We start from the raw sequence: 60601 nt of genomic DNA, 5'->3' as shown, positions 1-60601 counted from the left end.
GGTAAATGCATTTATATCCGCTCTACTACAAAACATTTGGTATTTCCTGAATTCTAGACTGAGTTATTAAAACATGTGTACAGTTACTGTAAGATATAACTATAATAAGATGACAATGATGATCTAATAAAGGCTCACTCCAGTCTAAAATTTGCACATTCATTTCAACAAATACAGGTTTGTTTGCTTTTGAGAAATTGTGAATAATAGGCTTACACTATAAAACAATATACTTGTGTAACCACAAAACATCCAAATTTGATCCTGAATCTTTCTATGTAAACAAATGTAGTGCAGATGGATTTATTTATAATTGTCAGGTTCAATATATGCCTTTGAAAGTTTTCCTAAATACATTTTTAAATTCAAATTCTAGAAGGGGCTCGATGAACAATACATCCATCAAATCATTACATTTACATAAAGATATTCTATAACATTTTCCTTTTCCATATGAAGAATAAAACTAGGGCTGCAGCTAACTGTTAGTTTAGTAATCGAGTATTCTATCGATCATTCTCACAAATAATTTTTTTCTTAAAAACAATCTACATTGTATTGCTTAAAATGCATTAACCTAGAATGTATTTAGTGTACACGTGAACAATTGTAGCAAAGGATGCATCTGAAGCTAAAAAAGTCGTGACATCAACATGTCAAAACCTCAGCCCTACCGGTTGACTTAACATCAATATAGTGCAAGCTGCCTCTGTAGTGAAAATGGTCAACAAAATAGGGCATAAAGTGTCAGTTGCATATTGAATTTCTCTGCAGTGGATGTTTCCTGGTGAGGTGTTGCAGCATTGAGGATGGGCTATTATGGAATTATAATTCAGTTTTGCTGCATATGCACTGTGCTGCACTTTTTTTTCTGTTAACTTTAAATTGATCTCACACCTTTGACTTTTTCTGTCCTTTTCGCTGCGCTTCTTTTTGCCCCTAAACGTCTCCCTCCATAGGTGATAACAGCACTTGGTTTTCACATATCAGCGTACGCCATCATTAGTGAAAGTGAGAGCTTTTTGCAACACAAATACTCAACATTCAGGAACACAGTGTGCAAAACACAATTTAACGAAGCTTCAAGGCAGATCATTTGCCTCAAGGAATTTTAGCAATGGAGGTATTCGAAATCTTCAATAATTCGTTTCACTCCCTAATTAAACAATATTTAATCTATAAATCCTCTGTGATGGATAGGTGACTAAAGGGAGGACCAAACATGTTGATTAGAGACCAGAGGTATAGACTTGAGTCACATGACTTGGATTTGAGTCAGACTCAAATCATTACTTTTATTGACTTGTGATGGACTTGTTACTTGAGTTGAAAATAATTTAAATCTTTCACCAAACACAAAATCTGTGTGTCTGTAATCCTTTTCTTGAATAAACGTTAACCATTTTAATTTTAAATCAGTTAACTACCCAGAATACCCTGATCTAACACAACACACAATCAAGCTGCACAAGATAAACTTTAAGATGTACAGTGACTCAGTTACTGTGTGCATGGCCTGGTCTAGGCTTTGAGCCTAAACTGAAACACACTCAGAGCTGTGATGCATTATGGCAGAGCCCTAACGAGAACTTATAAAAGCAACTTAAATCAGATCAGAAAATTACTATTATACCACAGTATAGAGAATGTGAGCTGATTTTATGTGTATATGATCTCATATTACTTATGTCTAAATAAAGGTTTATGTTGTTTATATTAAGCAGGTATGAAAAAAGACAACAACATACAAATAACCTATGTTTATAAAAATCACTTTTGCAGATTTTTGTTTTATTTTGTTTTTTTAGATGTGCACAAATCTAATGACACTAATGATTCCCAAACTGTGATACAAGTACCACTGGTGGTCCTTTGGCTACTATGAGTGGTACTCAGAGAAGAAATTTGTAATATTTTTTTTACAAAGTAACAAATACATACAACGGAACTATAATGTAGTGCCTCTTAACGCAAACAGTTGAAAAGATGATTTTTTTTTAAAAGCACAGTAATCTTTGCTTCATCAGAAATGTCAGAGAAAAATGTCAGCACTTTTTGTACAAACTGAACGAATTATGGTGAAAAAGGAACAAGTCCTGGTGGCTCTCACTCACATCTAAAGAAGAATTTTAATCTGGGAACGGCATCTAATAAAATTTAAAGGTCTTCTAATTCAAAGCTTGAACAAAGTGTGATTTGCTAAATGATCTACTCAGTGACAAGCTAACAATAATGAATTCCCCACAGTTTGCACTTTCACACACTGTAGCAGCATGTCAACAAAATGAGTTTCTTGAAAAGTACATATAAACCTTTTTATTAATGTGTCTATTATTTACTTACTTCTTTGAATTCCAACTTCAAGTTGAAACCTGGAAATTTCAACTTCTGAGTAAAAGTGGAACATTTAATTATTTGCATGATTGAACCAATCACGCAGTGCCATTGAAAAAAATGTTTTGTTTTTGATAACGGTACTTTGTTGTTTTTATGACATAAGACATATAACGTTTAAATTCTTTTGTAAAACTATATTGTCAGTATGGTGGTACATGAAAAACTTACTTACTGAGGTGGAATTCTTTAGTTTGAAAGCCGCTGATCTAGAATAATTATCAAAAAGCAAAACAAACAATAAAAAAAACAAGAAATAGGACTCCTCGCTTGCTGTCTGGATTTAAAACCTGGTGATTCCAAATAACCAAAGTAATTACTTTTCTTGACTTAAAAACAACCAATGCAAATGTGATGCTGCCAATCAATGTCACTTCTTACTCATGTGGTGCTTTTGCAGGTCTGTGAGCAGCAGGAAGTCAGAGACTGCCACAGTCATTACTTCCATCATGATTAATTAGTATTGCGAAGGGATCCGTAGGCAGGAGGGGCAGGTCCAAGGGAACATGAGGTCCAGAATGGTCAGCTTAGGAAACAAAAACTCACAGTAAAAGTTTTAGAACTTCTTTCAAACTTCTAAGTACAAAGGTATCATAGAACTGTCAACTAGAAGAACAAAAAATCTTGTTCCCAATAACAGACTTCTTAATGGTTCTTTTTTCTTATCTTTTTTTACAATGCTAAAATGACAATTACTAATAGGACAAGAAAATGTAAGGGTGTTTTACCTCGGGTTGAGGTTTCAATTCAGCCTGTTCTTACGCACCCTTTATCCGTGCAATTATAGATATTTACCACTAGATGGCAGCATTTGAATGTGTCAAAAACGTAATTGTAAAGGTTTTACATTTTGTGTTTCAAAGTAAAATTTCAAGTAGGTCTCCCTCTAGCTGTCAGACATCACACCGGAGGCTGAAGTTCTCCAATTCACACTTAAGTATTTCAACAGTCAAAAAATCATATTAACCAGTTATTAGATAGTAGACGGTTCAGCAATAAAAACGGGTCTACTTTTGTCAACATTACATCAGATACTGGGTCTAAGCAGTTTATATATATATATATATATATATATATATAGCACAGTATATGCTGTATATATATAACACAGGTTTAACACAGGTTATATATACCGGTGTTCTGACACATAGAAATATAATAATAATAAAGTGTAAAGATACTTTTTAGGTGAATATGGTGTGCCCTTCTTTAATTTTAAAAGTATAATTCATTTATTTGTCCCAAGGGGTGGAGTTTAAAAAGCTTACTTTAGAAAGGCATGACCAGGAAGACTTTAAACATACTTTTTTCTTTAGCAAGAGAGTTCATAATTTGAATTTCTGCTTAAAGCTTTCTGTACAGTCTTTACAATCTTCCTGTCTGCATTACTTTTCTTTAGATACTTTCCCACAATTCAAAAAACATTAATATTTTGTCATTTCTCCCTTTTGGAAACATTTTTGTAACATTAATTGCTCTTAAACAGTGCACACATTCCACAGTATCTTTTAAATATTAAATAATGAGGTTTAAAAGCTACTGCCAACGTTAGGTTATATCTCTGCATTTTGAGTGAATGCTTCTTAGCGGGATTGCAAACTCTAATTGCATGTGAAGGCCAAGAGCCTGTTGTCTTTCTACCACTGACACTGATTAGGATTTTCTAATACTCTGCCTGTGGGGATTTAAGTCAATCCAATTACCTTTGGCTACCATGATTTGCTGGATGTAAACCCAAGGGCCCTTTCAGTTTGTGTCCAGCAAAAAAGATTTGGATTTGTAGATAATAAATGCCACAAAGGCTGATTGTTTGGGCAAAACCTTGGTAATGGTAATTCTTTGCCACAAAAAAAAAAAAAAAAAAAAACATCAAACCTTCTATAGCTAAATTAAAAAAAATCTTTATTTGTGTGGTTTTATGATTGCATTATTATATTAGAGGTCTATAGTAAACTGAAGTAAAACAATGGCTCTCATGGCTGTGGGAAGTTGTATTAGTTTTCCAGGGTCTGTGTCATGAGTACCCTGTTTTCCCCATAAGGGAAGAAGGAAAGTCAGGAAAAAACTCTGACTTCTTTTCAAGGTAAATACAAAGCAAATATCTCTAATCTAAAGCTAATAAGCTTTAGAATCTTATTCACAGCCACAAAGATGAGTGATTCAAATATATTTGTCTTGAGCAGATATTACCCAGATGTGAAGTTGTATTAGCTGTGCTGACTTTACTTCCAAAGTTAGAGCTAGAAACAAGATTAAACCCAACCATGCTCTAGTTGCAAGTCATAAAAATCAGCAGGATTTACTGGTTATTATATTCAGTGACCAGAGTGATAGCTGTTCACAATCCAAGGTAATAGCACCTGAATATTATGGATTCAAAAATTAAGGCAACATATTCCCAAATATATGTTGTACATTTGTATTATGTGTAGTAAAGATTCAGTGACACAAAAAATAGTAGAGCTGCATAGAAACAGTTAAATACTGCAGCCATCACTATTAATAAACAACACAGCAGTCAATTTGGACTTTAAGGTTGGGACTGATGAGAAATCCTGGATTGGGGGGACTGCCAATTTGTTTGTACATGGACATTTTTGGTTACAATATGCAGTGAAAATAGATGAAAATGTTGTTTCTCTTACTTTCATTTTTGTGACATAAACACAGCAAACAGGAAAAAAACTACTGCTGTTTTGTAGCACTGTTTTAATATTTATTGACAGCATGTTGGTGCTATGAAATATATGGTAAGGTGTTACCTAAAACACCTGTTCAGAAAATAATATTTTTGGCAATTCTTTTAACATCCATCATGCTTAGCTTGAAAATTAGTCTCTAAAATGAATGCTCTCTAGCCTTCATTTGCCCAACTCATACAGAGCACAATTATAGTTTATATTCATTCTCTGTCAATATAAAGCATAACAATAGATATTTCAGTTCAAACCTGAATTTTACATGTAGACAGTCCTGGTAAATCACTGCAAAAGTGAATGCAAGTTCATTTAGGTTGATGAAAATGAGGGTGTTTGTTATCTGAATTTCAGATAGACTGCAAACTGGCCTTATTGCATTAGCAGTGACATTTTCTCTAAAAGGCAAAGTCAGACACTCTGTCACTCTGATAATGAAAGCATGCAAACAGTACTGTTAAGAAAGCATTCTAGCTGTTCTATGTATCAGTCTCTTGTTTGCCCTTTGCAATATTTTCTCTCAGCCTGTGTTAAAAGATTGTATTGTGCTGCAACAGGGAAGCAATCATGTGAAGTTAGTTTCCTTTGATTAGTTACTTCAGGGTATGTTTTGCTATGAACAGGCCAGACTGTAATTAATTGAATTTCAGATGGCTGAATTTCATTTTGGTGAAATCCTTTTAGGGTCCATAATTTGAGTGCCTTTTCACTCGAATGCTTTAGCAGCTGCTTTTTAAGAGCCACAATTTAAAAAAAAACTTTAGTTTTTGAGTTAAAGGAAATAAGTGTCCATATGTTCAATATTTTGGGTGTGGTGTATTATAAATTAATAAATAAACTGGATGTATTTTAGATGGGGTAGGAGAACAAGCCCCAGTTTTCAGGCTTCTCTACCACTAAGACACAGCGGCCCATTGAGAAAGCTGCAGAAAGGAGCCATACCAGTTTACAACACCAAGACCAATATGACTGAGAGTGACTATTTCGGTATACCAGACCTGGCAGAGTCTGACGAGTAAATTTGGCTTCAGACCAAGAAACACATTAACCTGAGTCAACAAACTGTAAGATTTAAAACTTGGTGGCATCACAAACCTGCTCAAGCCAAGCACTGCATCTGTAGTGAACAAATGTTTCCTTGTCAATACTCTTCTTCTATGCTATCTTTTTTTCAAAAAGCACTCATGTGAGTGGGAGGCATATTCGTTAACAGGCTGACCCAAATCATTGCAACTTTCACAGCAGGCTTGGAGAGGTGGATTGAGAGGGACAAACGAGTCTTTAAGAAGAAATGTTGTTCTAAGTACAGAAGTAGCTTTTCTGTATTGCTTATTATCTCTTGAACTGAATGAACTGTTTAAGGCACATGATACTTTAAAATTAATCATTCACAGTTTGTTGTAATAAAGTAGTACTTTGTTACAAAGGTTTGTGAAGTAAATAATTCAAAAGATTTTATTTTTGTGTATTAGCTTTTTAGAGACAGTTTACAATACTAAATATTATACTCATTTATCATGAATGTGTAGTTTTTTGCAGTAATAGTTCCAGTCAGTTCACTGTTCATACTGATACCATATATATTTATTTCTCCTTGTCATAAAAATTGATTTTCTACTTCCACAGCTAAAGACCTTTTAGAGTTATACTTTGTTACATAGACCTGGTAAGACTTTGGTGGTAAATACATACTAACAAAATTAGTAAATATATGTGAATTAAACATAATACAGGTATATAATAAATGTGACGCTCAAAACAAATATTTTGCTAGCTTGCAGTTTCTCTATTAACTTTAGAGAGCTTTCTAGAAATCAAACCATTTGTTTGTTTTCTTACTTAAATTTTATGTATTTCACTCCATCTTCAAATGGCTACTACCCATGTAGCCCTTTGCTATGGTTGGTATTATTTGCCAACACTAAGGGTTCAGAGTTTGGTCAAACATCAGGCCATCAGGAAATAACACCAACTGAGGCCATTAGTGTTGATGAGAAACCTTACATTTTTTTATTTAACCTTTATATCTTTTAAGGTATTTGAGCCACTCCTTTTTAATGATTTGCTGCAGTTTCTTGATGGAGGTTCAACCTTTGACACAGCAAACTTCCACAAATCCAAATTATTATTCTTGGATTTCTGACACAGGGCCACCTTACTATATTGCTCTGATCTTAGAGGGCAACTTCTATTTTCTTTGCCTTATTTAATGATGCAGCAAGAGACTGTGGAGACAGTTGTTGGTGGTATTTGCACACAAACTGGCACCCAGTAAGCTGCATGTGTTGTCATATAAGTGGTAGTGGCAGTGGAGGGTGATCTGTGGACTGTCTACTTACCTATCACCCAAATTAAATAAATCAAAATTCAATGCAGCACAAGAAATATCGTAAAGCAAGCAACACATGGAATGACTTATCTTAATCAGTTATTTATTTTATTATTTTGCAGTTATATTATGGTAAATTTCATGTTTGTACTACACATAATCCATCCATCCATCCATCCATCCATCCATCCATTCATCCATTCATCCATTCATCCATTCATCCATTCATCCCCACTTCTTCATGCAGGGTCAGGAGTGCTGGCTCTTATCTCCAGTGGTCATTAGGCAAGAAGGAGGGCACACTCTTAGCAGGTTGCAAGTCCATTATGCCTACAGACTGGATGCAACTCGATTTTTATTTGTAAAAAATACATAAATAAATAAAACTTACCAATTATGAACTACTTTCTATTTGTGCTGGGCCTGTCTTATAAAACTCCAATAAATTACATTGAAGTTTAAAGTTGTAATTTAAGGAAAGATGAAAAAAAGGACAAAAAAGGACTATGAGCACTTTTGCAAAGTGATGTATGTTTTAATGGCAAATCCAAACTCATGATGATGGTGATGAATATCCTTTAGGAAGCTAACTTGAAACCCAAGCACATACTATACAACATATTCCTCAGTTTTGTTATCTGCTATTGTTTGCATGTATGTGTAAAAGTGTAGTCTGCATTTTATTAATGTGTTGTCAGGATACAAGTCTGAAAGTAGGAGATAAATGTTTCTGTTTTATGCAAACAAAAAGTAAGTTACCTTCTTGTAAGTCTGCGATCCTTTGTCATTAAACAACTGCTTGAAGTTTTTGGTTTATCCATCCATCCATCCATGCCTCTAAAGGGAGGCTCCCAAAGGGTATCCAATCTGATGTCCAAACCACCTCAGATGACTTCTTTTGATGTGGAGGAGCAGTGGCTCTACTTTGAGCTCCCCTTTGGATGTTAGAATTCCTCACCCTATCTCTAGGGCTGAGTCCAGCTACCCTTGGAAGGAAGCTAATTTTGGTTGATTGTATCCGGGATCTTGTTATTTCGGTTATGTTGCGTGAAAAAGTCATCTACCTATAATATTTTGACATTCTGAAACTGCAAACCAAAGAGAGTGGAGGAGTGGTTGAGTGTCCCAGATTGAATTTCGTCATTACTCCATGATTTATTTAATAATATTTTCTGTGTGGTGATATAGTTGAAGTAAGTGAACATTGAAAAAGATCTTAGCACTGTTCCCTTACAGGTAAAAGGTTACTGCTTTAACTCTCAGCGGGGGCCTTTCTCCGAGAAGTTTCCAGTTGATGGTCTCCATGTGCATTTGTGGGTTTTTCTTGGATACTCGTTACCTTTCAAAGTCCAAAAACTATTCAGGTTTGGTTAAGAGGGAACTTCAAATTCCACTAAAGTGTGAGTGCATGTGTGCAAAATTATTTGTTGTGTTTGATTGTGTTAGAATGCGATAGGATGGTGGTTTACAGCAAACCCTAACAACCCCCACACTCAAGTTAGGTAAATTTACCAACTGATCATCAACATTAAAGGATACAAAAATAACCAGTATATTGGAAAAAGAAGTGGTCAAAGAATGGATATGTATAATGAAAAAAATATACAAGAATTTGTCCTAAAAAGCTCTAGGGTTAAGTTTAATTCATAATTAAATCTTTAATTATAGAGAATGTTTCAGACAGCCAAGTGTAATAGAATGTGCTTAGCAGATAGTAAAACAGACATTAAAACATTAAAAACACACATTTACACTAGAAATGATCAAAGAACAAACAAATAAATGAGAGTACATTGAAAAAGAAATAAATTTTCAAACAATGTGGAACTAAGGAAAAATGTTACATTTCACCAAAAAGATGTTAAAGTTCTTGCAAAAATATTAACTAAAATAAAAATAAAATACAACAAATAAATAACATACTGGCTTAAATGATCAACTAAAATGAATAGATATTACATATTCACTTCAACAAAAAGCCAAAAAGAATAGCTATAACTTTAGTTTGCCTTTAAAAACATTCAAAGTCTTAACTGTCTGATTAGAAATTTGCGTTAACGAGCAGCTGGACAGGTGTACCTAATAAAGTGGCTGGTGAGTGTATAATCACAGTCTATTTGGTCAGAAAGTAAGGTGCAATTACATAATTACATCAATTCAGGAATTGATGAATTAATTTCCAATTGACTTACTAACATTTTCATACCTCTGTTTCAATCAGATTACAAGCTGTAAGATATAAAAACAACACATTGTATTCCTGTGTCATCCAACGGCTGAATTAATAACAATGAGACACAGAGTTTTAAAATGGAAAGAATAAGTAAATGCATTAACAACCTGGTCATTTAAAAACCCAAAGGATTGGTGTTGCTATTGTTGCTGTTACTGTCATTAACTGTGCCAGAGAACACAACTACAAACAGGAGGAAGGCAAGATCATGACAAATTGAGCTTTAATAAAAAAAAAGAAAAACGCTTACATCACACAATCTAAAAACTGAACTGGTGGATGTCACCAGACTGGGGACATGACCTGCATAAATGGAGCTGCCTAAACTGAGAGGGATAGATGTTGGGGGCAGATTAACTGGTGGCAACTGTGGGAAAAACAAACAAAAAAAACTGTGATATAGAAACAACTGAGGGAGACAGGCTATGAAGAAATTAGGAAATCCACCCAAAGGTAAAGACAGGAAAATGAGAAACCATACTTAAACAAAGCCCAAAAGAATCTATTAAATGCAACTCTAAACAAAGACTTTAAACCTAACACAGTGGAAAGGCTGGGATAACAACGTCAGAACCCTAAAGTCAAACTATTTCTGGAAACAAATTATTTCTAGAAAGTACTGTAATATTAACACTAGAGCATGGTTTACAAAAGTCAGTTCCACAACTGGCATAATAGCTCAATAATGACTTACAGCGGACATGATCAAAAAAACAATACAGAGTACCTATGCAGTGTCCTTTATCTTAAGAATCATCTTGCCAAATGTGCTTATCTACCAAACAAGGTATCTTTTTGTCCCTCTGTGTGCCACTCAGTCCCTCAAAAACATCCATGGATAAAATCTTCAAGGCCAGATGCCCTGACTGAGACTATAAATCTCTCCGATAAGAAAACAGCTCAGATAACATAGCACCCTGTCTCCTCTCACACACATAAATGCACATTAGGTCTCTTATCTCAGAGATACAGTCTCAAACCAGAATATGCTACACTGATTTGGTATCGACAGCGTATTTAATCACTTTTGCAAAGGAGAATGTCAAATCTAATCAATCCTAATATTTAAAAAGAATTTAATCTAAACCAGTAAATGCCTTTTCTGTCCACTGGAACAATTATTATTCAAGTGGTTAACAGCTTCAAATGTAGGTAGATTTTATTAGGCTGAACACAGAATGTTTTGGAAGGTATTGGTGTTGTTGCATGACAAATTACTTATAACAATCATATATTTTACTCAGGAGGACAAATACATGCAGATGTGCACCCAAACATTTCAGCCACAAATCATCTTCTGCAGATAGGCTTGATAACATCTGGACTACACTCCTTTGACAGATTTCAGATTAAGAGCCAGCTCAAACAGGATTTCAAATGAGAGTAAAAGGCATGTAGACTGAGGAAGGAGTAAAAAAAAAAAAAAACAGGGGAAATAAGGGTGTGGAAGAGAGAAAGTGAACTGCGAGAAAATCATGGCCCAGATATCCGGAGAGGTAGAGACATTAACCCAGGGTTAGGAGAAAACAAACAAACATTCTGTTCTGTCTCATGCCAGGACATTAATGTTTGTCCTGTCCTGCTCTGTTTTGTATCTGTAGGCACCCATTGCACACCATCTAACTTTTGAGCATGTCATAGATTTCTAGGAGCCAAGAAAATGTTTATAAGCAATCTATAATGTTTAACAGAAATTTAAGCCAATTTCAGATATTGTCCTCTTTTATTCTTTCATATATTTGCTAATTTTTTTATTTTTAGCCTCGCTAGGGAGTCTGCAACAAAAGATGTTAGTATTTTTTATAACTCAGCGAAGACTGCCTCTGTATACAGTCTACAAATTAAATACATACAGTTCTGGTCAGTTTCATGCATTCAGCCTGTTCATCAATATTCAGTATTCAATTTGGAACTTTTAATTTGGAATCTGCAGTAACATGGGATTTACCATCTCTATAACATTTTTACCTTATGGTTTTTGTTTTCTTTTAACAATCAATAATAGTCAGTCAGTTACTTTCTACTGCTTATTCCAGAGTGGGTCACGGGGAAGCTGGTGCCTTTCTCCAGCAGTCTATGGACAGGTTGCCAGTCCATCACATGGCAACACACATACAACCATGCACACACACATTCATACACCTAAGGGCAATTTAGAGAGACCAATTAACCTAACATGCATGTCTTTGGACTGTGGGAGGAAGCCGGAGGACCCGGTGAGAACCCACGCATGCACCGGGAGAACATGCAAACTCCATGCAGAAAGACCCCCGGCCGGGAATTGAATCTAGGACCTTCTTGCTGCAAGGCAACAGTGCTACCAACTGCGCCACCGTACAGCCCACTATAATAATAGTTAACAGTAATAAATACAATTTATCAATTACTCTATGGTATATGTTTGCTCTAATTTGAGGGTCACTGCTATGGTTTGTCAACATGAGTAATGAAGAGAAGACTCCACTGAGAAACTGCTGCAAATTACAAAAATGAAGTTTAAAATACCATAACCCTGTCGGCGCAGTTGGTAGCACTGTTGCCATGCAGCAAGAGGGTCCTGGGTTCGATTCCCGGCTGGGGGTCTTTCTGCATGGAGTTTGCATGTTCTTCCTGTGCATGCTTGGGTTCTCACCAGGTACTCCAGCTTCCTCCTACAGTCCAAAGACATGCCTGTTAGGTTTAATTGGTCTCTCTAAATTGCCTTTAGGTGTATGAATGAGTGTGTGCATGGTTGTTTGTGTGTTGATTGGCGACCTGTCCAGGATGTACCCCGCCACTAGAGATAGTGACTCATCTTAAGATGGAAATGCCTGTCTTGTATACAGAACAGTCCTGTTTTCTCACCACAGCATACACACATGCAATTTCATTTTTAAATGCCATTGCCAACACATAATTTACCTACACAAATAAAGATAATTTACATATTTGGTGGTCTTCCAGTGACCAGACTGAGTGCTTGAGATGAAGAACAGTATCCCTAAAGCATGATGCTGGATGGTATTTTCAGGGTGATGAGCAGTATTAGTTTTTTGTCACATATAGCCTTTTGCATGTAGACCAAAATGTTGAGTTTTGGTCTCATCTGACCAAAGCACCTCATTGCACACGTTTGCAGTATGTGCTACACGGCTTCTGGCAAACCTTTAATGAGACTTTTTATGGTTTTTAGAGGCCTCTTTTCTATAAAGGCAAGGTATGCGGAGTACACAATAAATGGTTTTCCTGTCAGTAGATCATTCTACCTGAGCTGCAGCTCTCTGAAACTCCTCCAGATGTACCGTGACACTTTTGAATGTTTCTTTGATTAATGTTGTATTTGCTCAGTCTGTCAGTTTAAGTGGACAGCTGCGTTTTGGCAGGTTTGATTTCTGTCATACTCTTTTATTTTTTTGCATGTGAGATGTTCAAAGCTTGGGTTACTGTTATCTAACCTATCACTGCTTAAACCTATATCAAAACTTAATTCCTGACCTGTCCGGTGTTTTTCTTGGTCATGCACCAATACTGTCTAACAGTATCATAAGACCTTCATAGAACTATGTACAAACATATTAAACAATTGTAACGAAAGTCTGTATGTTTGTCGGAGGCCGTCGGAGGTTTATGCCCTTAGAGGTGGTCAACTGAAGTTGATGCTCCTCCATCTAAATTTCCAGGACAATTTTAGTAGAGACTTTGTATCTTTAAAGGTGAAAATGGGTTGATGTACATTTGCATATTTCACTCAATGCATTGGTATGTATAGCAATAAACAGCTGCATCTTGAATATCATCTTCAATTATTTCTTTTTTTATACTGTAACCAAATTCAACCACAAACTTCAATGTATTTTACTGGAATTCTACAGGATTGACCAATACTATGTAGGGCATAATTGTGGAAGGAAGTTAATACAAGGTTTCCATTTTTTTAGTTACAAACCTTTTTTTAGTTAAAAACCTAAAAATGTGAGGTGCCTTTGATTCCCCCCCAATTCAATACTTTGTAGAATCACCTTTTGCTGCAATTAGAGCTGCAAGTTTTTTTCATAGGTATGTCTCTATCATCTTTACACAGCTAAATAATAGTTTATGGCCTTTATACTTTATGAAATAGCTCAAACCTACAGTGGGGATAGCGCATTCAGAATGGTCTGGGTTGTTAGTTTTCATACATACGTGATATTTTGCATGTAGATAAAAAAAACGTTTCCCTATTTTTTTATTTTTGGCCCTGAATTGCCAACTTGTTGTGTTCGTCCTTACCTTATTGCTGATATGTGTGTGTAGGTATATCTGGATTCTCTTTTGGAATACCTACCACAGCATTGTTTTACATTTTCTAACACATTTGAAACTAATAAAGTTCTATACTTTCCTTCACTTTTCTGCCACACTAAATGCAAGCTAGTGTTTAGTTTTTGTCCTTTACAATGTAACAAAAGGATATGTCAGTTATAGACACTGTAGGCACATTTACATTAATAAGTGAGTTTTTTAGACACAGCTCTTTAAGGAAAATAGTCAGACTAGTCTGCAACATTGTTAAAGAGCTTGCAATACCTAGACCCCAGTAGATTTGGACTGTGTGTCAGAACTGCCTTAACAATTACAAACTTGACATTTTAAAAAGCTATGTTTACTCCTTTTTTAATAGTTTTATAAATCCAGAATAGAATAGGAATTGACCGATGGAAAAAAAAAAAGAATTCTTAATCGAAAATAAATAGCACTGTAACACTGGTACTTCAGGTTCAACTATTTAGATTTTAAGTACAGTACAGACCAAAGGTTTGGACACACCTTCTCATTCAAAGAGTTGTCTTTATTTTCATGACTATGAATATTGTAGCTTCACACTGAAGGCATCAAAACTATGAATTAACACATGTGGAATTATATACTGAACAAAAAAGTGTGAAACAACTGAAAATATGTCTTATATTCTAGGTTCTTCAAAGTAGCCACCTTTTGCTTTGATTACTGCTCCGCACACTCTTGGCATTCTGTTGATGAGCTTCAAGAGGTAGTCACCTGAAATGGTTTTCACTCCACAGGTGTGCCCTGCCAGGTTTAATAAGTGGGATTTCAAGACTTATAAATGGGGTTGGGACCATCAGTTGGGTTGTGCAGGAGGTGAATACAGTGCACAGCTGATAGTCCTACTTAATAGACTGTTAGAATTTGTATTATGGCAAGAAAAAAGCAGCTAAGTAAAGAAAAATGAGTGGCCATCATTACTTTAAGAAATGAAGGTCAGTCAAATTGGGAAAACTTTGAAAGTGTCCCCAAGTGCAGTCACAAAAACCATCAAGCGCTACAAAGAAACTGGCTCACATGAGGACAGCCCCAGGAAAGGAAGACCAAGAGTCACCTCTGCTGCGGACGATAAGTTCATCTGAGTCACCAGCCTCAGAAATCTGCGGGTTAACAGCAGCTCAGATTAGAGAACAGGTCAATGCCACACAGAGTTCTAGCAGCAGACACAACTAGAACAACTGTTAAGAGGAGACTGTGTGAATCAGGCCTTCATGGTAAAATAGCTGCTAGGAAACCACTGCAGAGGACAGGCAACACGCAGAAGAGACTTGTTTGGGCTAAAGAACACAAGGAATGGACATTAGACCAGTGGAAATCTGTGCTTTGGTCTGATGAGTCCAAGTTTGAGATCTTTAGTTCCAACCACCGTGTCTTTGTGTGGCGCAGAAGAGGTGAACGGATGGACTCTACATGCCTGGTTCCCACCAGGAAGAATGGAGGAGGAGGTGTGATGGTGTGGGGGTGTTTTGCTGGTGACACTGTTGGGGATTTATTCAAAATTGAAGGCATACTGAACCAGCATGGCTACCACAGCATCTTGAAGCGGCATGCTATTCCATTCGGTTTGCGTTTAGTCGGACCATCATTTATTTTTCAACAGGACAATGACCCCAAACACACCTCTAGGCTGTGTAAGGGCTATTTGACCAAGAAGGAGAGTGCTGCACCAGATGACCTGGCCTCCACAGTCACCGGACCTGAACCCAATCGAGATGGTTTGGGGTGAGCTGGACCGCAGAGTGAAGGCAAAAGGGCCAACAAGTGATAAGCATTGCTGGGAACTCCTTCAAGACTGTTGGAAAACCATTTCAGGTGACTACCTCTTGAAGCTCATCAACAGAATGCCAAGAGTGTGCGGAGCAGTAATCAAAGCAAAAGGTGGCTACTTTGAAGAACCTAGAATATAAGATATATTTTCAGTTGTTTCACACTTTTTTGTTCAGTATATAATTCCACATGTGTTAATTCATAGTTTTGATACCTTCAGTGTGAAGCTACAATATTCCTAGTCATGAAAATAAAGAAAACTCTTTGAATGAGAAGGTGTGTCCAAACTTTTGGTCTGTACTGTATATGCTGAAATATAACAATTTTACAACATTCACAAAACATTCTCCAAGGAAGGTAGATTTTATTTTTTTTCTTTAAAATATTTGAATTGAGGCATTGGAGAAAAATCATAGAAGATGTAATGTTTTAGTTGATTTAGATAAGGCCAAAAAACATCAACTGAAACAGATAAGAGTTAAGAGTTGAGGGGATTATGTATTTCTTGTCATGTTTATAAATGCAGTAACACACATCCACAAAACACTCAGTAATACACTTCCCCTGTCCAATATGATGTTGAATACAAAAAAGTTCACATAAATGCATAGTTGTCCACATGCTGCTTTTGTGGCACTGTTTTTCATGCCCTTGCTATTTTATTCCCCAGTCCTTAAACTTTCATTTGTTTTAGATTTTAGATTTGTTTTTAGAACTGTTTTGTGTGAAGCTGAGGACATACCCACTCCAAAACTATCTGAAGAGCTCAAAGATAAAATTATTTTGTGTCATAAAAGGCGTACATTTGCAGTAGATCAATCATAATCATAACTGACTTACTCACTACTTTCCAATAGAAACAAAACCTCCTTTGTTCACAGCTACACATAAATATATTCCCATTAGATTCCTCCAAGAAAAAGGGCCTAATTCTCTCCAATCCACAACTCTGCACAGATCTTCTAGAGTAGGGCAAAAGCATGTTATAATCTTTTTTTTTTGTCATTATTTATGCATCAGTCAAACTATAAGATGCAGTTTTTACAGCTTGGAACATCTAACTGTCAAAATGGAGGTCACTCAATCTGCCCGTCTTTTTGGCAATTACTGCTGGTGTCTTCAATAACCTTATTTGACAAACTCAAATAACCTTATTTGACAATTTCAAATGCATTTTTTGGTTTTTAACAAAACCTGCATCCACTTAACCTAATTTCCTCAGCAGCATCTGTTATTTTTTTCTTTAATTACCTTAAATGCCATACCGTGAGTGTCACGGCTAGTGTAAATGTTGTCTAATTTCTGTAGTTTCTGTGCTTTTTAGCTTGATGATGTGCTGATGTGATGGTCTGCTTCCTAAATAGGAAGCTCAGAAGTGCATCTTTTTACTGACTTAAAAGTAAAAACTGTTTTATTCGGAAAAATGTTTTGCAATCAAAACATACCGTAGCTGCTTTAGTACCATGCTTGAGTAAGATTTAAATTAAATGTTTTTTGATGTGTAATTTTTGTCTCACAGCATGCATATCACATCAACTCATGTACTCAAAAGTTTCTTTTTTCATGTAATGTACCTTAAATTACAGTAAGTCACGGATGCAAAGCTGGAGTTCTGAGAACCTATGAACATTTCTTGGAATCTGAGTTTGGTATTTATTAGATTCATGTCAGATTTGGCTTGGAATACAGGAAACACGCAGTACCTCTTCATGGAAAACTTTGTGACCATGAACACAGAGAATGTACTTAAACCACAGACATGGAAGAAGGGGGTTTTATAATCTTTAGCATTATCTCCTTTTTATCTCCTCCTTTTTGTAAAGACTATTTGGACTTTGTCCAGCATCTTAATGGTATTCACAGTAGTAGGGGTGGCCCTATAATCAACAGGAAATATATTATCTGAGTGTGCCCATGGGAGGAGTTTCCTGCCTCTAAGGAATCCTAGAAATCATGTAATGCCACAGCTGCTCTGTTTTATTTATAATATATTATTGTAGCATAATGTAGCTACTCAGTCACAGCTGGTAATATTTTTTTTGGTTTTCATAAAAGGAAATACCTAATGGAGCCTCAAATGCATCTATATTTGCAGACGTGCCAAAGTCACTGCAGGACACAGTGTGGTGTATTATTAATCATTCTGATATACAAAAGCTATATTTTACATAACATAGCCATGATAACCATGAATAACTTACTTTCTGAAAACTTACTCTAATGCTATTCTTCAGTGAATGCTTTTTACAAATGGCTTTCTGATAATTATGTTTAATACCTGCTTAAAGGTTGTTCTTTTCAAAAAGTACTTTTAATCTCACAAATAAGGTTAATTGGAACACATATTCTGATTTATTGAATATGAACTCTTCTCTCACCCAACCCACATTCCCCTCGGTGGGTTGTGTGGCTGTTCATCTCAAGGTCAGGTCCTCTATTAAAGGTCTGGGAGATTAAGGGTTCTTCGTAATATCTTTGCTGTTCTTTGGACTGTGCTCTTCTGGACCAAGATTTCTCCAGGTATCTGTTGGAAGGTGCTCTGAGTGCTCCAGTGATCATGGTCCCTACTGTTGCCTTCATCTCCCAGGGTCTCTCTAGCTCTTTCCTGAGCCTTTTCTATTTCACCACTGTCTTGTGTCCCTTTTTCCTAATGTTTCTATTGTTTGGGACTGCCACATCAATTACAACGGCTGTCCTCTGCTGCTTTTCAGTGATTACAATGTGATTACAATCAATTTTGTTGGTTTGTATGTGAAAGTCCTAGAGGATCTTAGCTGACTTACTTTCCACCACCTACAGTTTGTATTTTGCACAGAATATACTACTGGCTATTTGTTTCTGGTGTTCTATGTATTGATTTTCCGACAGTATCTTACACCCTGCTGTGAGATATTGGATTATTTCTGGGACCTCTTTCCACAGCACACTGGGACTTTTCCTGGTGTGGTAGATCTCGATTGATCTAGTGCTCAAGGCCTGCTGCTGTGTTGGTTTCTCTGCTGTACTTCAGACCTGTTCTCTCTAGCTATTAGTAGGATTCAGTCCTATCAGCTACAACAACTATCTGTCAGTGATGCAGCCCATTGAGGGTTTTTTCCACCCATGATGGTTCCTCTAGCTCCTTCACTTCCAGGTTCCATAGTCTAAGAAATTCACTGAGTGCTTCATCCCTTGGGATCATCTTCCTGACATGTTCTTGGAGCTTGGTTGTTTTATCTTGGATAGTGCTGAAGGTCAATAGTCCTATGCCTCCTTCAGTGCACCTAGTCCACCTACTGGATTTGGGGTGGAATCAACCATACATGATGAGTAGCTTTTTTAACATCTGCGGTCTGAATGTCCTCCTTTGGCCAACATTTTATCCCAACAGTGTATCTGATTACTGGCAAGGCAAGGCTGTTGATTGCCTGGACCTTGTTGTCGCTATTGAGCTGACTTCTCATAACCTGCCTTATTCGTTGCACATATTTGGCTGTTGCTTGTGGATTCTCCGCCATTTGCCTGAGGTATTCCACGGTACTTATAACTCTCCTTAACATAGTCTTCCTTTTATGAGTGCAATTCCCTCTCGACTTCATAAGGACAATTCTACTGTTAAGAATGAATGAAACATTCAGGATGATGCTGGATATTTTTCGCCTTGGGTTACAACCTTTACCTAAACCTTATCAAGGACGTATTTCCACACAAAAGCTAAAGAAAATCATTTAAGATCAATAACCCCATCAAAACACTTCAGAATAAGGGACATGGAATTATAATTGTAATCACAGCAACATTCAATATCATTCCAAGCAGGCATTATGTTATTCATAATCATTCAATGACAACTTATTTATTTAAAATGTGAGTAAATTAATATTTATAATCAGAGCTAACCTATAATCATATGAATTGATTTAACTGTTTAGATCTCAATTAGAAAGGACAAAGATAAACACATAATCTTCTCTGTTGGTATTACAGAGACTAACTCTTGCTGTTCTGTATGATGTGATTTCTATCAACTGAATGTCTCCACTGTGTCCCTTACTGTAACAAAATATCATCTACAAAATGGCATTGGAAATGTCAGTCTGGTGTCCTGAGGAGATAACGAAAAGGTAAAAATGTCACATATTGTGCATCACATTATGCTACAACCCATTTAGACCATTTGGCCCATCTCGATGGAAGATTTTCCAGAGAAGTAAAGCTGAATGCTGCCATGAGTCCTGTGTAGTGTCTGATGTATTCTAAAACCATTCATGTGTTGGATTGCCTCTTGTCCAAGGGACTCAGTTTTGCACAAATAAAACTGCCATGGATAAGAAATGTATATAAACATCCCATCAGAGTAATTTGCCCAATGATACAGGAGAAATTTACAAATGAGCAGCACATAAATAGAGAAATAAAAACATTGCAATTGTGGGCTGATAAAGGGCAAATTACAGAAGTCCTGAAAAAGAAGGGTCAGTCAGTCAGTCAGTCATTTTCTACCACTTATTCCATAGTGGGTCGCGGGGGAGCTGGTGCCTATCTCCAGCAGTCTATGGGCGAGAGGCGGGGTACACCCTGGACAGGTCGCCAGTCCATCGCAGGGCAACACACAAACAACCATGCACACACTCATTCATACACCTAAGGGCAATTTAGAGTTACCAATTAACCTAACAGGCATGTCTTTGGACTGTGGGAGGAAGCCAGAGTACCTGGTGAGAACCCACGCATGCACAGGGAGAACATGCAAACTCCATGCAGAAAGACCCCTGGCTGGGAATCAAACCCAGGACCTTCTTGCTGCAAGGCAACAGTGCTACCAACTGCGCCACCGTGCAGCCGGAAAAAGAAGGGTCAACACTGGAAATGTTGATGCTAAAATAGAATTGACGCTTTTTTTCCAATAAATAAAAAAAAAAAAGGGAAATTTGTGAAATGCTTTAGAACGAACACAGATATAGGGTAGAAATACACACAAAAAAACGAACTATGTCAAAGCAGCAACTTTGTGAAAATGAACATTTCCTGAAGTTTCAAAAGCTTTGGCCACAACTAATCGGACTGAAGTTATGTTTCCAGTCATACTGACAACTCTAATCACTTTCCACTAGAGCCACATTCACCGAATCGTGCACACATTCGTGCACCAATACACAGATCAGTAGGCAGCTTGGGGTTCAGTGCCTTACCCAGGGGCACAGTGACCTGTAACAGAAGGAGGCTGCAATCAAACCAAGAACTTTCAGATTGCAAGATGACTACTCTTCCCACTGAGCCAAAGTCCCCTTTCACATGACTAAGGCATGTATGAAAAAACGCTGGTTGAAGACATCCTTGCTCTCAGATGATCTTGCATATCTACCCATAAAAACTGGTCAAAGTTGTAAGCTTCACTTTAAAACTCAGAAAGTCAAGTCAGGTTTCCAGAATTTAAATAGAGGTTGCATTGACACTACAAAAATACTTTGACGAATGGAAATATCAAACAATGCATTTTTCTGCCAGTAAGAATAAACTGTATTTCTCAGAAACATTTACTGGTATAGAAGGCAATTGCATACACTAAAAATTAAAGAACTACTAAAGAAAAAAATACATAAAAGAAAAATACTTTGTGAGTTTCAGTTGTTCACCTGAAAAGATCTAAATATAAAGTTGTTATAAGTTATTTCAAAATTCCCCTAATTTACTAATTAATTTATTTCATTTATTTATGTTAATAAAACCTAGAAATAGTTTTGCTTGTAGGTCTGGCTGTGTTTTTGTAAAACACGTTCCATAGCATGAATTAACTCCAGCCAGAACTTTTACATGTAAACAAATGGTCTCTCGCAGAGCAGATATAGATCAAATCATGTGGGATCATCAACTTTTTGCACCATTAATGGGATAATGTAATCATAGCTGTACCTTCATTTTTCAAAAACTGGGAGGACAACTTCAAGAAATGCCCCACAACTATTTATTGTTGCATTGCTGTCTTGATTACTCCAGCGCTATAGACAGAGAAAATCTGAACACACTAAAACACTCAGCTATCTCAATGCTTATGGAGTAATAAAGGCAGGATTTTTTTACAGTAAAATATAAGTGGGAAAAAGAAAACAAAGCAGGTTCCTTCATTCTATAAACTCTTTTACTAACTCTTTAAAACTGCTGGAGGAGGACGCCAGGAGAACGGTTTGTCTTAATTATTCCTTTTCTAAAGAAAAAGATCCAGTACCTCCAGAAAACAAAAAAAGCCTGGTGACTAGCATTACCATCCCCAAAGGTATCACTGGAAAGGTATGGAATATTTATGTTCTTATAAATGTTATATTTGAAGATGTATTGCTCTCAAAGTTTCAGTCTATTTAAAGCTAGCAGCTTTTGGCAAAGTTCAACTTAGTAATATGGCCTAATAATATGACACAGTGACAACTTTGTGTGTGTGTCAACTTCCCCAACAGTGTTTATTTTCACCTATTTTTAATTTTTGGTTGCTTTTTGTGTTTTTATGTAATTACAATTTAAGAACAAGGCCACTGAATTAAATTTTTTTCTTCCACATTTGGGTTTACATTGATAAGATTCATAATTATGAGCCCACATTGGCATTCCAGGACCTTAAACAAAACCCTATATAAAAGCAGAGACATGTTTGGTTGGAGGACTTTTAAAAGCCCAGCAGGTAACAACTCACTCTGGCCCATCAGCACCACCATCTACCTCTTATTGGAACAGGAGATGCTCCTCTCTTATGGTGCGTTCAAACTGAACACGGATTCTGCGAATATTTCGTGTCATTTGTGTGCTTTTGCTTGCTTGACATTCCACGTTGCCAAATGGCAACGCTTCGTCGGCGGCACCACACCGCGCCCTCTGCGCCTCTACATGGTGATAACATGTAAATCGGCCGCTCCTGCCGCAGAATCCGCGTTCGGTGTGAACGCACCATTAGAGTATGAGGAGGGGTAGAAGGCGGAGAAGGACATCAAACGTGACCCTCTTTCCTTTCTGCTGGACAGAACTTTTGATGATACGTTTGACAGGGCCTAAATTATGCCTTTTTTCAGCTTCGACTTTTCTTCAGTAATCAGAAAATGTATAGAAAAAAGCAATGTCCAGGCTGCAAAAGAGATAAAGCTGTGATTTACTAGCAGGAAATGTACATACTGTGTAAAGGCTTTAGGCAGGTGTGAAAAAATTCTGCAAACAAAGAATGCTTTCAGACATCTAGATGATGATTGTTTATTTTTATCAATTTACAAAATGCTAAGTGAGCGAATCCAAACAAAGTCATTAAGAACTATCTTCAGTGTAAAGATGAACAGGAATTACTGGAAGTGATGGTATGGGCCCCACAGAGCCCTGATCTTAACATAATCAAGTGTTTCTGGGATTACATGAAGAGACAGAAGAATGTGAGAAAGCCTACATCCACAGAAGTGGTTAGTTGTGGTTAGTTCTCCAAGATGTTTGAAACAACCTACCAGCCGAGTTCCTTCAAAAACTGTGTTCAAGTGTACCTAGAAGAATTGATGCTGTTTTGAAAGCAAAGAGTGGTCACACCAAATATTGATTTGATTTAGATTTCTCTTTTGTTCATTCACTGCATGGATTGATGTAAATAAATAATTAACACTTCCAGTTTTGAAAGCATTCTTTCATGTTTTCAGTCTTTTCGGTGGACCAAAGATGCGGGACGAGCAGAGATGGTTGGCGAGATGATCTTTCTTTATTGCAGAGAAACTTACAAGTGCTGGTGCTGGCTTAACTGGCGATCCAGAAAACAAAGTTCACAAATCCAGGTTATAGGATTGCAGAAATAAGCTTCACACGTATAAGTCAAACGGTAGCAAAATATGACTAACGACACCACGTGGAACAAAGGACAAGGAGGAACTTAAATACAGACAAAAGGTGGACATGAAACAATAGGGGAGGTAATTAGGGTAAACAGACACAGGTGTGGACGGACAGGCAAAGAGGCTGAGACGCAGGTAAACCTGTTAGGAGTAACAGAAACAAGAGGAGCTAGACGAGGACAAACAATAAACAAACCCACAGAAACCAGAACACAGATCTAAGAACAGAAATACGAAGGACAGAGCAGGAAATAAACTTCAAAATTAAAAACAGGAGAAACCGATCTAAACAGACAATCATCAAACCCATAAGAACACAGAACAACACAGAACCTAGACAAATCAATAAGAAACCCAAAAACACACCTGAAGCATAGAAACTAAAACTACCATCACCAGAAGTAACAGAAAAAACACCTAACTAAATGAACGTAAAACAAACACCAAACCAACACTCCACATCATAACATATTCTTTGTTAACAGCATTTTTTCACACCTGCCGAAAACATTTGCACAGCACTGTATATACATACTGATTTAGTGTAGCTGGTGCTATATTACTAGAAGTTGCACTCACAATTAATTCTACAGCAACACGACCCAGAATAAGGTTTAGATAAAGTTGAAAACATATATTTGCATGCAATGTATGAAAGTACACAAAACCCTTGTTTCCTCACTATCTGATATTAAATCATATTAAACTTGTCCTATTTTTGGTCAGGTAGGATTACCAAAGTTATTCCTATTTGATAATTGCCTGAATAATGATAGGGAAGTTTTAGGGAATTTACTACTTTCTTCACATTCAGACGTTTACATACACTAAGATTGCTATCCCTTCAAATAATTGATAAAAATGCCCAGATGATGATGTCATGGCTTACTAAGCTTTTGATAGGTTAACTCACCACAGCTGAGTGAGCTGGAGCCACACCTGTGGATGTATTTTAAGATTACACCTCAAACACATATTATTTCCTTGTATCACATTTTGGAAGAAGAAATCAGGCAAGCTATCAGAATTGTGATCCTCCACAAGTCTGGTTAAACTTCTCAGATTCCTGAAGTTGCCAAGTTCATCTGTTCAGTCTAATGTAAAAACCATGGGGATGTCTAGCAATCAAGGAGACAGGCGTATGTGTGTGTTTTGTTGAGAAATGTACATATCAACCCCAAAAAAGTGAAAGACTTTATGAAGATCCTGACTGAAGCTGGTAAAAGAGAAAAAAAGTTATTATTCCAAAAGCAACATGAAAAAGCCAGATAACAGTTTGCCAAGGTAACTTCAAGAAGAAAGAACACTAAGTGGAAATATTGAAGCAACATCTCAAGACATCAACCAGTAAGATAAACTTGAGAACAAAAGGGTTTTCTAAATGTAACGTAGCCCCTAGCAAACCATCAAATTAGTTACAAAGTGCCTTAAGGACAACAAAGTTAATATTTTTTAGTGGCCATTATGTAGCCCTGATCTCAGTCACATGGCAAAATTGTGGGCAGAGCTGAAAGTGTGTGTGTGAGCAAGGCAGCCTTAAAAAACCAGACTAAGGGATTGAAATTCTAGCAAACCACTGTAGAAGGCTTGTGGAAGGATACCCAAAGCATTTGCCCCAAATCTTGGATTTTAATAGATAATTTTAATAAGTAATAAGGAAATATATGAAAACTTCTGAAGCTGAAGAAAAGTGAAAAAAATCCCATACAAGATTGTCAAACTTGATTTATAAATAAACCAACACAGATCCGCTGCTGTGGCAACAAGAAATAGCTTCTCAGCTTTAACTGAATTTCTCTGACTAACCGAAAAACAAACACACAATCCTATTAACGAGCAAACAGGCTGTTACGAAAATAAAAAAGAAAAAATCACCCACCAGATGTGCATGTATTGCACGAAACTGGCACATCTTTAACGCAAACTGAATGCTACCTGCATATAGCCAACAGAGAAACCACAACAAAGTAGGTTTGTGTTTTCACAAAAATCTCTTAGGTTGGAATAGTAATACAAACTTAATCCATGATTTTTTCCTTTTGTTTTTTTAAACCGTTTCCTGTTTTGCAGAGTAGCGCTCAGAATTGTTGTCTGAGTGCCAAGAAAAAGCCCAACAGATTCGAGTCACAGACATCCAAAGAGTGAGCCTGAACCTGAACCATGCCTGAACCTGAGCGACCCTGGCCCAGGCACACATATTTTGGGCACATGCCCCAGGAAAATGGGTGAGTCATTGGCTATTAGAGTGGTAATACTATATTATATACTGTGTATATTGGAAAATAATAAGATTAAACGTAGCATTACCTCACATTTTTAAAGTGTATAGAGCCATAGAGTATTACAGATATTTCAAATACTTTTTATTTCAAATACTGCTGCTCAAAGGCACACATAATTAGCACTTTTGATACATATGCTCCCAGAAATTGCATGGCAGCTGGTGTCTCAAAGTTGCCTTTATGTGTGAGCTTGTGCATGGTTGTTTGTCACTCTATTAGCCTCTGTTTGCATGTATGCAAATGCAAAAAGATTGGAATACTATTTACATTTTAGGACTGAATGTCACTAAAGACTGTCCTGGTCATCGGGCACCTACAGCACCACAACTACATACAGCTAGTATAGGTAGAAAATTTGCAAATCATTCACCTCTGGTTCAAAATCTTGCTCAGGTTTTTCTCACAACATTAAATGAAAACACAAAGCCCTTAATTCAAGTGTGTATACAATAAACTCTTTATTTCTATATTGTGAATATTTTAGACTTTTTCATAGACAGTTGTCACTCACGTTCAATCGGACATTGGTATTGTATAGAACAGTTCTGTAAACATGGTCCAGGAGATCCAGGGTGTATTTGATCACATTCATTAGACAGAGTAGCCCAGGGTACACTGAAGAATATCTTTTTTTCTAAATAGTTTCTCTCAGGTATATATCAAACAACATATTAGGACTATGGACAGTTACATTTAAAATACTTTACTTTCACATTTTGTTATAAACAATTTGATAAATACAAGATTAGATATAACAAAAGAATATATTTATATATCTATGTATTCCTATATACTCCACATTTATTTGCTTTTTTGTGTGGCTTAATTCTTTTTCAGTTAGAGTATTTTCTTATCAACTTTAAACTCAACTTCACCCCAGTAGCAAAAAAATGCAAAACAAATTAAACAAGATCACCTCTAAAAGACAATGTCGGCACTTTAATCATGATGAAGAATACAAAAGTTCATACGTGTTTCAAATAAAAAGATAAGAGTTGCTGCTATGCAGTTACCATAAAATCTAATATACAGTACACTGAAAGAGGCATTTTTAGGTTTTCAGTCCTCTGCTGTACTTTTCACCAAAGCCAACTGTTAAAGGATAAAAAAGTAGAAATAATACACATACACTCTGGTTTTTTCTCTGTCACTCTCTATCTCTACTCTCTCTCATTGTTCTTTTGGAGAATAAGCCACACATGTTCCTTACATCTGCACACAAAAGAATAATAAAAAGACAGTTACAGTATATAATACAAAACTCAGTGATACAAAACTCATTAAAAGCAATGCAATTTGTTTTGGTTAATTTAAGTTATCAGCTAGGCACTGATGAAGTCCCAGCTTAGTATTCCAGAAAAAAGGCTGGGTAATAAGACTGTTTTCAGTTCCCAATAATCCATAAAGCCTGCAATGGTTCTTTAAAGTCTTTGGTCTAGTGCATCTATCATTCCCTTTTTCATTCTAAAATGTAACAAATAAACATTTTATCTGCCCGGTTTCTTTTTTCCTTTGCTAATTATATGAAATTTTATCCAGTCCTTGATGTCAATGTCAAACAGCTAAGTCAAAACCAAGAGGTTACTATGAACTAACTGTTATGATTTCTGTTATGATTTCTGTGGGTTCCTGAGTTAACAAAGTTGACTCTTTGTTTGTGGACAGACTGTAGAAAACATGGAGTGTCTCACTTAATAAGGCACTGACAGAGATAAGCCTCTGTGCTAACAGAATGAAAGGAACAAAACTCTTTATCACTATAGTGAATTAGCAGTAAATGACCAGACACCTCATCAAACAGAACGTTTTGGTTCCCTATGGAGTAATACAAAGGGAGGATTAGATTTGTTGATGTCAAACTGATTTGTGCAATTTCTGAGAAGTAATAGTGAGATATAAATCTGTGCGTAACCATAGTGAAAGCCATGATTAATTGGGACTAACCATCAATTCCATATGATTTTCCTTGTAGAGGTAACAGTTAATTTTCCCAGTGGGTACCCCTACTTTGAAACCTGTAGGGATATAACTCTTTCAGAATGTTAACAGGCTTAACCCTGAAATCAAAGTGAAGCCTTTGAAGGCATTGTGTGGTAAATACTAAGGGAGAAGAAAAAAGCTGCTGAGAGAAACTGGAGCCGACTGCTTTCCTTTTTGAGTCCAACCACTGGTGGCACACAGGAAATCCAAATGATGGATGATGGAGCTCTGGGTATTTCTGATCAAATGGCCAGCCAGTGTCTGAGCTAGAAAACAGATCAAAGGTTTTATTGGATTTGTGACATAATGTTATGTTGTTTTCTGTTTCATCGTTGCTTTTTTTCTTGTTTGCATGCAACCTGTGGCTACGACATCTTTAGTAATTCTGAATGTAACCCAGTCTGTTTTTGTGTTATTTAAAGCTGATCTTAAAAAGACCCATCTGCAAATTTATTATAGCAATCGTAAGATCCCACCACACTAGATTAAGACTCTCCTATGGTATCCAAAATTTCCAAGACAGTTCGAACACAACTGGCTCACCACCAATTTGTAATTTTAGTGTGAAGGCAAACATGATCCTACAGTGCTCAGTGCACATGTTTTTCCCACTGATTTCCTGGGTGTCTTAGTACAATTATATCACATCTGGTATTACATATGCACTGGGATGTGTAGAATTTTACTATGAATATTGGAGCTTTATTAGCGAATATATTTGGAATTTAAATTGCTGCAAGGAGAACTCGCAACTTTCCGTAAGTGTCCAAGCAACAAATCTACACATAAGTTTGTATCAATGAGGAATGCAGTCCATGCTGATATCTATCTGCAAGGAACCTGAGCATATAATGTTTTTATTGTGTTAAAAATGTTTTTCGCAGTGCGTGGATTCTTCACTGACACTTCTGGGTGAGCTACTTGTTGTTGCAAGGCCCCAGGAACCTAATTAGGATACTTGGGGAACTCCCAGTCAAATGTTGTGATGAGCTCTGTTGTTTTTTTCATTAAGTGTGGCCACTCCTACCTCAAATTCTCTGAAGACCAAGTCTCACAAGAGAGTGCTTCGCACCCTTCATAATAAGGTACTACTGCTGGTGATATGTTCTTCCAAACTGCACCCAGGACCCAGATATGCTTTCAAAATTATGATTAACAACCATGATCTTACAATGGAAGTTTTGTGCATCCTAAAAAGAGTTGGGGAAATTCTCATGTTCTATCATGTTTAATGGTTACTCCAATGCTTTCTTAATGCACCCAGGAGGCCTCTCCAGGATTCTTTCTGGCTTATTTTTAATGCTGTTCTGGAGCCTTCATCTAGTGTGAAGGGGCCATTACCTAATAATCAAACTTTGACATTTCAAAAATGTTAACCAAACTTTTTAGAGGTCAATTTATGAATAGCAAAATGATTTCAAATCCAAGCCTCCTAAACCATTTGTGCTACTTGAGTTCTACAAATGGATGAGAAAGTTGTTCTTACTTTGAATTGCCGCACATTTCCACTGGCCACCATATGATGCTCATGTTCTGGAGTGATGCAGTAGGCTATCTTCTGCAAAACAGGTGATAAGAAAACATAATTTCCAATCCTAAAGAATGGTATGCTGTATATTTGAGAAGTGTAAATGTTTGGATGACAGAACCAAGAGGGAATAAAATTTTGTGGGACATATTTAGAAAAAAACTTTTCTAACAAAAGCTTCAGCCCAAACCTAACTAGCAGTGGTGTTACATTTTAGTAAGAACATATTTTTCTCCTGAAAACATGATAAACCTCTTACTAACCAGAAATAGCAATGTAGTAATTGGAACAGAGTGAGGATGATACTGGAAGGTTGGCGAGGATAAAACATCTCTTCTGTGGTTTGATGATTGTGACCACAAATTCTCAGTCCTTTGAAGAAACATACTGTATATTTCCTCAAGCTATATTCATGTGCTTACGCCAGGCATAACAACTTTCCTGAGATCTCTTCCCATCCCTGATTATTTGTCAAAACGTTAAAGTTAACATTTGAGTATTCAAATACCTGCTGTTTTTTTATATATATTCAGTTACTGTACTTCTCCCTCTTTATAATGTTATAAACATGCTTGCATACAGACCTCCTTGAAAGTTCCAGGTACACTGAAGAATTTATAGATGGCGTAAAAGGGAACAAACAGCATGGAGGACATTGCTACTCCCCAGCCCACAAGGTTGGCCCAGTAAGGGAAGGTGTAGTCATCATACTTCAGGCCTCCTGATGTCAACGTACTGGCTATTACGACAAACTATAAAAATAAATGCAAAAGAAGAACAAAAAGAAAAAGTTGTGGAAAATTGAATTATATCACTGATTCCTGTTGTGCAATTCTCTAGTTGCCTTGCACATGTTAACACCTTTGATCAGGGCAATGTTTTTAATGACTCAGGTGTTGGTGCACACAGTGCTGTGCAAATTCATTTGGCATTTTCATCTATATTGAGTGACATTTATACAAACTGAACTCTAATTCAGCACAGAAATCATCACTGAATGTCAGTTTAAAAAGATTATGGTCATTAATATAACCATATTTACCAGGCTTTATTTCTGAAAAATGTATATCAAAATGTCTTCAGTGTCATTAGATATGTTGAAAGATGCTAACTTAACATTGAAGTTCTTAAAATAGGTTAGGTTGTGAAAATAGTCCGTCACTGTGTCATGCTCTTTGTTTTGAAAGCGGGTCCATAAATGTCAATGCCTTAATACTTAGTACTCTAGCAAGCTGAAGTATTCTCTCAGTTAGAGTCAAAGGTCACAGTAAACTATTTTGAGGTGGGGCAATAAGTGCTTCAAGCACTTATTGTAAAACAGATAAAATTATGGAAAGCAGAATCTTGGTAAGCATGCAGGAGTTTGTAGTTTCGGGGTCTCTGAAGTTTACACAGAGCAGCTACGAAGGACTTTACAGCCGTATACTGAGTCAGGAGACAGTTACAGACCAAAAACGTTTTTTAATAAATGAACTTGCATTGATATATTCAGTGGAGGGTGTAGAAACCAGTTGTATTAATGGAAGAGCATGGCTGTCCACGCCTACAGCTAGATTATTGCAGATAGAGAAATATATTTCCTTGATGCGTCATTGGGTCTCAAACAATCACACTGACCTATCAGCAAAGACCTCAACTCAATGTGTACCGATGGTCAAACCACCTCCACATGTGTCAGGTTTGGCTACTGATGATTGATAAATGAGGATTTTTGACGCATGTGTCCTTCATCATATTACATTAATTCAGTCTCCTTCAGTGGATATTCAGTGCTGATTATTATATGGATTTAAGTCAAATCATCCCTTCAGTGCTGAAAATGAGGCAATAAAAGCTATCATTGTAGATTGCATTTTTTCATTGTCATTGTGAGTTTTGGTTTTGATAATAATCTGGGAAAGAAAGTTTTATGCTTATTTATTTCTCTTACCAGCAGAAAAGCTGGACTGACAAATTTCCAGCACAGCCTCCAGTAAAGCCCTGGCTTGAAGCCCATCATTCGCTCAATATCTTCACTAAAGCGGTCCACACCTGCAGAGAGCATGAAAGGTTAAACTGGTACAGCGCAGGGTGCAGTTCGACACAAGCAATATGTTGTCATGATAAAGTTACTTCATGTGTTTTTGTTCTAAGGGAATGCATTTAACTTGAAACAGAAAATCATAAGCAGGCGATTTGTTTGCTCAATTATTTCTTTAAGATTAAAATGATGTTACCTATATGTTATACTTTTATGTTATACTCTGCCTGCCATAGGAACCTTATTTCCTAGTAAGGAGTTATTATTTTTATCTCTCATTTGAATTTCATAAGGCCAGAGAAATTTTAATTCAAGACTTTTCTTTAATACTGAATTCTTCCTTACCATAAAACCATGACACTCCAATGGCCTCAATCAGCACACCAAAGAGTATGGAGGTCCCTGCTGCATACTTATCTAACAATGTCAGAACATAGATCCCACCCTACAGAAGAAGACACAAAAGAAAATGCATGACTCGGAGTGTTTAAGTGCAGCTCAATTAATTGTCATAAAAAAGTTAATTTATTTCTGGTATTCAGTTTGAAAAGGGAAACTCATTTAGATTTATTGTACACAGGGTGATATATTTTAATGATTTACTTCTGTGAATTTTGATGATTATTGGCTTGCAGGTTTCTCAGAACATTACAGTTTTACATAAGCCTGATAAAACAGATTTTTAACACATCAATATCAGCCCACTGAAATGTCCATGTACTGTAGGATAGATGCACCCAGTACTTGGTTAAAGCTCCTTTTGCATGAATTACTGCACAGTTGGTCTTGTCAAGGAGGTGATCAGCGCTTCTGAGGGGTTAAAAAGGCCCAGGTTGCTTTAGTTGTGTTCTTAAGCTGATTTGAATTGTTGGATCTTGTACCTGTTCTCTTCCTCTTGACAACTGACACTTCACTATCAGGAGAGTTTGCTGGAAAATCAAGCACAGCACCATGGTCATGAAAGCAGCTACTGGTACTTTTGGCAGTGTGGGCAGGTGCCAAGACCTCCTCAAAAATGAGTTCTCCATAAAGCCTTAAAAATATCCTGGCTTTACTTTGATCTGAACAAACAAACGTGTACCACCTTCACCTATGTGAGAGGCTATCTGATATCATCTTTTACAGCAATGACTCTAGTCGCAATCCACATCTTGTGAGACCGGCAATGTGAGCTAGGTGAGCTTCTGGTGGAGAATGTCTGGACTGAAGTCCAGAAACATGATCCTGGCGTATGTCCCTGGGTGGTCGTGGTGGTGCAGGATGAAGTGTAGTCCCAAACTGACTGCATAATCTGCTGACTGTTTGCCCGGGAAGCAAACTGTAGAGGTTCAGCTACTTTAACACTAGTCGCTCAACGGATTTCATGACCATAGACGTCAGGTCGACAGGTCTGTTGTCATTTAATTCTGTGATAGTGCGTTTCTTGGGGACTGGGATGGTGGTGAAGTGTTTTAAGCACGAGGGAACCTCATACAACTCCAGAGACTTGTTGAATATCTGAGAGAAGATGGGGGCCAGTAGCTCAGCACAGGCACAAGTGGAAGACATTGTCAGGTCATGGAGCTTTGTTGGTCCTCTGATGCTGAAACAGCCTATTCACATCTTTCTCTGAGATCTTGAATCCAGGCAGCGGCTCTGAGGAGAGAAGGGTTGATGATGCAAGAAGAGCTTTTGTGCCAGAGTTAGATGAGGACTAGTTGGTTGGAGATGTGAACGACTGCTTTCCAAACCTGCAGTATAAGCAGTTAAGGTGGCCTGCCAGATGATGATCCTGCTCAGAGTAGGGGGATGGGTTCCTGCAGGCAGTAATGTTTTTTAGAGTATTCCAAACTGCAGCTGGGTTGTTAGTGGAGAAGCTGTTTTTTAGATTCTCGCTGTAGCTTCTCTTAGATGCTCAATCTCCTTGGTCAGTTTGTTCCTGGCCTGCTTAAACAGGGCCCGGTGCTCACTGCTATAAGCCTCTTCTATGTCCCTATGTAGCTTATTGTATATGCAAAAATTCTTGGTGTGCACATATATGCAACTGTGGTCCAGTGTGTTTTCATCCCTGGTGGGGCACTTAGTATGCTGTCTGTATTTTGGTTAGATGAAAAAAATCATCCAAAACAAATGAGGAGAACTCCCTTGGTGAATAAAAAGGCCTACAGTTTATGAAATGTGACTCCATGTGAGGGTCTTCTGTAATGCCGTGACATCTGTACACCAACTTGAGTTTATGTGAAAACAATTTCCATCTCCTGTCTTTATCCCCAAAAGCTCTGCACTACAGTCCGCTTGAAACAGCTGAAAACACGGCATCAGAAGTCTGCTCACCAAGGCAGGTTTTGTTAAAACAGAGGGTGGCAGATCTGTGGAAGTCTGAGTTTATAAAGATGAGAAGCAGCAGTTAGTCCATTGTTAGCCAAAGAGTAGACATTATCCTGGTGGATTGAGGGCAAGGGTGTGCGGAGTCCTCGTTGCTGAAGCTTCAGTAGCATACCTGCCTGTTTACCTCATCTACATCTCAGATGAATATCATCGAGAGATACTGTGCCACCAACCAAGATCTCAGTGAAGGTGGGGCTGTTGAAAAATTAAGAAGAAATGCCTAGAGAAGATTGTCTGATGCCTAGGAGTTCCTGTCTAGTCAAAGTGACTACAGAATGGTGGAAGAGCAGAGTAAAACACACAAAACCATGCAAAGTACTAGAGAGTAAAGTCTCATTTGTAGTGCCACTTTGATCTTAACCTAAATTTGTCCATGGCAATCCAACTAAATATGGAGTTTATGTTCAGTTCAGATCTTTAATATTTGTCAGGGGGAATTTAGGTTTACAGCAGTGGCTAGGACAACATGAAGACAATGCACACAACAACAAAATATAACATACCTTGGAAGGTACTCCAAGGTAAAAATGTCAAACATGTCCATGTCAAACAATGATCATTTCAACATGTGGATATATTCTGTAACCAACTGAGCTTTTATCATCTTTAATTTGATCATCTCAATCTTAGAATTTTTTAACAAGGAATTGCAGGCAAAATTTGTATTTTCCTATTCTAATATTTATATTGATCTAATAAACAAACCTCATGAAAGACCATGAAATAATCTCCAAAAAAGTATGTATCTAAGTTTTGCATGCCAGAAAACTGTACTGTTTCTTTCGGGCTGCTAAATTAATTGGGATGGTAGAGAAAGCTGATTGTTGACTTCCTGGATGTAGCTTAATTGAAAACAATATGCGATGAGAGTGTGATACAGTCGTTCATCTGACTGTTTTCTCATGAAGATGTAAAATCATGAAACTTGATTCAAGGGCAGTTAAAACACACTCTTTCAAAACAACAGCAGAGCTTCAATGGTATTATTAATTTAAAACATTTCACACTATTATGGCAATTGTTGTTTTAATTAAGTTGATAAATAAACTTTTAAAAAGGATTGTAAATATTGATACTGACATTAGTAATGCAAAACAGGGCAACGAGGAAGGTTCCAAAAACCGTTGCAAAGGTGAAGAGCTTTCTGTTTCTCTTGAGGATCTTGAAGTCATCTGTCAAGCCTGTAATAACCGCCTCCATGCCGCCCATCTGGAGGAAACAGACAGACACAGACATGACATACGTTTCTAAAACTCGAAGTGTTCTAAAATAGATAATTTTCATTTCTTATTTGATTAGTAAGGGTAAACATCATATGAATTTATCAAAACAAGTTTCTATCCATCTCATGGCTAGCTCTTACATGTGCTAAGACGTTGTTAGGTTTCTGTCACTTTGAAGAATTGATACATGAATAAAATATTACATAAGTGTTTGTGCTGTAGTTCTAAAATATAAAGCTGAAATGTTGGTGTACACAGTGGGAAAATCTGTTTTTGGCATTGATATTAGCAGATCACTGTACTTATTTGACCTAGGAAGCACGTTACTATACAGCTGCATGGTAATGTTTATATTGATATCTTTCCTATTACATGGTAAAAAAAAAAAAAGAAAAACATCGAAATCACCCAAACTTAAATTGTTCCCTGGTAAAATTGACATTAGATGGCAAACAGACCTGTTATTCAGATGACTGTCACCACAATATACAATTGCACACTATCATGCCCTCCATGAGCGGACCTTAGAGGTAAGGGTTCTCAAACCTTTAAACCTAGGGTTAGGGTTAGGGTTATATATATATATATATTTATATATATATATATATATATATAATTAAAAATTTTCCTATTTTACTGCTGTTTGGTTTTCTTTTTTTCATAGATGATGAATTTCATTGCAACTGTGTTCTGAATGTAAAAACTGGAGGAAAAAAGAAATGGAAAAAAATGGAAAAAGAAGAGTTTTATAATAGCTGAGATTCTGACAGTGCCATAATAATTTGTCTAAATGCAATGCAATTAATTCACCATGATGAGTTGAGAGGCTGTAATCCAATCTTTTGAGAAAACATTAGGAAGCATTTCTTGACTATTGACCTGGAACTAGTTTAACCCTAGGATGAATAGTTTCACAAACACAGCATGTTTGGAAGTGTTTTGCAAATGTAAAACAAAAGAAAAAGAAAAAAAAAGACACCACTTGATTGTGCAAATGTATTCACCCTGAAAGTCAATATTTCCAGCTATTACAGCTGTGAGTGGAATTTGGTATGTCTTTGTAGTTTAAAAACATCTAACCAATGCAGGTTTTGCCCATTTTTAAAACTTTGCTTCAAATGTTATGCTGAAAGCTGAAATTCTGGCCCACTTTAAGGCTTTTATTAAAAATCCTGTCAACACTATGTTTCTCTAAAGTTGTGTTTTAGAATAACTATCTCAGGTTTGGCTTTCCCATAAATGTTAACAGTACATTTCTGGGGACCTATACAGTGTGTATTACAGCTAAGCAAAGGAATCAAGGAGGAGAGACTTTACATCTAGAAGACAACAAAAAGCTGATCCAAATAAAAGTTTCATATATTCCATCTTGGAACAATCTGGTGAGATGAAACTCTACAGTATTTCTCGTACTCGTACTCGTCATCTTCCGCTTTATCCGGGACCGGGTCGCAGGGGCAGCAGACTCAGCAGAGACACCCAGACATCCCTCTCCCCAGACACCTCCTCCAGCTCCTCCGGGGGGAGCCCAAGGCGTTTCCAGCCCAGTCGAGAGACATAGTCCCTCCAGCGTGTCCTGGGTCGTCCCCTGGGCCTCCTCCCGGTGGGACATGCCTGGAACACCTCCTGAGGAAGGCGTCCAGGAGGCATCCGGTATAGATGCCCGAGCCACCTCAACTGGCTCCTCTCGATGTGGAGGAGCAGCGGCTCTACTCCGAGCCCCTCCCGGATAGCCGAGCTCCTCACCCTATATCTAAGGGAGTGCCCGGCCACCCTACGGAGGAAGCTCATTTCAGCCGCTTGTATCCGGGATCTCGTTCTTTCTGTCATGACCCAAAGTTCATGGCCATAGGTGAGGGTAGGAACGTAGACCGACCGGTAAATCGAGAGCTTCGCTTTTCGGCTCAGCTCTCTCTTCACCACAACGGATGGCCAGTATTTCTCTTCGAAGTTAAATTTGTCTTGCAAAGGGATATTAAGTTGCTGTCAGTATGTCTTTAAAAGAGCATTGCAGAAACCTCTTCTAATTTTCTGTTGTTTATGTGGAGACATTTTTGGTTGAATGCGGTGAAAAGTTTTGTACCTTTTCCCATTTTGACAGTCTTTTTACATGTTTAATAATAATAATGGATTATTTTGGGTTAAAATAAATCTAATTATTGGAAATATTATAAAACATTCAGTTTACTAAAGCACACAACAGTATAATTAAGTCTGCCCTGACATCTTGGAATAAAATCTTTAACTGATCTAGTTGTCACTGTATAATTCATGTCCTGCTTTACTTGCCTTGTCTGTTAAATAGTTTTAACCTGTGTTGTGGTTAAAGGTACTCACCGAGCTATCAATGCCCAAAGTTAGCAACATGATGAAAAACACAATGGCCCAAAATGTTGAGCCAGGCAGTGTTGCAATTGCCTCTGGGTAGATGATAAACACCAAACCTGCCCCTGTAAGTAGAAAAATACTTGGTCCTTGATACATTAAAATATATTCATACATCAAGCAATAGGATGAAAATTAATTTTCATTTAAATTGGTATTTAGAAGTAATGTAAATCAAAATATTGCATGTGTTTTACTTACCTTCTGTTGCTACATCTTGCACTCTCACATTATGTTTTTTAGCCATGTATCCAAGCACAGAGAAGATGGCAAACCCTGAGAAGAAACTGGTGACGCAGTTCACAGTGCTGGTCAAGAGAGCATCCCTAGGTTAAAAAAAAGTAATGATGACAAGTTACATAGAAACATACATATTTTAAAGGTTTTTCATGTTTAAAGTTCTAAAGTTTAGCTAATGGATCGATAAGACACTTATGTGTACATCCATTTGGGTACTTCAACTGAAGATTTTTTGAATGTGTTTAAAATATAGTATAAAAAAAAAAAAAAAAAAAGGAAATTTAAAACTGGGCCATATGTTTACTTGACATGTTTCAAATGTTTTATGAGTTTATCTTCTGGTAAATACTTTAGATTAACTCAAACTAAAGCTCCTGGTTTGGTTGCTTGATGTTTAATTAGAGAGCCGTTCTGTGACCACTGACAGAATGAATAAGGTCTCGGTGACCTCGGCCACCTCCTGGGTTTAAGGAGCAGAAGTCTCTGAATGAGCAATTTCCTTCCATTTGACTTCCTTTTCACTTTCCTTTTGTTCCTATTTTTATAGGCTGTTAACACTTTTAAGATGTTTTTACTGAACACTGCTGTCCTGGCTGGTTATTCAGGTCATTAGACAAGTACATAAAATGAATCAGGAAAATCTTTAGTAGACAAGACAAAAGTACATGAAACTTGCCTTTTAAATATGTTGATTTAATATTTTAATTTATTTTAGACAAATAGAGTAAATATTTAAACACACTAATGCAAAAATGATATTGCGTGATTTTATTTTCTAAATATTTCACATAGATTTGATTGTTCTTAATGAAATTGCACAGGATACATCACATCAAAGATCAAAAGAAAGATTTGAAAAGATTTATCATCAAGGTTGATGACATAACGATATTAGGCTGGGAAGGATTTGAACATTGTGATGATCAGCCAAAGCTGAAAAACTGTGTTATCACTTTGTTCATTGCAGTTTTGTGCTTCTATGGATTCATTTATATGTTTCTTCAACTTTCCAAACCATTGTTTATGTACTAGGGAAGAAACTGGTTTCAATTTCTATGTTAGTAAACTGAGAAATATTATGTAGTTAGTCTTACCATTTGGAAATTAAATTTTTATTAGAACTTTATTTGGTTACTACATTTTTAAAAAGTATGTTAATCACAAAGTGCTAAATATAGATCTATTTTGGACTTTTCAACTGTGAAAGGAAGACTTTTTGAAGATGATGTTGTCTTTGTTCCAAGCAGACTGACAATACAAGAGTAGTTTCCTAAGTAACATTCTGGATCACATAGATCTCCAGAATGGTCTGGTGTGTCTGTTTCACTTGGTACCCGTTTTTCAGATGTCTTGGGCTACCTGGATTGAAGCTGAAGGCCTGTTTATACTCAGTAAGCCAGCAAAATTAATAACTGCCTAAAACAGTTTAACAAGCATCTATTTTACAGTGTCAATACAGCTGAATAACAGAACCACAACTTCCAAAAGCCTTCGCAACAAGAGCCTTATATCATGTTCTGAACTTTAAACTGCATATATTCAAAAACCTATTAAAACATCTTATAGTATCCTCTCAGCTTATAAAAGAAAACAACTTGAATTCTGGATGCAGTGACAGATACAATGTGACAGAGACAAACACACATGGATAATCTCTAGTAGTAATGAAAACAAAATTGTAATTTGATATTTCTTACTGTATTGCACCCTTTAACCGGAGGTGAGGTACCACTAAAATCCACGTTACATTGAGCAAATTCAACAAATATTTTTAGCCATGCACTAACTAGTTTTCTGTACCTGTATTTCATGTTCTTCCAGTCTGTTCCTTTACAACTAGTTCAACATTATTTGCGTGTTTTCAACCTCCAGCAATACTTGCTTGGGCAACAGTATCTGTCCTTAACAGCACCCCTACAGTCTATTAATGGAGGAAAAGAGAAGCTCACAACATTGCGTCTGCTGTGATCTGAAGGACAGCAAAATTCCAAAATGAGATGCAGCCTTTGGCTATTATCTGGCAACCCTTCTTTGTACTCTATCTTACCTCAAACGCTTGGACAGTGGACTAAGTTGGAAAAATTTGCATCACCTATGTCTTGTTATCCAGTAACAATATGAAAAGGGCTGGCTGTTTAGAAAAGGCAGGATGTTGCTGTGGGCTTGTATGGGATTATCAGAAATTCACTGTGAAACCCCTTACCTGTAGCAGTTGTTGTTAAATTTGTTATAGCTGGAAAATGCAATGAGGACACCAAATCCTGCTCCCAGTGAGTAGAAAATTTGGGTAGCAGCATCAATCCACACCTATAGGTCAAATAAGGTAGTTTTTGTTACTTTTTCCTTCTAAGACGTAAGAAACACACATGTAATTAGTATTATTTATATACATTTTTCAAAAAAAATTACAATATACAATTTCTTATTCATTTTTATGTCCGTAGTTTCAACCAGCTGCATTGTGTTCTTTTGTTTCACAAAGAAACTTATTATTCTGGCTTGCATATCAATTATGTTTAAAGATAATGTCAATAATAAGCCAAAAATAGTTTAAACTAACTTAAAAATGTCTGTTTCAATGATGAATCTTGTAATTAGTTTTTGTCCTCTCTTTGCTCGTATGTTTTTAACCACTCTCTCTGACCTCTAAGTTGTTGAGTCGGTTGAAATCAATGTTGAGGTATGCTTTGATCCCCTCCATGGACCCTGGTAGAGTTATGCCTCTGATGAGCAACACAAAGAGGACGATATACGGCATAGTTGCTGTGATGTACACAACCTAAAAAATATGCACAGAACAAATTAAATATAGGTCACCCAATGCACCATCTCCTCAAAACAAAAAATAAAAAAAACATTCTACAAGAAAATAGCCAATGGCTCTTCCCTTTTCTCAAATTTTAAACACTTGAAATTATGTAAGCAGCTTGATATGCAACAGAAATCATTGTAATAACTGTTCCTAAGTTCAGTGTTTGTTAAAAAAATGGTTTTACCCTCATTAACTGTGTGCTCACTTGATGTAGAAAACTCTTTATTTTTAGCATCATGTGTCCTGCGGGAATATTTATTTTTAATGGCAATAAATACTGCCTTTGATAATGTATGCTGGACAGTGGACGGCTACACCACTTCTTAGATAATATAAGGAATTCTTTAGATCATACAAACCAACATGATTTTGTTTATGACAATCTCCATTGTAAGGCTTCTGAATCCAGTTGGACATATCAGCAGCCTGGCAGCTAACAGCCTTTTGTTCAGATGGTCAAGCAGTGGGTCTGCTACTGCAAAACCTAAACCCTTGTGCTGTGGTAAACGTCAGATTTAAATCCCAGTGGAATAATGAAAGCAGTGGAGACTACCAATACCTAAGGCCAGGAACAGAGTTGGTTACCATAGAAACTGAACACAGATTGGTGTACGGACATTACTGTTGACAAAGGAGTTGGACTATTTTGTTAAGCAAGTGTCCCTACTTCTTAGCTGTCCAGAGATGTAACAAGTATCCTCCCGACAAGACATAAGCACTTTCTTGTCATTATATATTTTTGGTATATGGAAAATGACAATAAGGTACATTTTAATACTTATCCTGTTTAAGGCTGTTGCTACAGATTTAAACTGCTTCGGGTCTTAAAGCAGTATAAAGGCTTGTTGATGCATAATCTAGACATACCAAAGATTATGTTGGAAGCACTTTGCAGCGATCCAGCAGAGTCTGAAAAACACTTGCTATTGATTTTCCAGTATTCAGCTCTATTGAAATGCTTTAATTATGGACCATAACAGAATTTATGCAACTTAAATTGTAATTTAATGTCAAAGCTCTGTTTATAAGTAGCATTCAGAATGTTTAACACTCCTAGAGATGACTGTAGCTCAGTGGGAAGAGTAGTTGTCTTGCAATCTCAAAGTTGTGTAGCTTACTTCTACTACATGCCGATGTGCCGCTGAGTAAGGCCCCTTTAAGTTGTCTACCTATCTGTGTATTGGTGTATCAATGTGCGCACGTTTGTGAGTGTGATTGGGCGAATATGGCAATTAGCTTAGGAAGAGTAAGGCTAAGAAACTTTATAGTTGTTGCAGGGAGCTCGTACCTTCCCTGAAGACTTGACACCTTTCCACAAGCTGAAGTAAAGGATGAAGACCACCACCACTAAGCACAGAGTTAACTCCCAGCGAGGCAAGCCCAGGTCCTGGATACCTCTACTTTCATGGAGATGCAACACAGCCCTTCTGCATAGGAGAGACAAGTCCAAAAATACACTGTAATGATATTCAGAAGGCATTGTTAGTTTTGATACACCATTGTTTATACCTGCTGTTGGTTTTTCATTACATCATCTGGACAAGACTCAAAATGTGCAGTTTATTGTTTATGATTTATTGCCACAGGAATATTGTCTGATTATGAACATTTAGGACCATGAAAAAAACTGAACTTTTTTATTAATTGCATCTGTTCAAACCGGCAAAAGGACATATTTAAAAAAATAATCTCTTTAAATGTTCTATTAACCTACAGTGGAATCAACTTAAAGGTATAGCTAAGTGGATTTCTACCGTTTTGTAAGTGTCTTACCTGCAGTCTCAGATCTCAGTTTGTAGAAACAGATACAGAGTTTGATCTGCACAGTGAGCTAGCTGACAGTCAGACTGGGGCCAGTTCCTAAGTGAATTTCAATTTCAGCCATACTCAAACAACCCATATCACCAAAAATTAATGGCGACTCATGCCAAATTTCTGAACATTGAAATTGCTGTCACTTTTGCATGACTGTTATTTAAAATAAATGTCATACTTATTTACAATGTAGATTATTTTGCAGTCTAGTAGTTGTCTTTGTGAGATGTGTTTCAACGCCTTGCAGATTCACTGCTAATCTACTGCTAATATCAAACATTCTGCAGCCAGTGCTGTCAGGTCAAGGGTCTTCTAAACACTCAACTTCTTCATGATACAAAAAAAAAGGAAATACAAATAATGGCTCTTTTTCTCAATCTAAATATTGCTTCCTTTTGCAATCTCATCTCGCAGTCCCTGCTGCAAAGTAACTATGCTGGAATAAGAGTAAATGCGTGTATTTTACAATAATTTACCATGTGAATTTAGACAAGCAAAGAGTATACTGTAAAGCATTATAACCATTTGTCTATCCTTCGCAATCTCTTCTTATATTACAGATTTCAAGGGGACTACAATAGAAAATTATCATAAGACCTTCTGCTCTGAAGATCTTTGTTTTGCATCCTACATTTTGTTCTAAAAGAAAGCTTGTATTGCCTTTGCAAGAAGAAAAACTAAATCTGACACCTGGCACTAATCAAGCTAGAAGGTATGTAAGATTTATCAGGTTTATCTGTTGCCTAAATTGGGTGGATGTCCAGCTGAGACTTTTTTTCAACAGGTGACATAACATTAGTGTTTACAGACACTGGTTTTAGGCTGTCATTCTGTAATTTATGGTTTTAGGGCTTTTTTAAGGTGAACATGAAAGTACTGCAGTTGTTTTTTGCAGTTTCTTATTTCTGTTTGACGAATTAAGTTTCTTCATTTTGACCCCATAATTCTGCAACTAAATTTAGAGGTTTTTTTAGGAAGACATTTAGAAATAGTCAGTCAGTCTGACTGACTGACATTTTGAAATAATAGCCTAGAGCAATGGATTTTGAGCCTGGTCCTCAGTACCCACAGTCCTTCATATTTTAGATGAGTCTCACCTACAGCACACCTAAATAAAATGATTGCATTACCTCTTTAGTTGCCATCCAGTGCTGCAAAAGCCTGTTAATCACCCATTTCTTTAAGTTAGGTGTGTGGCAGCAGGGAAACACCTAAAACATGCAAGAGTGGGTCTTGAGGAGCATGATTGAAAACCACTGGCCTAGAGCACAGAGACTAACTCATAGAATCTCACCACATACCTACCGAAATACCAAAAAATCACCAGTTTTCAGTTTAGTGATTTTTGTGTGAAATCAGGTGTTATATTAAAGAGTTCATGATGGCAAGGCTACATGGACTGTTGGTGCTGAAGAACGTAGGTCCTTGAGCACAGGAATGTTTAAAACTACTGGTCCAATAGTTGGATGATTGGTGACCCCAAAATTTTGCTTTTTGCTGCAGTTCTCTCGAATTCTGCATGGTGGCATGGTAAACATTGGTTGTTGTTTAGCCTTGTGGCCACTGACTTAAAGAAATTGTCTTTTTTTGTCCTTGCAATAACTGCTAATGACACACATGTGAATAATTAAACCTGAGGTTAGTCAAGGGATAAAGAAAAAAATGTTCAACTGTTACTCTTGTCTTAAATTGTGACCAACATGGAATAAATTACTGATACACATAAGGGATTGTGACCATTACTTAATCTTTGGAAATCCCCTCAAATATGTCATGTTCCCATACAAAGTAATCTATTACTATTTTTTAGAAACTGTTCCACCTAGAAACATTCAGTCTGACAGAAAATGACAGTTGGAGGTAGCAGCAATTTTGTCCTCTGTAATTTTCTTAAAAATAATTATTTCTTTGAATACATTATTTGAAATTAAAGGTTGGGTTTTCTTTAATATTTTAATGTAAGATTTAGCATCTACAAAAATATAAATTTATTTTAAGGCTATTTTTACATGTTGAAAAGGGCTGCCAATGAATGTGGACAACATTTCTATTTAGGCTCAACCGATTTGGATAAGATCAACAGCTTTCCTACACAACAACCGACACAAAATACATGTGACATAATTCCTCTGGGTTTAAAAGATATTCAACAGTTTACTCTAGGAAATGATCAATTTAATGCTTTATAGTCCTTGGGGAGGCAGACAACAGCATGCAGACATCAGTTTATTTAGTGGAAAAAAACTGTTGACTATTCTCTGATCTGAGGGCGTCATGTTAGCGTTGTGATGTAATGTCCCGAAGGCCCTCTCGCCCATTTGATAGCATTGATAATGCACTTCTAGCAAATGCAGACTATAACATCAAACTGGTTCCCTTTGGCCCTTTTACTCTAAACACATTTAGTCTTATCATCACTCAGAAAGACTGTTGTCCTGCCATTCTAACACCGGGGCCCCATTTCAGAAACCAGGGATAACAAGCTCAGAGTAGAAGGCACACACCGAGTAGACCTCCTCAACACTATCATACCCAAGGTTTCCACTTTCAGAACACGGGGTAACACTTGGGTTACTCAACTCTAAATCAAAGTCGCCCAGAGATAAGCACTAGTGTGAGTAAATAAGAAGCCCTTATCAATTAAAGGCAGATAACATGATTCACCATGGCAATGGCAGGAAATAAGAAGGAAACCTAATGATGATATATGGAGAATTTCAGCACATATTTAAAAAGAAAAGCAATACTGTTGCTGCAAAATATCGCGACTTAGTGTGACAGAGACCAAGTCAATGTGTGGGTGTGATTTGATGGAGAATTAAAGATGAATCTTCGACACTATTCAACATCCCCCAGACTACAGGCTATAAGAGCCAGTCAGGAAAAATAATAAGGCTGTATAGAAAAGGAGAATAAAACCCAGGATAAATGAAATTTAGTTTTGTGCATACCCTGTTGTTATCAACAAGGCATACTTAGATTAATTACATTAGTGATGTAGCTTAGTCAGGTGTCATTGATGACAGCATCAATGGAAAAACTGTGCAATATAATAAAAAACATAAAAATAAAACCTAAATATTTTATTTAGTGAAGGAGCAGTGAGTGTAACTGCCATGTTTGCAGCCAATTAAGGCTGGAAACCCAGAAATGTATGAATAGATAATCCTTGCCATCTCAAAATGTGAAACAGATTAATTTACTGCTTTCAATGGTACGTTCAATTCTGTGAAATTCTTCTTTTATTACTTGCCCACAGTTTTTCAGATTGCAAAGCTACCCATAAATGTCCAAGGGCTCCTGTTTTAAATAAAATATACCTAAACCTAAACTATTTGTGTTTGATGATAATAAAATAAAGCACAATTTCTGTACAACCTCCATCAGGTATCGGACCCTAGTGTCCCGTGTGACAGGTAAGGACACAAACCTTTATGCGTACAGCACAAATGCCTTTGAATTATTTTCTGTGCCACTCAAGAACTGAGAATATTATTGAGATAAATTGACTGTGGCAAAAAATGGTAATGCTCGAAAATATATTAATCTAGAAAATAACAAGACATCTAATCAGGGTTTAATCACCCTCTTCTGACATAGATTTCATTTCTGCAAGGTTTCTTGAGCCAGATCTCAGCGAAAATGTAGGACAGACTCAGGGTTAGATGAATAAACCCTGCTACCGAACAGGGTTGGCTCAAGGAGTAAGTTGCGAAGGTAACTTGACTCAGCTACCTAGCTTTCTGAAACCAAAAACTCAGGGTATGCACATACGTACCTCAGAACTGAGTTTTCACTAACCCTCTTAAATGTGGCCCTACTGTTACCATCAGTTGATCTTGGTCTATTTACGGCAGGCACTCTGCTGCAAGCTGTCTTAATGTTGGTCACAACGTAACAAATGGGGCTTGCATTGATAAATAAATAAAAAGCATTGGGAAAAAAATATTGGGGTTTTATCCTGGAGCAGCTCTGGATGGCTGGTTCATTTGGCCTGGGTGAACCCCTTTTTAATGTTGGTTTTTTTTTTTGGCCCCGTCTCTGGATGGGGTCATTCGGGTATGGGCAGTGCCCAGCCCTTGTCTGGACTTAGGCCCCCTATCAAATTTGGGGCCTATTTTCCCCCTCGTCACAATCCCTACCAGTAGCTGGTTCCTCTGACTGCTGACTACTGGTTCTCAGTGCTTGGGGCTGAGTGCAAGGATGTGTGCCTGCTCTCTCCCAGTGGCTGCTTGGTGACTTCTGGGCCCCTGGCCTCTGCTGGGGGTTGGTGTGCCCCTGGGGTTGGGAGTTCAGATACAGGTGTTTACGATACACAGATATACAGATATACTCTATATTGAACTGTGGTTGCCACTAAATGCATCTTGTATTAAGTAGTATTGCGTACTTTTCATTGACATTGCGTTTGTTGTTTGTCCCAGTAGTTTTCTCTCTTTCTGCAGGTGTAGAAGCAGACTTCTAAGGTGTTATCTTGTATTGTTTTATCCTTCTTTCTGTCTTCTACACTTGTCTCCTTCCCTCCCTTTTACCTTTTTGCCCATCTCTTCCTTTCTTTCTTCTTTTTTTCTCTTTTGTGTCTGTCTCCATGTCCATTGGATTTGAAATAATCCAAAAGCAATTTCTAACAAAGTTTTTTTATTTATTATAATTGTTGTTTTTTATCATGAGTAGCATCATAGTGAAAACCTTAATGCTCCACGTGTGAAGGTAAATCTGTTGGGCTTCATCTGGGCATAAAGGCTACGTTCACACTGCAGGTCCTAATGCTGAAATCTGTTTTTTCAGAAATCAGATTTTTTTTTTTTTTGTCGTTCACATTAGTTTGAAAATATTGCAGCTCCAAACTGAGCTGCACACGCATAAGAACAATACGAGCCTCGTCAAGAGCAGTACAACAGTAAACACAGAGAAATAGGTGTTATGGTTTAAGTGCACAACAGAAGCCATTTATTGTCAGCGGGTGCTGTGTGGGACACATGTAAACAAAAGGAGAGTAAAACTCTTTATTGTTCCGTTTTAGGGAGATTTGACTGCCAATTCAGCACAACAAACTGGATGGAGAGACACAGCCACCAATGGTAGGGCAGGGATGTTAACAACTTTACAGTGACCGAGTTTATTCAGAACTTTATCATGTCAAGGGCAGCTTTTAATCATATATGTCAGCGCTTCTTCTCTCAACTCCACAGGCAGAAGACTTGATGCAATCCAGTGTATTGATCATCACATGCTCGTTAACCTCAATAGCAAGTCCTCTGTTTGAATGGTTGTATACGAATTTTGCAAAATAAACTACATCCTCGTCCAGACAGTTCCTATGAGCCTTTCAATAAGCCTTGAATTAAGTTTTATCTCTGTTTATTAACGAGCACTAATATCTCACTGTCTTTCCACTGTGCAGTACTATTCTAGACCCCTGTCTGTTTTGCTAACTGCTACCATTTCCTGCTGGCGGCGCAAAACTGTGACAAATGCAATGGAAAATGACGTCAAAGTCACATCAAATCTGCCTTGGGCGTTCCCACTGGAGTCACTTTCCAAACGATCAGATGCGAGTTGGATTCAGGACCACATATGAATGTGGCTCAAATGTGACTTAAAAAAGTCAGATATGGGCCAGATATGAGCGTTCACACTTGTTCTATAAAGTCTGACCTGGTCACTTGACCCCCTAAAATCAGATTTGGGCCCCATTTGCCTGCACTGTAAACGGGGCCTTAGAAAACAATTCTGAGTGCACGAAAACCAAACATTATGAGACCGCTGTGGTATTCAGTTTCACTCAGCTATATTTTACTCATTACAAAATGATTTTGTCCTCAATGTTTTAAAGTAATTTTTTTTTTAAACCAAAGTACCTTTGGTTTTAGACCTTTAGAGTTTCAGTCACAATGATTTATAAGTTGTTGTTTCCGCAACGTTAAACCAAATGTGACTGCTCCAGGCTACATCTAAATAGAAAGGCTGTGCAATAATTAAATGAATCACTTTCAGGACATGTTATGTTTAAGATATATTTGCGCTTGATACTTGAGTTATTTTACACACCTGCTATACGTCTAAATAATTGTATACTACTACATTCAATTTTTGAGAACAAGACAATACAGAGATTTTAAAAAGACACTTTTTTCATCTCTTTTTATCACTCACTTAATGAAAGACCCTGAACTGACCTTAAAGATGTATTTTGGCTCAATGGGTTCCTCAGTGGGTACCTCCTGCCACATGTTGATGTGCCACTGGGCAAGGCACTTAACCCCAAAGGCTGACTTTGGTTCAAACTCTGCTAATGGGGAAACCTTATCAAAACCTTAGCTGTGGTTCTGACCAAAAGGTTTTCACCTTCAAGGTTTCAAACGTGCATTCATTCTATTGACTAAAGAGACTTTAAAGTTTTAACTAGTTAGGCTATAAACCAAGGCTTTTTTGAACATAGCACTTAGAGATTATGAAAACATGCACATTTTGAAGATTCAGGGATACCAACGGCATTGGATAAGTAGTTGTTCTGGATAAATCTAAAGGTTCTGAGAAGACATTTTGAAGGTACCTCCTGAAAAACAGTTATATATCATTTATTTTGTTCACTGCATTATCAAATCTGAATGCATTATGTGTTGTGTACATAATTATTATAATAAAAATTATTATATATTTGCTTAATATGTCAGAGATATAGGTGTTGGGTACAGAGTACTCAAAATGGTCTAATTTTGATTTAATTAGACCAAGAATTGTCTATTCCTTAATGATCTGCCTGTACTTAGATCACATAAAAGGTCATCTTAGCCAATAAGTCAGCTAAACCATAAACTTTGTAGGTGTATTTTTATATGTATTAAGCAACCCAGCTGGAAAGCCTAACTCCTGCTAAAATAAAATCGTGCAGGTCAGGTGTGACATCAGTATGAAGGAATGTTCCATTTGAAAGTTTGCTTCAATGTTCAGGTTTGCTGCAATGGATGGCTATCCTACAAATTAAGCTCATGAATGTTGGTGGATGCAGGGGAGTGTGAGATGTGAAGCAACTGAATTGTTGACTCAGTTGTCCTCCCTCATGCTGTGCCTTGGCTTTGCTCCTGTTCTCAAAGCTGTTAGCAAGAGGATTTATTATCCCCTACAGTGGTAAATCCCATGGATGATCTGTATCAAAGTGCCTTGTTTCTTTCACATGTTCCTATTCTTTTAATATAAATAAAGTGTAAAAACAAAATTAAAATATATATTTTCAGTTCTGGTTTTACACTTAAAGCGGAAGACGATGACAACGAGTTCTGGTTTTATGGACCATGTCTAGTCTCTGTCTGCAATTCCATTGCTTTTTTGAAGGTCTGTCGTAACTCCCAACACTGGAGCTTTCATGTAGTTGCCAAATCTACATGGTTAATAAAAGTGTTTACATACCTTCAACATATCAGGTTTAGAGTTTTGTGGAAAATGGAATATAACCCAGGTATACAGTTTAAACACTGGAGCTGAGGCCTGTTGCTTAATAGAATGGGATCAAACCTTTATTAATCTGTTATTGCCCCTAATGGTGTTCAGTGTATTCTGCACCTCAGGCCTTGCCTGTGTCCATTCTATTGTCTAAGTCATCTCACAGACTTCCTTTTGGCTACACAGTCTTCACAGAATCTGAGGAAGAGCTAGCTGTCTTTGAAGTATAAACAGATGGAACTCTTTTCAAGCACTTCAAAGAGTGCATTTGAACTTTTTATATATACATCTTTTTGTAGTACAAACACATAGCTGGACAGTTTTAGGTTCTACACTCACATTTCAGTGACTGGTTGCCTGATTCACACTGACAAGAGCTGTTTTATGCAGGTTTGCTTGGGTTGTTGGTACAATACAGACAGCCCCCCACAGATAATACTAAAAAAAGCCTTCCATAGAATGTTGTGATTTCTAATAAAATACTAACTCAGTTACATGTTCATAAAAAAATCTATTTACAAGAAATTATGCTTTGTTTTTAAAATGATCATGGATGTTTCCTTATATTTATACGATGACCCAAACTTACAAAATGTTTCAACATATATCCATGAGAAGGTGATAACATTCTTGTAGTCATTTCATGACTTATGAAGATTGACACATATTACACGTGCCTAATTTAAGTTGCATGTTCTCTCGTCTACCATTTTGAAGACTTGTTAAAAACGAGCCTACATGCAGGTAGGACTACTAATTAAAGGTTCCTCAATACTCTGAGTAATTTAAAGAGGTTATTATCATTTTATTGAAAATGTTAGGATGGGCTGCATGGTGGTGCAGTTGTTAGCACTGTTTCCTGTTCAGGTTCAGGGTTTGAAACCCTATCAGGACCTTTCCTTAAGGACTTTGCATGTTCCCCCTGAACATCTGTGGGTTCTCTCCAGCTCCTAAGGGTGGCTTTTGTCTCAGAACCTAAAAATATGCACATTAGCTTAACTGGTTACTTTAAATTGAGAGTGAGTAAGTGCATGGTTGTTTCTCTTGTGTAGTGATCTGTCCAAGGTGTACCCCATCTCCTGCCTGTTGACTGCTGGAGGTAAGCACCAGCCCTTTCCTAGACACAACGCTGCAGGGATAAGCAGTTGTAGAAAACAGGTGGCTGGATTTGCCATGCCACTGGTTGAAGCACCAGTGACATTGCTTTAAAGTATTAATAAGGATGTCTTTCCCATTAACAATGTGCACAAATAAACATTTTCTACTTTTCCTTTGTGAGTTTCTGCTGCTGCAATAAAAGAATAAGTTATTTTACAAATTTTCTTTACACTTGACCAGGCATGCCAATAAATGTGTACAGCACAGCAAGTTGCACTGCGATAACACGTTTATAGTCAACAGATTTCACTTACTCATAGTACTCTGCTGCTGGGGTGATCTTGTACTTGGCATAAGTACCATTGCCGAGGACAGACCCATTGATGTATTCAGGGTCAGTGCAGTTCATGCTGTTCCAGCTGTTGCCACATTTGAGCCATGGAAGCTCACGTGTCATGGAGGAGAACAGGTAGTAGAGTGACCAGGCAATAATGACGTTGTAGTAAAAGCCAACATACAGGGCTATGACAATCACAGTGTAGCCCACACCTGACAAAAGCATAGATAATTATTAAAAAAAGAAAAATACAATTCACGTGCACTTATCAAAATTTTTTACCTGTTTAGCAACTTCAGTGGGAAGTACAAACGTACAAATGTTATACAGATTCTTTAGTGACAACCATTTATTGTCTGGTTTTAATAAAGGTTTTTAAGTATACCCATTTTTCATCATGGTTTTAGCACCTGGTGCATGTAAAACCACAGTTACTTAGTTAACATCTCAAAAACTGAAATAATCCTATCTAGAATGCATTAACTGTAACTGTCATTTTTACCTCTCTTAGGATAGAGCACGGAGCCTGTGTTGTGTTATTCTATCTCCACTGGAATGTGATGTCTTTTCATGAAATTGAGAAGCCTCATAAACCCTTCACCTTCTCGTTCTGTGCAGGAAAATAACAAACCCGCCCACCTTGGTGCTGAAGCCAACAAAAGCACCGACTGGTGCCATTTTAAAAGATACTCATCTGACAGCACCTGAAAATCTGTGTTGTTAGATCTTCTTGTTAAGTAAAGTTAAATCTGCTTGTTGCAAATCTACTGTGTAGGTAAATTTGTTGGAAATTACTAATAATGTTAACACTCAGTTGGATTTCATGCCTAATTTAGACATGTCACGTGTCTCAACACCAAAAAAAACAATGGCTGATTTTCTATATTTTTCCACCGTGTTTGTCATACTGGCACGCAGGACAATTTCCATTCCCTCACTTAAGTGAAACAAAATGTTGCAAGGAGATCAGAATGTTGCAAGTAGAATGAGAAAGAATAAATGACGCACTGTGGCAGGTTTTAGTTACAAGGGACTCTTTTAGACCTCTGATGGGCGTAAAGGAGAAGAACAAATGGATGAAATTAATGGACAAAGAAACTTAAGAGGCCAGTAAGGAAAGAACATGCTGATCTGTATGTTTAAAAGGTTACAAAGAGACTGGAGTCAATAGGTATGTGGGTTTGTATGTGTGTAAGTCTTAATGTGACTCTTATAAGTCTGCATGTGTAAAAAAAATTACCTTTAAAGATAGGGCATATTTTCCAAACCGTAGCTGCCCCCTCCCTGTTGTACTGGCCCAAGGCGAGTTCCATGTAGAACAGTGGCATCCCGGCAATGACCAGGAAAAGAGTATATGGGATCAAAAAGGCACCTGAAAAGACACAAATCATTACAGTGAAGTACTTGTCTGCAAATTTGCTCTGAGCTTTTTTGTGAAAAGAAATGCTACATGTCTGCATGCTTTTGGCAAAAGTGGCATTGCTTTAGATAAAAAAGGAAAACAGGAGGGCCAGGGGGCTTGATATTCTTAGAAAAATAGCGGGAAGGCTCAAAGCTATTTTCATGCTGTGCTTCAGAGGCACATCCCCCCCAAAGTAGCACACAAGCTCTGATAATTGAATTGCTCTTGACACTGTCCATCACAGGTGACACATTATCTCCAGTAATGAATAAATATTCGCTGAAGGGCAGTTTGATTGACAGTGCTGGGGTGGACCACCGAGGGTGCAGAGTAAAAACATGTTTATTTTATTTTATTTATTTTTTTAGATTTGAATGGAATCCAAAAACAAACAGAGGACAGTGCACAGCTTCTAGTGAGCACTGAGTTGTCATTGATTAAAAAAGGACAGGTTAAAAAAGCAGCACTGCTATAAACAATTATTTTGTTGGTTGAGCCACACAAACTTATTATTTTCCCTTTCACCACTGTGTGGCTTCAATTGTTTTTAAATCAGTTGTCAGACATAAACATGAGCTCAAACACCACTTAGAAACACATTATTAAACACATTATTAAAGGTTCAAATGTCACAGCATGGCTACCACTTAAAACATCACTGACTGGGGCATTTATTCGATTTCAAAATACAAAAAAACTATACGGTATAACACAATGCTGTCTGTAGATAATTTAAAATATATCCATATGTATGCTAAATATTTACAAATAAACTAACAAGAAATCTTAATAATACATATCAAGCAACCAGCAACAAGACACCTTTTACTTGGTCATTTTGGAAGTTTGTATGAATTAATTATGCACTTCACTGGTGCCTGATGCAAAGGAAAATTAAAATGGGGGATTTCCTCGATCATGAAAGCAAAACCGCTCTTCCCCGTTTACACTTCTGGGACAATTAACTGAGATTAAAGGCGCTAAAATTAGAACTGAAACATAAATGAAAATCTAAATCCTAAACAACAATTTCTTGGCCTTCTAACGAAGTTACAAACATTTTATTGTAGGACGGAAGAGAAACTCAGAAAAAAACAATTTATATTATTTGGCAGTATCAGTATTGATTTCTCATGTTTGTTTGTTTTTTGGGGGGGTTTTTTGTTGGGTTTTTTTTTTTATGTTACTGTATGGAAACTTTAACCGAACTGCGTGCAGCTTTATTTTACAATTTTACGCACAGTGACAAATCATACTGCTCACTCACCTCCTCCATTTTTGTAGCACAAGTATGGAAATCTCCAAACATTGGCTAAGTCCACAGCGAAGCCAATGACGGACAAGAGAAAGTCTATTTTCTTGCCCCAAGTTTCTCGGTCGCTCTCAGGAGCCGCTCCGGGTAAACCTACGCGGTTCCCAGGGGTGGAAATAATGGAGGAGCTGGTGTACTGGACACCATTCTGGTCCTTGACCAGTATCAGTTCTACCTCTTTTTTCTCCACATCGCACTGTTTCAGCGGCGCGACTGATGACAGTTTGTGCTCTGGCAGGATCTGGATGTTCATCTTCTCCGCGATGAGTACGAAGCCCACGCCGGCGCGATGCTCTGACAGCCCCCGGCGGGTCCTGGTAGAGCTGGCTGTCTGAGGTAATGCGCTGGGCTGAGGATCAACGTCCCGCTAACAAAAACAGTAACAAGGGAGTGTTCTCCACCTTAACAACAGGTGACTCCTCCGTGTACATCGGCTAGAGAGGAGAAGAGGGAAAAAGAGTTTGGAAAGATTAGGTGTTCGTGCGTAAACTTTACGCACTTAGTAAATCACGGTTTAGAGCCTTAACAAGGGAATACGTCTACAGCAGACAGACCTGATGCCCATGTGCGTCTGCTACAAGTACAGCAGTAATATGAAACATGATCTCTAATTCACATCTATAGAAAGTGTCAAGGGAAATCTACTTCATTACGTCACCAAACGTGCTCAGCGCATTATGCAAGGAACCAAGACTTAAGACATTATTCATCAAAATTCAGTCCAAGATAAAAATACATTAGACTATGAGTCAGTTACTAAAGCAGTACAACACTCTTCAGCTAAAAACTGCTCTCCCGTACTTGATAAAGCTAAGGACACTTCTCCATGACCCGATGCTGCTGCGCTCCGGATGCATCTGAGGGAAGACTGCCCATTCTGAAGGAACTTTGAGACTCCCCTTCTGAAGCTGAGACGATAAAAAAATGCGAGCTTTGAAATCTGTTTCCTCTCTCACTTCCACGTGATATTTTATAATTGAACACTTTCATCTATTCTGTTGGATGTCATTTTGGCAGATCGCCATACGCCAAGATATAAACCTTTTATCTCCTGGCTGCGCAGTGCCTGCTGATCCAGGTGGTATAAAACAGCATTTTTTTTCAAATGAAAATAAAAATGTTTAAAGAATAATGTGAATCCAAACCCTGGAAAAACTTTTTTTAAGTTTTCCATTACAATGTATTTCTGTGTTGGTATGATTAAGAATTTTGATTTTTTTTTTTTTTTTTTGAGCAATATAACTTCACCTTACTCTAAGGTTCCAATAAGCACTTGTATTTAACATACAGGAAAACTTTTTTAATATTTTAATTTGGACTTATCTGTTTCTTCTCTTCTCTAAACATATTGAATTACTGTTTTCTAAGAAGCCGTAAAAGCTTTGTGTTCCACGTGTAATTCAATCCCACAGCAGCTTTGGCCAGGGGCAATGATTTCTATTAGATATGGTTGATCAGTTCATCCCATTAAAGTCAATGAATGTCCTCTTTGCTTTCCAGTGCTTGTTTTATAAAGCCCTAATAAGGCTGGGGGTTTTGCCATTTTGTTTGTGGAGACTGAACAACCACGGTGTGGGCAAAGCACAGGACCAGATGACAAGACAGGAAAATTGGTATTGCTGGTGCTTTCTCTTGAATTAGTGTTGTTTTCCTATTTACCTTGTGGGGAGATATTTCAGCTTCCCCATCCAAGCTGAAACTCGTGTTAATGTTTTCTTCTTTTTTTTTCAAAAAGCTGTTTCTTCACATTTAAACACATTAGTAGCACCTTCAAAAACATTTTACAGTCCACATCCATATTGCAAATGACACAGGGATAACTGACCCCTGCAAATGGGAACTGGACCCATGACTCTTTACCTTTATCTGTCTATATCCAAGGGGAGTGTTGCACAAAAGAAAAACATGGCATTGTTCACCTCTTACCTTGATTGTGTTTTATCCCTTAATCTGTTTGTGAGTAGCTCTCAGGAAGATGTTTTTGTTTCTGTGTTAAGGTCTGAGCTTTGCCATGTTGACCTTACAATGATAATTTAATGAAAGACGACGCAGCCATTTGATGCATCTCTAAAGATTTAACCTGAACATTTGCTTGGGGTCACTTTCAAAGATTCTGTCTGCCTTTATCACTGTGCCTTAGTATAGCCTTATAATTTTTATTTGTGTGTTTCTTTTATCTATGTGCATTCTGAGCCAAGTGTCTCAACAAGAAATTTCATTAGCAAAAAAGAGTCTTGATTCTATGTAATATTTATACATTGTAGTGTTTTGCAGAATTCTCAATTTACATACACACAAAAAATGGTATGAAATATTCAAAGAGAATATGAATAGTTCTGTGCGATGTCAAATTGTTTGTGGAAGACTGTTACAAGAGACAGGGAATGACCTACAGAAGGGCCCCTCTCCCCAGGTTCTGGGCTTGGTCTTCAGTGGCAGATGTAGGAGATTGGTGTTGACCAGAGGCAGTGGGATGAAGTATAGTGGTGAAGAGGTTCAGTAAGATAGAAGGGCCTGGTTATGGAAGGCGTTGAAATGAATCTGTTGAGTGATGGGATGCCATTGAAGGGTCTTAGGAAAAGGGGTCATACGATCCTTGGTGCAGGACTGGGTGAGGTGATGTGCAGCTCAGTTCTAGATGTACAAAAATTCATCAAAGAATCTGGAAGATGAATCATATAGGATGCTGTTACAGTGGGTAGGTGATAAATGTGGATCAAATTTTTAGTTGTAGCAAAGGAAAGAGAAGAACAGAGGTTACCAATGTTTTCAGTTGGAGAAAGGGAGGTTTAGAGATCTTGCTGATGTGGTTCATGAATGTCTGGCGCTTTTGGAAGTGACTTTAAAGAGGAGTGATTCAGTGGGTGGCAGAGGTTGTGAGATACAGAGATTTAGGTCCAAATATTAACAAGTCAGATTCAGTGTAGTTGACTTGGAGAACATTGGGATAAGTCCATGATTTTATTTCAGTGAGGCATCTGGTGAATATGGATTGGGTTGTGGGGTTATTGATTTGGAGATGTACAGAAAGTCCAAAATGATTCACAACTCTGGTAGATTTCAATTTTAAGAAATATTTTAATATTACCAGCATTTTCTTCTGATGTTGATAATATTTACATTTGGAGTTGCCCTGCCAGTTCTATCTTGAATCGGGCATGCAATATTATTCGGCCCCCTTGCATTAATACTTTGTAGAGCCATCCTTTGCTGCAATTACAGCTGCAAGTTGCTTGGGGTTTGTCTCTATCAGTTTTGCACATTGAGAGACTGAAATTCTTGCCCATTCTTCCTTGCAAAACAGCTCGAGCTCAGTGAGGTTGGATTGAGAGCGTTCGTGAACAGCAGTCTTCAGCTCTTTCCACAGATTCTCAATTGGATTCAGGTCTGGACTTTGACTTGGCCATTCCAACACCTGTATACGTTTATTTGTGAACCATTCCATTGTAGATTTGGCTTTATATTTTGGATCATTGTCTTGTTGGAAGATAAATCTCTATCCCAGTCTCAGGTCTCTTGCAGACTCCAACAGGTTTTCTTCCAGAATGGTCCTGTATTTGGCCCCATCCATCTTCCCATCAATTTTGACCATCTTCCCTGTCCCTGCTGACGAAAAGCAGGCCCAAACCATGATGCTGCCACCACCATGTTTGACAGTGGGGATGGTGTGTTCACGGTGATGAGCTGTGTTGCTTTTACGCCAAACATATCATTTTGCATTGTGGCCAAACAGTTCGATTTTGGTTTCATCTGACCAGAGCACCTTCTTCTTCTTCAACATGTTTGTTGTGTCTCCCAGGTGGCTTGTGGCAAACTTTAACGAGACTTTTTATGGATATCTTTGAGAAATGGCTTTCTTCTTGCCACTCTTCCATAAAGGCCAGATTTGTGCAGAGTACGACTGATTGTTGTCCTATGGACAGACACTCCCACCTCAGCTGTAGATCTCTGCAGTTTATCTAGAGTGATCATGGGCCCCTTGATCAGTCTTCTCCTTGTTTGAGACGAGAGTTTAGAGGGCGGCCAGGTATTGGTAGATTTGCAGTGGTCTGATACTCCTTCCATTTCAATATGATTGCTTGCACAGTGCTCCTTGGGATGTTTAAAGCTTGGGAAATCTTTTTGTATCCAAATCCGGCTTTAAACTTCTCCACAACAGTATCCTTGGTCTTCATGATGCTCTCTGCGCTTTGAACAGAACCCTGAGACTATCACAGTGCAGGTGCATTTATACGGAGACTTGATTACACACAGGTGGATTCTGTTTATCATCATCAGTCATTTGGGACAACATTGGATCATTCAGAGATCCTCACTGAACTTCTGAAGTGAGTTTCCTGCACTGAAAGTAAAGGGGCCGAATAATATTGCGCGCCCCACTTTTCAGTTTTTTATTTGTTAAAAACGTTTGACACATCCAATAAATTTCATTCCACTTCATGATTGTGTCCCACTTGTTGTTGATTCTTCACAAAAATTTTGAATTTTATATTTTTATGTTTGAAGCCTGAAATGTGGCAAAAGGTTGAAAAGATCAAGGGGGCCGAATACTTTCGCAAGGCACTGTAAGATTAGGGTAGTGGCAAGGAGTTCTTCCAACTACAAAGATTTATATATCCCCCAGCTTATCACCAATCATACATTGTCAAAACCCCAGCAAAAACATGCACAAAACAGCAATTATAAGATTATTGCTGTTTTGCTAATAAAGATTTCCTCATTGGTTATTGAGAAGGATATACAGGTCCTTCTCAAAATATTAGCATATTGTGATAAAGTTCATTATTTTTCATAATGTCATGATGAAAATTTAACATTCATATATTTTAGATTCATTGCACACTAACTGAAATATTTCAAGTCTTTTATTGTCTTAATACGGATGATTTTGGCATACAGCTCATGAAAACCCAAAATTCCTATCTCACAAAATTAGCATATCATTAAAAGGGTCTCTAAACGAGCTATGAATCTAATCATCTGAATCAACGAGTTAACGCTAAACACCTGCAAAAGATTCCTGAGGCCTTTAAAACTCCCAGCCTGGTTCATCACTCAAAACCCCAATCATGGGTAAGACTGCCGACCTGACTGCTGTCCAGAAGGCCACTATTGACACCCTCAAGCAAGAGGGTAAGACACAGAAAGAAATTTTTGAACGAATAGGCTGTTCCCAGAGTATCAAGGCACCTCAGTGGGAAGTCTGTGGGAAGGAAAAAGTGTGGCAGAAAATGCTGCACAACGAGAAGAGGTGACCGGACCCTGAGGAAGATTGTGGAGAAGGGCCGATTCCAGACCTTGGGGGACCTGTGGAAGCAGTGGACTGAGTCTGGAGTAGAAACATCCAGAGCCACCGTGCACAGGCGTGTGCAGGAAATGGGCTACAGGTGCGGCATTCCCCAGGTCAAGCCACTTTTGAACCAGAAGCGCCTGACCTGGGCTACAGAGAAGCAGCACTGGACTGTTGCTCAGTGGTCCAAAGTACTTTTTACGGATGAAAACAAATTCTGCATGTCATTCGGAAATCAAGGTGCCAGAGTCTGGAGGAAGACTGGGGAGAAGGAAATGCCAAAATGCCAGAAGTCCAGTGTCAAGTACCCACAGTCAGTGATGGTCTGGGGTGCCGTGTTAGCTGCTGGTGTTGGTCCACTGTGTTTTATCAAGGGCAGGGTCAATACAGCTAGCTATCAGGAGATTTTGGAGCACTTCATGCTTCCATCTGCTGAAAAGCTTTATGGAGATGAAGATTTCATTTTTCAGCACGACCTGGCACCTGCTCACAGTGCCGAAACCACTGGTAAATGGTTTACTGACCATAGTATCACTGTGCTCAATTGGCCTGCCAACTCTCCTGACCTGAACCCCATAGAGAATCTGTGGGATATTGTGAAGAGAACATTGAGAGACTCAAGACCCAACACTCTGGATGAGCTAAAGGCCGCTATCGAAGCATCCTGGGCCTCCATAAGACCTCAGCAGTGCCACAGGCTGATTGCCTCCATGCCACGCCGCATTGAAGCAGTCATTTCTGCAAAAGGATTCCCGATCAAGTATTGAGTGCATAACTGTACATGATTATTTGAAGGTTGACGTTTTTTGTATTAAAAACACTTTTCTTTTATTGGTCGGATGAAATATGCAAATTTTGTGAGACAGGAATTTTGGGTTTTCATGAGCTGTATGCCAAAATCATCCGTATTAAGACAATAAAAGACCTGAAATATTTCAGTTAGTGTGCAATGAATCTAAAATATATGAATGTTAAATTTTCATCATGACATTATGGAAAATAATGAACTTTATCACAATATGCTAATATTTTGAGAAGGACCTGTAAATGATTTTTGACATCCTGTTTTTAAACAATACCTTTTACTACTTTTACAATGTTGTATTATCTTTTAAAATGTCACTGTCTCATTGCTTAATCCTTCTTGGTTGAATTTTCATAATTTAAGACCTAAATCTGCCAGGGTAATGAATAATTGTGGACTTTACTATAGACCTGGAAATTGTATGGCCAGAAATGATAAATGATAGTGGTTGAGGTGAGAAATATTGTTTGTGAGAGATAGGATCCGAATGAGGACAGAGCAGAAGTCGTGACACATTTTAAATATGCTTGATGAACAGCTTTAGATTTGTCATGTGAATAGTTATATTTAGAGTAACTAGATTTTGACAATGTCCTATAAAAGAGTTATCAGTATGCATTATTTTTGCCTTTGGGCACCAGGAGATTCCTACAAGACAAGTGGGTCAAAGTATTAGAATTGCATGAGTGCCAGCTGGCTGTGCATCCTACTC

At 37.5% G+C, this 60601-nt stretch overlaps 1 protein-coding gene and 1 long non-coding RNA gene across 3 annotated transcripts; one reads left to right on the top strand and one right to left on the bottom strand.

The window, feature by feature from the left end:
- Positions 1–25472: 25472 nt before the first annotated feature.
- On the top strand, positions 25473–47766 carry LOC124867376. The gene is made up of 3 exons (XR_007038034.1): positions 25473–25517; positions 25621–25775; positions 47226–47766. It is a non-coding gene; the product is annotated as an uncharacterized LOC124867376 (long non-coding RNA).
- Positions 26266–54924, bottom strand: slc6a2 (solute carrier family 6 member 2). Of its 2 annotated transcripts, XM_047363790.1 has the most exons (15): positions 54596–54924; positions 53750–54228; positions 52321–52452; positions 51058–51292; positions 41676–41814; positions 40220–40354; positions 39779–39882; positions 37537–37661; positions 37288–37400; positions 34808–34936; positions 31706–31805; positions 31271–31371; positions 29925–30092; positions 29299–29370; positions 26266–28078 (listed from the first exon to the last, which is right to left on the bottom strand). In XM_047363790.1, the coding sequence occupies exons 2-15, from the start codon at positions 54045–54047 to the stop codon at positions 28055–28057; spliced, it is 1875 nt and encodes a 624-aa protein (XP_047219746.1). In that variant the 5' UTR covers positions 54048–54228; positions 54596–54924; the 3' UTR covers positions 26266–28054. The 2 variants fall into 2 exon arrangements, with proteins under 2 accessions (XP_047219746.1, XP_047219747.1); XM_047363791.1 differs by lacking the exon at positions 54596–54924 and having other exon boundaries at positions 53750–54578.
- Between the last annotated feature and the right edge of the window lie 5677 nt (positions 54925–60601).

The sequence above is a fragment of the Girardinichthys multiradiatus genome, chromosome 4 (assembly GCF_021462225.1).
Source record: "Girardinichthys multiradiatus isolate DD_20200921_A chromosome 4, DD_fGirMul_XY1, whole genome shotgun sequence".
Lineage (NCBI taxonomy): Eukaryota > Metazoa > Chordata > Actinopteri > Cyprinodontiformes > Goodeidae > Girardinichthys > Girardinichthys multiradiatus.
Note: the sequence above shows the minus strand (reverse complement) of the source record. Positions and strands in the feature narration are given on the sequence as shown.

Excerpts from the sequence above, each read along its gene's own strand:
- slc6a2 (XM_047363790.1), bottom strand. The coding sequence starts at position 54,047 with ATGAACATCCAGATCCTGCCAGAGCACAAACTGTCATCAGTCGCGCCG. Across the intron at positions 52,453-53,749 it reads GTGCTACAAAAATGGAGGAG|GTGCCTTTTTGATCCCATAT; the intron begins GTGAGTGAGCAG and ends GTGTCTTTTCAG. Across the intron at positions 28,079-29,298 it reads GAAATGTGCGGCAATTCAAA|CTCAGACACTGGCTGGCCAT; the intron begins GTAAGAACAACT and ends TCTGTTTTCTAG.